Raw genomic sequence first — 72,089 nt, 5'->3', positions numbered from 1 at the left:
CAAATTTTTCTCCCTCACTCCTATTCCATTTTCCTAAAATGGTAAGCCATTTGCTGTAGGCTATATATGTGTAACCATGTAAAACGCATTTGCACATTGGTCACAGTTGTGAAAGAAGAAATAAACCAAAAGGAAAAAAAGTATGTAAAAAAGTAAGTCCTTTGTAATTGTCTCAGATCACTGTATTGCTGAGAAGAGCTAAATCATTCATAATTCATCACTATACAACATTGTTGTTACTGTGTACAATGTTCTCTTGGTTCTGCTCATTTCACTTTGCATCAGTTCATACAAGTCTAACTGCTCTCTTTGCTTCACCTTTCTTCTCCAACTCTAATATCTCTATTTATGAAATTATTCTTTCTATTTAGGCATTGACAAGCATCCATAGTGAAGGGATAACTGCATTGTAAGTCTGACTCCTGAGTCAGGAGAGGCAGTTCTTGAGAAATTGAAATTATTATTATATTGATTACATATATCATATTGATTAATATAAAAGTCATAATTCCCTTCATACCACTTATTTCTGAGACTCCCCTAATCTACCAGCAACTAGGACCAATCTGATATTCACCATTTCTCCTTGTTCACTGACACTTGGACTACTTCCATGTGTAAAATGAAGTCCAAAGATACTCAGTAAACATTTCGTATGCATTTGGTATGTGTCAGACACTATGTTAAGCAATGAGGACATAAAGAAATCAAAAGCCCAATTGTTGCCTCACATATTTTTTTTTATTTGGGTCTGAATTCTGTTCCTTGAGAGACCATGAAGAACAAAACCATTTATAAATATGTATATCTGAGCAAACCAAATTCCCACACAACCATGTCAAAAGAGGGGCTCAGTTTTCCCTCTGAGTCCATGACTTTTCTCTCTGGAGGTGAGTAGCATATTTCATCATATCTCCTCTGGAATTGTGCTTGGTTGGTACTTTTATTGATCAGACTAAAGCTTTCCAAGTTCTTTGTCCTTATAGTGATTTGGTTATCATAGAGATTTTTTTTTTTGGCTCTGTTCCTTTAACTTTGCATCAATTCATTTATTTTTATTTTTATTTATTTATTTTTTTTAAGCAATCAGGGTTAAGTAACTTGCTCAAGGTTACACGGCCAGTTATTTCTGGGTGTGGTGCTGAGTGTCTGAGCCCGGGATTCGATCTCCAGGTCATCCCGACACTGGAGCCGGTGCTCTTACTTGCTGTGCTACCTGGCCGCCCCACTTTGCATCAATTCATATAACTCTTCCCAGGTTTTTTTTTTCCTGAACCTTGCCCCTTTCATTATTTCTTACAGTACAACAATATTCCATGACATTTATGAAATTTGTTTAGCCATTCCCTAACTGTTGGACATCCCTTCAGTTTCAAATATCTTGCCACCACAAAAGAGCTGCTATAAATTTTTTGTATATGTGGGTTTTTTCTTCTTACTTTTATCTCTTTGGCATATAAACCTTGTAGCAATATTGCTGAGTCAAAGGGTATGCACAGTTTTGTAGCTTTGAGGGCATGATTCCATTTTTTCCCCACAATGGTTGGACCACAGCTCCACCAATTGTTCATTAATATACTTGTTTTCTCATAGCCTCCTCAGTGTTTGTGATTTTCCATTTTTGTCAACTTTGCCAATCTGATTTATATGAGGTGGTATGTCAGAATTGTTTTAATCTGCATTTATGCAATTGTTAGTGATTTACAGCATTTTTTTCACATGGCTGTGGTGGATAAAAGATGAAATGACTAAGGAAACAAAGGTTAGAGGTTTCAAGCATATTGATTTATTAAGCAATACTTCACAATCACATAACAAATCAGGACCAGTAACCTTTCTCTGCTTTGACACTGAACCCCAAACACAGGAGGAAGCAGATTTTTATAAGTTAAAAATAATTAATCAACTAATACCAATTAATTAAAAGAAAGCAACTAACCAGGATACACAATTAAGTAATCTGATTTCTAAGTGGAGGAAAGATTAGGGACTTTCAAAGTTGGGAGGGGAGAGCAAACAGGTGCAATTCCCTGAAATCAGAGAAAGAAAAAGAAATGTCTCACTGCCCCCTTCCATGTTTCTGTTTTCAATCAAAGAAACATAGAAACAATAACTGATTGACTAGTACAAACCAGTTTTCAGATAAGACCTAGGGGTTGCTTGAGATGTATAACTGTAAGAAAATTTCAATCTTCGGATTAAACTGGTCAGCATAACCTAGGTCCTTTGTTAAAGGTGTCTCTGCTCCAGATAGAGGTGGGGCAACTTTCCAGTCACACAAGACTAGGTTCAAACAATGAGATAATGTTTTCTCCCAATTCTCTCACTTGAGTAAAGTTTTCTCAAGAGATAGAAATTGGACTAGCCAGGGGTGGGGAACCTGTGGCCTGGAGGCCACATGTGGCCCTCTAGGTCCTCAAGTACAGTCCTTTGACTGAATCCAAACTTCACACAACAAATCCCCTAGGATTTGACGTAACAGGTTCTCCGCCCCTGGATTAGACCCATAAATGAATAGATAGGGAACTGAATTAGGTCCAGAATCGAATCACAAGATGTAGTCAGTTTTTCTCAATTCTCACAACCACTTGCTGTTCTAATCCTTTTATGGCTATTGACAGATAGCTATATTTCTTCCTCTGAAAATTGTCCATTCATTTCTTGACTATATATCAATTGTGGAATGGCATACACTTTTATAAATTTGCCTCTCTTCCCTATGGATCAAGTTACCTTTATCAGAGAAACTTATTACAAAAATTTTTGCTAATTTCCTGCTTCTCTTTTAATTTTACCTGGGGTCTGATGTTTTACAAAATTTTTTTACAAATTTTTACAAAAACTTTTTAATTTTATCTAATCAAAATTTTCCATTTCACTTCCTGTGAACTTCCTTGTCTCTTTTTTGGCTATGAATTCTTCCCCTAGCCATAGAACTGGCAGGTAATTTCTTCCATTCTCCTCTAATTGAGGATGCCCCCTTTCATGTGTGTATTCATTTGGAGCTTGCCTTGGTACAAAATATGTAATATTGGTCTCTGCCTAGTTTCTGCCAGATTGATTTCCAGTTTTCACAAGTTTTTGTCACTTAAGGAATTCTTGCCCCCAAAACCAGGATCATCTCAAACTCTAGGCTAATGTGCTTCTTTGCTTCTGTATATTATATACTTAATCTGTTCCACTGATCAACCACTCTATTTCTTACTCAATACCAAATTATTTTAAGGATCATGATTTTGCATTATCATTTTATGCCTAGCTCTATATTCATAAATCTGTACTTTTGAGTCCACTTTCTTCCTACTTTCTTCCCCATTAATTCCCTTGTTATTTTTGAATTTTTGTTCCTCCAGATAAATTTTATTATTTTTTCTAACTCTGTAAAGAAACACTTTTTTATTTTTATTGGTATGTCTCTGAATAAGTCAATTAATTGAGGAAGCATTATCATTTTATTATACTGTATCAGCCTGTTCATGAGCAATACTTCTTCCAATTATTTGAATGTGTTTTTATTTGTGTGAAGAGTATTTTATAACTGCATTTATATCATTCCCAAGTATGTCCTGGCAGGCAGACTCCCAAGTATTTTATATGATCTGAAGTTGCCTTACGTGACATTTCTCCTATCTCTGCCTGTGGATGTTGGCAACATATAGAAATGCTGACGATTTGTATGGATTTGTTTTATATCTTGCAACTTTGCTCAAGTTATTGGTTTTTCCATTCGTTTTTTTTATTATTTGACATTTTGGGGTTCTCTAAGTAAATTACCATATCATTTGAAAAAATGTTGATTCTGTTTCCTCTTTGCCTTTGCTTATTCCTTCAATTTCTTTTTCTTGTCTTATTGTTATAGCTGTCGTTCCCAGTACTATGTTGGAAAGAACTCACATTCTAATGAAGGAGAGACAAAATGCAAATAACTAGATATACACAAGATACACATAGTGTAAATGGAAGAATTGCCCATCAAATTGCCCATCCACCCTCATCAAGCATTCCAGCATGCTGACCAGAAGACTTTTCATATTCAGGGACTTCTGATATCCAAACCAAGTTGACTAGGGTTTTCCTCCTTATTTGTCTTCATTAGTTCCCTCAATGAGAATTCAGATGAGATCATGTGCCAGGCACTCTTTAGACTTTAAAATGCTACATACATGCCAGAAGTTCTTCTTATTATTCCATGACATTTCTGTGTTATTATAGTACTATTTCATAGCTGGAACTCAATGGGTTTTTCATTGGATGAATGGAGATATTTCATTCATATACAGATGGATATATACATATACACATCCATCCATCCATCCATCCATCCATCCATCCATCCATCCATCCATCCATCCGTTTATCTATCTGCACTCACTGAGTCCCTTTTTTCTTACAATTAAAGGCTGATAGCCTGTTTTCCAACACCCAACCAATGCTACTAATGGCAGGTGCCTAGCTTTCTACCACGTCTGGCTTTGATTTCAGGATGACCTTTTTTGTTTGTAATTGTTTTAAACTTCTCATAATTGTATCACTATGTGAGTGGGTTGCAGAGCAGGTGAAGACATCAGAGAAGAAAAAAAAAATAGCATTCAGATGCCAGATACGTTTATCAACTTTTATCTTCTTAGGAGTTCTAGAATCTACCACCACTTCCTTTAGACAATGATACCATATAGAGCATGCTTTGTCTTTATATGGCTTAGATGGAGTTTGACAAGCCTCCCAAATTATTCACAGCACTATGTAAAATCTAAATAATCCCTTTAATCTAATAGTCAGCAAACCATCCCAAAATTAATGGTACTTGACAAAGGTCCAATTTAACTATTTTATGATAATTTTCTAATAACTGGATTGCCATGGTAATTTTTTTAGTTCAACATTCAATTACAATAGCAATAAAAAAATTACCACAATGTCACCTTGATACACAATGGTACAATGATCATTTAAAAGAACTCTTCTGGCCTGTAAAAATCGCACCAGAAAATCTTGCTCTCTAGGGGGGGAAAACAATACAAAAGGAAAATGTTCAGTGGAATCCTATGATTCTAGAATATCCAGAATAATAGAGATTTGACAAGATCTTATAAAAAATAGTACCTGCCACCCTGCTTGCCCCATTTATAAATGAGCCTCATGGACACTATACTAGTTTCATGGCACCTTATGGGTTGGAATTCACTTGAAATCACATCTCACAAAGTTCCCACTGAGATGTTTCCTTATTTTTAATTTAGGTGCCAATTAGATAGCACAAAATTAAAAGCAAATGAATGACTAAAAAAATATTGAGTACTTACTATGGGCAAAAACCTGTGTTTTTATCATTATATAATCAATTGTTTAGCAAAGTAAATGACTAGAAAGATCCCCTCCATTCCACTCCTGCCTGTTGTAGGTCAGTCATGGCTACCAGTTTCTTGGGTTACTTCAGATTAGAAAATGTCTAACAGTTAACAAAAGGAAGTTCAGATGTAGCCTTCATTCAGGTGAGTATTGTTTTTCTTGCTTAGTCAGAAACCTGAGGGAGAAGCTCCAGCTTCTCATGGACCTTTTTTGAACTCAGATGAACGCAAAGCTATGTCAAGATTCAAGTCATTGGCCTCTGTACCAACTAATTTTTTTTTTGCTTTTCTCTCTGTTTTATTTTTTGACAATTTTTAGCATTCATTTTTATATAAAGTGTTGGTGATCCAAATAAATCTTAAGGACAATTTCAGGACCCTTTAAGGAAAAACTGCTCTGTATGGCACAAAGCCCCACTCACACAGGGGCATATTTTCTCAGTGGTTACAACAACAATAAGAATAATATTTACATAGTGCTTACTATGTGTTGGGCACAATGACAAGAGCTTTACAATTATGATATTTGATCCCTATGACCCCCTTGAGAGGTAGATGCCATTATTATCTTCAAGTTACAGATGAGAAAACTGAGGCAAAAGTTTATGACTTGCCCAGGATCACACAGACCAGATATGTCTGAGGCTGGATTTGAACGCAAGTCTTCTCAACTCCAGGTACAATACTCTAGTCACCGTGCCACTGATTTTATTTATCTGTCCCATCAAAATGCCAGTAGAGGAGACACACACAGGCAACACGTGTGGCCAAAGAGCATCTTCTTCTGTGAAACATTTAGGAAGGGACACCTAGAGAACATTTGTCTTGGAAATATCTGTGGCTAAGGAATTCACATGAAGGGCACGTGTCTATAGAACATACAAAGAACACATGTCACTGGATAACAACCCACTGTGAGGTGCCCAACAAAAGTCTGTCTGCTGACCGGAAGCCTTCTAATTATCTGATTTCTCTGCTTTTGATATTGCCACTACTGCTGTTACTGACCTCTGCTCGGCATCTCCACTGAACCACACTGGGGGCAGGGGCAAGTAATCAAGCTTAAATGACATAGCTAGTAAGTGTCTGAAACTGAATTTGAACTCAGGTCATCCTGGTCAGTGCCCTATCCACCGTGCCACGAAGCTGCCCCTGAAGCACATTTTTAAATAATTAATTTTGTTGATATCTTTTGTTTTTAATTAAGGACATTAACCAATCTATCCATTCCCTTGTTTCCTAGACAGTACGCCTTTTAACAAACAACAAAAGTCAGGGAACCAAAAAGTTCAGCAAAACAAAATGACATTATCAAACAAGTCTGACATTATATACGATGTTCTGCAACCATAGTCCCACCTCTGCAAAGAAGCAGGGCAAAATACCTTCATATATATATATATGTATATATATGTACGTATACACGCATATACACATGTACATATGAATAGGTGACCATGTAAACACATATGCACTGTATATGTGTATGTTCACATATGTATATGTTCGTGTAAGCATATAAGTAGCAAGGTACCTTCATGTACATACATGTTTGTGTATGTATATATCTCCATACATGTACACATATAGTATTATGCTTGTGTGTATATATCAACATATATGTGTAGATATATTTGTTTTTTTAATATCACATCATATCCCCAAATTCCAACCCTTCATGGCACCATTTTGGATTTTCTTGGCAAAGATAATGCAGTGGTTTGCCATTTCCTTCTCCATCTCATTTTACAGATGAGGAAACTGAGGCAAACAGAGTTAAGTAACTTGCCCAGGGTCACACAACCCACATGCATCTGAGGCCACATTTGAACTCACGAAGAGGAGTCTTCCTAATTCCAGGTCCAGCACTCTATTCACTACATCACCTAGCTGCCCCCAGTTTTAAACTAAGTCTTAAAACATCACTAAGAATTTTGGGCTTGTACACACTCATACAGACATGTCTATACATTATGGACATCAAATCCTCATTAGAGACATGTAACAGAAAAAAAATGATTTCCCCCTAGGCAACCTTTCCCCTTCTTATCATAGTTGTGTTCATTTTGTGCATAAAAAAGCTTTTCAGTGTTTTCTATATCTCCACTGAATCCCTACTGTTTGTTGTCATGTTCCAGCCAACTGTTGGAATCATACATGCTATTTGGCAACTTCCCTGCAAGGGAGAGGGTTCAGCTCTCTTAGCCATTGATTTGAATCTCCAAACTCAAGAGTTTTAGGACACAGTTATATTTGCCTTGGCTCCACTGGCTATTCCAGAGAAGAGTTTTAATATTGATTTGAGGTACCCAGGCTCAGGTGCATCCACCCAACACAGAAGTCAATTAAACCTCTCCAATAAAGGCAAACTTTCCCCATGCATCCAATGACAGTACCGAGATAACCACTCATTCTTGCACAGTTGTGATTCTGGCCACTGGGCACTATTTGGGTCTTGCCAGGTCCTTAGGCTGGTGCTTTTCCAATTGGTATCCTACAGTTGGCAGAATCCTCTAGCTGATTCTCATATGGCTGGCATGTCACCCTTGGAGAAAGGGGAATGGCCTCCAGGACAGTCTCTGGCTTGGAAAGCTGGTTCTCTCTTCAGAATTCCACCTGCACCTTTCTGACCATGAAAGCCCCATGATACCTGACCCCTTTCTTTATCTCTACTTCAGTTCTCTCCCTTCCCATCAGACAGCTGAAGCCTGGTTACTCCTGTATGAGTGGGAAGGCTAGAGAGGGAGAAAAACAATTATAATAATTTATGTCTTGTCAGTTTCTAAACTCTCTACCCCCATAGGCTTCTCATCCTGGTCTATTCTTTTCCATATTTTAATATAAATCCTCTATGTGGTTTATTAAAAAGAAAAAAAATCAAACAAAAAAAATACCACCACACACCTCGGAATGTAGGAAACAATAAAATGCCAGTGTTTTTAAACAGTTTTCCTTATAGGGCACATAGGAGAGGAACCCAGAAAATCATAGAAAACAAAAGGGATAAGTATTACATATAGAATGACGTAACAAGAGACAATCCAATGAAGGTACAGGCAAAGTGACATGGAGACCATTTTCCTTTGCATTATTCTAAGTAGACACATGTTCCTTGAATTTAAATCCACTAAACTCAACAGAGTCCCATATATCCAGAAGATATTCATATGTGTGTGGCAGTCATAATGATGGTACAATAGTGTCACCAGGAAGGGGTTGCTGCTCTCTGTTGGTTTAGTCTTGTATGACCCTCCATGACCCCATTTGGGGTTTTCTTGGCAAAGATGCTGGAATGATTTTCCATTTCCTTCTCCAGCTCATTTTACAGATGAGGAAACTGAGGCAAACAGGGTGAAGTGACTTGCCTAGGGTCACACAGCTAGCAAGTGTCTGAGACCAGATTTGAACTCAGCAAGGGGAATCTTTGTGATTCCAAGCCCAGGGATCTATCCACTGCTCCACCTAGTTGCCAAAGGGGAAATGACAACCAATTTGAAAATTCGTAGAAACTGAACAGTAATAGAACATTACTACTCTTTAGGTTTCCTTAGTAACTGATCCCAGTCAAAGAGTGGATTCAAGGCCTGGGATCCTAATAATACATTTTTGTTTATGTATATTTTCTACATTTTTACTGTAAGTGATCTTAAAATACACACAATTTAGGCTGAGTCTGTTGTATGCTTTCATTTACACTGAGCTACATAAATCTGAAATACCTTGAATACTAAATGCCAAAAATGATTGAAATCCATATGAACTCTAAATTTAAAATGCTGTGTATTTTGTGATGGTTTGGTTTTTGCATTATGCAGAGGACATAATTGGAGACCATACCGTGACAGAAAGATGCTCAGGTGATAAATTGCATTATGAAAATCTTCTATGTGCTTAAGTATAGAACATCCTTTCCCTTAAAAAGACATAAATTTGCATCAGTTCACATGAAAGCAAAAACATGAAATGAGATGACACAAGGCAACATCCACTTTGCTATGCTCCATATTTAGGTCCACCCAAATTCAAAGATATGAGCCCAGTTCCACATAAAGTCAATATGCCCTTTTGCTGAGTTAATAATCCTGTTCCTCCTGATGAAGGCAATACCGAGTACTATGAATTTGAAAGGATTGGTCAGACCAAAAGGCTTTGGACACTGAATCTGAAGCCAGAATATCCAGGTTCAAGAATTGATTCTCATGTTAGTTATTGACCTTTCCAAAACACTTCATATTTTTGTTCCTCATTATCCTCCTTTGTAGAAGGAGGGAGTTACACCAGACGATCTCTAAGACTTCTTCTTGCCAATTCTAAGTACCATAAGTCTCAAGTGTGGTTTATTTTTCAACTTTTAGCCCCAACCTGCTCCATCCTATAACCAAATTCTGTCCTTTAGAGAAAGCCAAATTAGAGCATAGAGAACTACCTGTGGGCTGCCATTTTGGCATTAAGAAATCCCTCTGCCCACAAACAACTCTTCAACAGCCAATCACAATGTCTAAAATTTCCATAATTGTAGTCACTTCTTATGATTGCCTTCATTGTCAAATAAATAGTGGAAGAACTGGAATTCAAATCTAGTTTTTCTGACTTTAAATTTTTTGTATCACCCTAATTCATCAAAATTACTGGCACAATTGTAGCCCACTATCACGTGGCTCACCAAATTAAAAGTATGACCCTGAAAAAATGGGACACTGGGCAGGAAAGTTTAAATGGAACATGGCGCTATCCTAACATGGGGCTCTGCTTGACCTGGGTGAAGGAGAGTTATAGTAACAGCCACTAGATGTGAACAAGAAACAAATTCAGGGTGCTGGTGAGAGTGTGTGTATATGTAAACATTTATTATATACCTACCATGTGCCATCCACTGTGCTAATCCTGGAGATATAAGGAACATCAATAGATAGTCCCTGCTCTCAAGGAGCTTACTATCACAGGGGAACAATTATGTATAAACAAGCTATGTGCATGATCAATAAGAAATAATCAACAGAGGAAAGGTACTAGAAGTCAAGGGATCAGGAAAGCCTCCCTGTAAAAGATGAGATTTTAGCTGGGACTTAGACAAAACTGGGAAAGTTAGGGGGTGAAGATGAGGAAGAAGAGAATTTCGGATATGGAGGATGGGCAGGGAAAGCGTTCAGAGTTGGAAGATGCAGTACCTTGTGTGAAGAAAGACAAGGGGGTCAGTGCAACTGGGTCTAAGAGCACCTTGTGGGGCAGACAGTGGAAGAAGACTGGAGAGGTGGAAGCAATTGTTATGAATGGTTTAGAATGCTATATAGAGATTTTTATATTTTGTCCAGAGGTAATAGGGAATCACTGGAGTTTATGGAGGCAGGGGAAGGGTACACTTTAGGAAGGTCACTTTGACAGCTGAACAGAGAATGAACTAGAATGAGGACAGACTTGTGGCAGGCAGATCAACCAGCAGACCACTTCAATCATCCAAGTGTGAGGTAACATGACCATACAGTGGTAGTTTCAGAGAAGAGTGCATGTGCAAGAAATGTTGCTAGAGTCAAGTCAACAGGTCATTGCAACAATTTGGACTTTGGGGCAGGGGGAAATTGAGAAGTCAAGGGTGACAACTATCTTGCAAGTGTGAGAGAATGGTGGTGCCCTCTACTGTAATAGAGAAGTTTGGAAGGGGGGGAAGGGGATTTGGGGAAAGAAAACACCTTCACTTTTAGACATGTAGAGTTTAAAATATCTAAAAGATGATAGAGAGGTCAGCACAGAGATTAGTGGTGAGAGAGATTATTAGAAATCTAATCATCAGCAGCAGAGATTTATTCATTGGATCGACTAGAGATGATAAAATTACAAATTAAATTGTATAGAAAGTGAAGAGAAGTGGATCAAGGACAGAGGCTTTTATGATACCCATAGTAGGCATGTGTTTCCTAGAAGAAGAGTCAAAAAAGACTGAGAAACGGTCAGATAGGTAGGAGGAGAACCAGGAGCAGCATTCTACAAACGTAGAGAGATGAGAATATCAAGGAAAATCAGCAGATTGACAGTTTCAAAGAATGTAGAGGTCAAGAATTATGAGAGAAAGAGAGAGACAGACAGACAGACACAGAGAGACAGAGAGACAGAGACAGAGAAACAGAGAAGGAGAGAGAGAATTTTGAACTAGGTTTATAAAGAATAGTACTCATATAGCAGGTGTCCAAGATAGAGAAAAAAATCACTCACCCAATTTTGCCTAATATGAGACATTACCAAAAAATAAAACCTCATTTATTTTTCTGAGGAACAGAAAACATATTGAATAGGAAGTATTTCTATGTCAATCCCAGGAAAGGATGCCAACAACCCCCTCCCCCCCCCCCCCCCACCAGATCTCCAATCATTGGCGGGCATTTAGGATATCAATTCTCCTAGCATGGAAGTCAGCTGCAATGGGTGTCTTTCTATTGTTCTCTAAAGGTGAATGAGAATCTTAGTTCCTCACCTAATTGGTATTTTAAAATTTATATGCAAACTTTTATGAGAATAATCTATATATGCTTGAAGATGGTGTCAGTAGAGAAAAAGCAGATTTTTACAAAAGAGATTTCCTGTTAGGTCTGATCTTTACTGTCACACAATTGACTGAAAGATGTAGAAAATTCAAGATTTCTCTGTGCTTATTACTAGTTGACTTTTTAATTTTAAAAAACATTTGATTTAGTGGTAGGAAATGATAAGCTAAAGGCTCTCATCCAACAAGGTGTCACTCATGTATGTGCCACAATTACATAAAACTGCCCGAGAGATATAGTAACAGAGATAACCTTGTTCACTTTGCATTAATGTCAAATGAAGTATAAAAAAGGAGTACGCGTGCTCTGTATTATCAGTATATTGATTGTAGAAAGACATGGTGAATAAGCAGTGAGTTAGGCATACAATTGAACTGGAAGAGGAGAGTGGGATGGATTGCCTTTGGGAAACTGCAAGGTTATTGTAATGACCCCCATGCTTCTCCTTGAAAGGAAGATCCATTTTTTAATGTCAAAATGTTTTCAATGATATTTTATGTTGCATGTGGTGAAACTCTATATTCTCTGAAGAAATGAAATTGAGGATTGCTCAGAGTGTTATGGAGAAGTAAATGTTCACTAATTGGAAGATGCTTTAAAAGGAGGAATTATGAAAGAGAAATGATACAAAGGGTGCCACTAAACACAAATACGCATCTTTAAAAAGATGGACTGATAACATAATAATTATTGTGATGATGGTGGCATTTAATAGCATTATAATTTTTGGAAAACACTTTAAAAGTACTATCTCTTTCTATACTCACAATCATCCCATGGGACAGATGCTATTATTATCCATATTTTAGTTGAGGAAAGTAAAGCAGAAATAAATTAAGTGACTTGCCCAGGGTCATACAGCTGTTATGTGTCTGGGGTCAAATTTGAATTCAGGTCTTCCTGACTCTAGGTCCAGGAGTCTATCCACTGTGCCATCTAGGCCCCATGATGCTTGATAGCATCTTTGCTCAATTGCTATCTTTACTGTGTAATGAGATCTTGGTGAAGGCTCTCAGCTTGTTGAGTTGATCAATTATAAGAGACTTATGGGAAGACATGAGGTTGGGCAGGAATCAATGCATTTCAATATGCATTGTTGGAAAGGAATAACCACATCAGTGAGCATAATGGATCACAGTTCCATTAGAGTATCTGAGTGTTGGGAAATCTCCATATCTAACAAATTTGTGTTTAACATTAGATAGACTTGGCCATTTTCGGTGGAAAATGTTTGCCAATTAGGAAAATGGAAACCAAGATTGATAGGGACCTAAATGTCACTGAACTCCTTGGTGGCCTTCTAGCTAATCTACTTAATCAACTTCACCAAAGTGTTGTGAATATTTCAAAAGACATTTCAGAGACACATACATCTAGGCACTAGAGTCAATGCATTCTACATTGGCTCAGTCACATTTCACTAAAAGCTACCCCAATTAAAAGCCAGCTATTAATATTCATCTAGAACACATATTTGTAAGAAAGGAAAAATTTCATTTGGACAGGAAAGAAAAGAAAATAAAACGACTCTCAATTTAGAAGAAATGGGTTGGTATGCTATAGAACTTGTCTACAGGACAGTGTTCCTTCTCATCAGAAGCTCTACCGATCTCCACAGAGCTCATCCCAGAAACTCCTTCCACTCCATGGTCTGATTGGCTAAGGACACAGTGGCAAGGGTACCTAAAATGAACACAGGAAAACAAAAAGGTAAAAGAGGAAGAAGAATCAGGACAGAGAAAAACAGAGAGATAAACCCTATATAACCAGGGATTGAGGGGTATGGGGCTTGTAGATTTCCCCTCTCTCTTACTGGGATTGGATTTGGAATTTCAATGCAGACACCCTTATGTGAAACCAAGAAATATCATCACTATTACTGTCGCCTAATTTGGGGACTAGTAGGAAGACTCTATTCTTCCATACTCTTGGAAAAACTCATCTCCTTTTGGGGACAAGGTTTCTACATAGAACAGTTGCAACTTCTGATCATGAAAGGATCACTGTCCTGTAAAATGATGGACAATTTCTACACCAAAGTGATTCATCTCATCTAGATCTAGACTTGTTATATATTTTTTGCTAAATTAAAATTTTCCTTTCTTGCACATATGTGATCTAAGTGAATATTAATGGCTGGATTTAAATAAGCAGTTTTCATCAAGATGGTGCTAAGCCAATGTACGACTTCCTGACTGTGGTCCCTGAGCAAACTCTTGGAAAGAAACAGAAAAAAAAATAATAAATTCCAATTAGGAATCCAGTGTTTGTGTCACCAGGCTTCCAAACAAGCCTGGGGTATTTCATGTGTGGCTGGTATATGGAAGGAGGCATGATCCCATATTGACAGAGAGGATGCTAGGCATGAGAAGGGTCTAAATAAGGGGCAGAGTTAGTATCAGAGCTACTTCAAAGAGAGAAACATGTAGTTCTAGAGATTTGGGGAAGTCTTGGGCAGAGAAGCTGCAGTCACCTTTTCAATGTAGCCCTGACATCCAGCTTGCCCCCCCCCCCAGTGACTTCAGAGAGACCATATTTCTTTAAGGGAAATAAAGTGCTCTCTCTTCTGTAGAGCCAAAATCACATCTTGCTCTTATCTAAAGAGTTAATCCTCTCTTGTATATTCTAATCTGTGTGTCTTATCCAATTTCTGTTTGATATTTATTTGGATCATTGGGTTTATTCTTGTTTCATATTTGGAATGATATTTTGTTTAACTAGCATTTGGTTGCAAGGAGATGAGTTGACAAAATTAGATAAAAATTAGCCCTCCCTCTTAAGAGTAATAAAGGCAGCAACAATTATTCTGAACCTATTGTACAATAACTTTATCCAATGTACATTTAGGAGAATGGAGAAAAGACTATGTGGTCTCTTGATGTTCCTGGGGCCTTTCTGCCCTCCCCTTTTGCAGTTAATATTTCACAAGTACAATAATGTCCTCTTCCTCTGTTCTTTTCAGAGACAAGTCAGAATAGAGAGATAAAGAAACTCCCCATGGCACCCAGAAGCTAAGTTTGTACATTTAGACAAGCCATGTAGTTATGTATGTATATATATATATGTGTATGTATACATGTATTCATATATTCATGGATGTGTGTGTGCCTGTATATATGTAACTGTGTGTATGTGTATATACATATTTCTTACAGGGATACATATCATATATCTAAAATTTATTTTTATTAAATTTAATAACTGAGAAAAAATTGGAAATCAGAATCTTGTTCACATAAGCTTGGGGCCTGTCTTCTTTAAGCTTTCCCCTAGCCATTATGAACTTTGGTATGTTTTTAGAATTGCAGCCTAGTACCTTCAAACCCACCCTATTCCTTTTATGCTGAATATAAATTGAGACACACACGATTTTAAAAGCATACTCCAGAGTCAATTTTCAAAAGACCTTGGAAAATGCCTTATATTGATTATACCAGCAACACACATACTACTATTAAGAACCAGCCACAGGTAGTATTTTGACGTTATTTCAGCATATTTCAAATATTATAGGTCTTGCTTAGTTACTTAAATGAATGATTTAAAAAGCACAACATACTAATGGAAAGCTGAAATAATAGATATTGTAGAAATACTTATTCTGTTCTTTTTAAAAAATGCATAGTATTTATCCAGAATACAAATGCTCTCTCATATTGCCTTTTAAAAATCATGTCACTGAACAAAGTTCAACATCATTACAACAGTTATTTTGAAGTTTATAAGATATTAACTATTAATGAAAATAACATATATGAAGTCTGAGAGAAATCATGGTTATAATTCAGGTGATTTTTTTTGGGGGGGTAGACAATCAGGGTTAAGTTACTTGCCCAGGGTCATACACCTATTAAGCATCAAGTATCAAGGCCAAATTTGAACACAGGTCTTCCTGACTCCAGGGGCAACACTATACCCATTGGGTCACCTAACTTCCCCGAACTGAGCTGATTTTGCAACATCAATTCCATTATCATCTTGACAAAAATAAAATGTAAAACATAACCAAATTAAAGGTTACCAGTACATAGCAAAAGGCACATATCTGAAAGTGGGGGAGGGCAGCTAGGTGGCAGAGTGAACAGAGCACCGGCCCTGGAGTCAGGAGGACTGAGTTTAATTCTGTCCTCAGACACTTGACACACTAGCTGTGTGACCTTGGGCAAGTCACTTAACCCCAATTGCCTTGCCTTCCCCTCTCCAAAAAAAGTTAATCTGAAAATGGATGGTGGGAGCAGAGACAGAGAGAGAATTTTTAATGAAATTCCAAGAATTCATTTGTTAAAATGATATTGTGAGAAATCAAATCATGAGATTTTGAAATGTATGCTTAGATTCTGATGCCAGTACATTTCAGTTGTTATTATAAATCCCTGAAACATAAGGGTTTCAATCCAAATGACTGCCACTAACTATAACTGCATCTTGGAACTCCTTCATGGGATATGGGGCCTGGGACAAATTACAGAGTCAGAGCAACCTATATATCCGTTTTTTTCCTCTGGGGGAAATATGGTTCAAATAACCATCTGTGACAGGTGTCCAGGGAAAAACTAAGGTAAAAGCCATAAGGAAATTTCCATGAAATGATAGAGAAACATGTAGAAGTCAAGAAGGGAAAGGCCTCTCGCCAAACTGCTATCCTGGTCTCAAGGGGAGATGGACACGCCCTCTATACACACAACCACCTTAGGATGGTTTCTCATCTTTTGTTTGGTTTTGTTTTCTTGAGCCCCAGCTGTTGATGTGACCCCCTTTTGCCCATCCTATGCTGATCTTGGCTATTACCACCATGGAATTGGTCCCCAGAGTGCAAGACTGAGAATGAACCCCCCCAGTGCATCATGCCTTAGGGTCAACTTTGACTCCACTGATAGAAGTATCTCTATTTAAAGGGATCATTAATTCAACGGTTATCAAAAACAACAACAACCAAAAAAGGAAATAAGGGTATAGGAAAAAAAATTAAGGGTTTTCTGCTTGTTTTTCTGAAAGAAACTTTTATGACTATAGATATATAGACAGACATATGTGTATGCATGTATATGCACATGCAGAAATGCATACATATGACACACCTACATATATGTATATGTGTGTACAATATATCTTTGTATTTATATCAAAAATTAAGTTCAGACCTGTAATTTTATTACTCTAGGGAAATACAAAATGTTTTAATCATTATATAGCACGTCCCCAAAGTCTTAGAGAAATTTTAAACTATTAAGGCTAAATGTCTGTGTGTGTGTAAACAGATCTATACACACATACACATATGTATGCATACACAGACACATGTCTACATATAGCTATACTTTATGTAGTATTATATATGTTATGTATAATATATTTATATATACTCATATGCACACATACAAATAATATATTGCACCACTTCATATAAGATTTCACATTCTTTGAATTCTTAATGGTGAAATAATTTTCTATAGCATCGAAATACTATAATTCTTTCAACTATTCCCTGATTACTGAGCACATCTTGTGTTTCTAGTTGATTTTTTTTTTATCACTAGTAATGATGCCATGAACATTTGGGTACATTTGGGTCTTTTCATGCTATTGGCAGCCTCCTAGGGGTATATTTCCATTAGGGAAATCTCTGAGTAAAAGGGCATGAACAATTTATTAACTTTTCTTGTGTAATTGCAAATTGTTTTCCATAAAAATCGAGCCAATTCAGAGCTACACCAGCAATGAATTACTATCCCTGTTTTCTCCGAACTCCTCCAACAATGAATTTTCCCATCTTTGCTAACTTGATGGATGTGAAGGGATAGTTCAGGGCTGTTTAATTTGTACTGCTCTGATTATTAGCAACTAAACCACAACAAATCATATACACATATTTTAAATGGGTTTAATTATGACTAAGTTGAATTTATATCAAGGATGTAAGGATGATACTGCATTAGGAAAATTACTAACATAATTAATCATATGTACAATAGGAACAATACATGCTATAATATTATATAAATAGATGCAATAAAAGCCTCTGACAAAATATAAACTCATTTAAGTGTTAGGTATGATGTCACTTTAAGATGCTTTTCACAAGGAACAGTCAATTATGAAAAGAACAGAAAAAAAGTATTTTGTATAGAGGAAGATTTTTATATTAACTATAAAGGTACCTGGGATAAACATTTCGATACCTAATATAAATAGAAAAATATTTTAATATATCCTACTAAACTATATGCATGAAGGAACATAGCTTTCAGAAGGGATTTGTAGAGGTTTGTTTTAGGATATTTATTTCAAAGATAAACCGAGAACAAATGTAAAAACATTTCTGTCATCACCTCAGTGAAATGCCTTCTCATATATCATATTATTTTCTGGTGAGAGTAGCCTGATAATTCAGCTCATTTCCTATAGATGTCGACATACAAAGATGTCATCTCTGATGCACGAATTCTTGTCTAAGCTATCACTGGATGGGGTCTAAAAGGTGACATCTTATTCCCTGGGGGTATTGATGTTGTACTGACTGGAATGGTAAGATATGGGAGAGACTCCTAACCTCAAAGGGAAGCAAACTATCATAGAAACCAAGGCCTTTCCCCAGGTTGATCTGTCTTTAGAAGGGAGAAGTCAACTTCCCCATTTTTTTCTCACTACATGATGAGAGGGAAGGAATCACAGAATGAGGAAAAAAAAAATGATTTGCGTAGCTTGGGAGAGAAAAAGGTCTGTGGTATAGATACAGATTAGAGGCCCCATAATGTCTGTTAACATTGTAGAGTACTCACTTCTGTAGGAACAGCTCATCAGAAAAAGTGAGAGAAAGATCTTTTTTCTATTAAAGACCATAAAAATGTGATGGAAAAGAATCATAGTGCAAGTGCACCAGACCTTCCACTTTGTTGGAGATTTCAGAACTAAGACATGATGGATGTCTCTCCTCGTTTGTCTGTACAAGCTTTATATTGAAAAAAAGGTAAAATTAAGAAAACAAGAAATCAAATAAATATTTGGAGATTGAGGTATTATTTAAAACCACTTTTTATTATTTAAGTTTTTTATAAATCTATAAATTTTATAAATTTAATTTTATTATTTAAAATCAATTTGATATGGGAAATTTGGGGAGTTGTGACTTTTAAGTGAAAAGTAAGTAAGATACTGATAGAAGTCATTGAACAGGGAAACATCTTGCAAAAAAAAGACATGGAAGAGGAATACACGTGGGTCTGAAAAGAGGGTCATTGAACTCTTGCAATTAGGAGCAGTCAGCTGAGAAAAGGCTGGCTGAGTATGATTCCTGATTGGTTAAAATCTCCAATGAAGGTGACATTGTTGTAGTTCAGTGGTGTCTGATTCTTCATGACCTCAATTTGGCGTTTTCTTGGCAAATATACTAGAGTGGTTTGCCATTTCCTTCTCTAGCTCATTTTACACATGAGGAAAATGAGTCAAACAGGGTAAAGTGACTTATCCAAGGTAAATGTCTGAGGCTAGATTTGAACTCACAAACATGAGTCTTTCTGAGTCTAGGCACAGCACTCTCTCCACTGTGTCACCAAGCATAACAGTCCTTCAGCAAAACAAAGAATTGAAGAAAAAGTAAAGCTTGTCCTAAGTGCTGCTTGCTCTCTGCTGCCACCTCTGGTTTGAGAAATAAAAGCAGAGGGAGTTTTGTGATGGTACCCTGAAGGATAAAACTAAATTATATTGCTGTGGGATTCTGATTGGACAGCACAGTGTCTGATTGAGTGAATAATTGACTGGTCTGGCTTGTGTCCCCCAAGATAGCTGGTCTGAATAAGCTTGGCAGGTGTCTGGCTTAAATTATTATTCAAATTAATTGCTAACACTTTCTAAACGTCCTTTCAAGGGGGATATTAATTAAAAGATTTTGTAAAGGCTATGCTGGAGAAGAGAAAAGGAAGGGAAGATGTTCCTCTCGCTAAAGGGTAGTGAGGATCAATAGTCAAGCAGATGCAGACATTCCTGAATGAACCAATAACATTGAAGCCTGAAATCTTGCATTTTCCCAAGTACTTGAGTTTTCCTCCATCGTGTTTTGTTTTGATTTTGCTTTTATTTTCCTCTCAGTTTCCCATAAGTGTGTGTGTTCATCCTTTACCATTGCTATGGAGTGCATTTATCAAAGACTGATACGGGTTTATATATGTATTGTGATGTATATTATATTTGTATATTTTCTTTTCTATATGAACTCCATCATTCTTTCTTTTACTTTATTAAATTGATAGGGGTCTTTAAGTTCCAAAAGTTAATCTGTAGTCCATGACTGATTATATAATTGTCACATACTGTGTGGATACATTACTTTATGAGGAGTGGCTGGATATAGAAGCAGAAAAATCAACAGGGACTCAAAAGTCAGCATAGTGAGTAGGGGAAGTTTATTTTCCCCATACCAGGAAAACCCCTAGCACCCTGAGAAAATTTCATTGTAATTGTGTGTGTTTCTAAATTCTAAATTTCTAAATTCTAGCTCTTCGAACTCTGATCTGCTCCTGTGAAAACAAGTTGGAATGAGCAAGCCAAACCCAGAGAAAGGGTGGAAATGTCTAATATACTTTGGTGAGAGGTATAACCCCCTCAAATATAACACTGTGACCTGCACAAACTTCTCCATAGTGTTACAGTGATGTTCTCACTGTAACAAACTTTCTGGGTGATAATGTGGAAGAGATCACATGAATTTTGGGATATGCATTTAAACAAACAACTCTAAAATTCAAAGACTCGGAAGGGTCCTTTTAATTTTGCTTTCATTGTTAGTGTCTTTTCTTTTCACATCACATTCATTTCCAAACATTGTTCTTCTCCTACTAATGCAATAATCCTTCCATTGCAATTTAAAAAAAATAAAAATTAGTCATTTTTGCAAAAGGAAAAAAATCAACAGTTGTTAACTTCATATGTGTGTGTATTTTACATATATTACATATAAGCATATATATAACATATATACATATATATTCTTAGTTTTGCCTTTTTCAATCACAAAACTTGTATAGACAAAAGAGGAGAAACATCCATCATGCCTTACTTCCGGAATCTCCATCCCCAATATTAAAGCTCATGCCAGGGGTTCCTAGTTTCTTTGTTTTTTGTCTTTAGATATTGTCTTTAGAATCCAAACTTTTCAGGAGCAGGGACTGTCTAGTTTTTGTTTTTTTATTTTTTTGGTATGTGTATCTGCAATGATTATCATAGTGCCTGACACATAATAAGATTTAATAAAAACTTTTTCATTGATTGATTTAGTGTCTCTCCTGCATGATATTATGACTGATAGGAAAAAGGAAATAAGCATCTATTAACTATACAAATAATATCTCATTTTATCCTCACAAAAATTCTGGGAGGAAGGCACTATAATGGGAATAATTATCCCCATTATATAATTGAGGGGGCAGCTAGGTGGCACAATAAATAGAGGGTTGGTCCTTAAGTCAGGAAGATACATCTCCCTGAGTTCAAATCTAACCTCAGACACTTACTAGCTGTGTGACCCTGGGCAAGTCACTTAATTCTGTTTGCTTCAGTTCCATGACTGTAAAATGAGCTGGGAAGGAAATGGCAAACCTCTCTGGTATCTTTGCACCCCCCCAAAAAAAAACCACCCAAAAACAAACAAACCCCTAGTGGGGTCACAAAGAGTTGGGTAGAATAAAAACATCTAAACAATAACACATATAATTGAGGAAACTTAGACAAACAGAAATTAAATGACTTGCCCAGGGTAACACAACTAGTAAACCAGGTTAGATTTCAACTTAGTAAGACTTGGCTAGATTTGAATTCTGGTCTACCCTGACTCTATCGACTGTGCCACCCAACAACCTTCTAAAAGGAAAGCAGAATGAACTTTTTACCATGAGCCATGAGTAATTCTCTCTCAAGAGCTGAGTTTTTCTTCTATAGTTGAATCTCACATGCTCCCTAGCTGTTTCCTGCCTTTACCAAAATCTTAGAAGGCTCGTCTTACTTTTTAACCTCTTCCCTTTTTCCCCAGCCAACCATTGGCTAGCCATCTTATAATTCCATCACATTTGAGTGAATAACTTCTTCAACCATTTATAAAGGGGTAAAAAAGTGAAAACACTTCTTGGTACTTCCTTTCAGACCTCAGCATCTCATTGGTTTTGTTATCTGCCCCTTATGTCCGGTAATTTTATAAAAAGGTCTACGGCAAAAAACTGATTTGTCACTTGTCCACACCTACTACAAATCCAGAATAAGCTGAACTTTTCATTTGGAAGATTTTTATACTTGTTAAAAAGTGTGTATAGTTGAAGGTTTTTAAAGGTTTAAATACATTTAAATCATTTTCAGCAAGAATCACATAACAATGAAAATATTTGCAAGCATCCATTTTCCAAGATGCTCTCTCCAGAATCTGAATTTCTTTCAAAAAGCAATAACTTTCTCACTCACTTTTAAAATGTCACCTTTACCTTTAAGGGACAGAGTGTGTGTCTTTTTTTCAAAAATATATGCTAGGCAACATACTACCAGCAGCCACTTGTCATCAAAGAAAAGGTCAGTAAATTTGGAACACAGCTTTTGGTTAAAAGAAAAACGTGTAATTCATCTTGAAGTTCAACTCTTTTAAATATTTTACCAGGAGATGAGCAGCAAACCTCCATGTTATATAAAAGATTTTCAGGATTCTCCTCATTTCACTGCCTAGCAAAGCTTCTACTGTTTAAGGGTCCTGTTATAAAATTAGTCACGTTGAGGACACATTAAGGCATGTTGTGCACTTCTGGCACAGAATCCTTTGTAGAAATGGTTTACCTACAAATGATACAGTGAATTAATGGATCATGGAGTGTTCCCTCTGCAAACTTACACTGGAATCCTTGTTTTATTCCAAAGATGTCACTCCATCAGTGAAGACACTGAACCATTTCTTCTATAAAACATTGCTATTTTAAAGAACTCATTATTATTGAAAATATATCTATCTTCTGTGGTACTTTTTTACCCTTTATTGTCTTATAAAAATGGAGTTATTTTCATATTTCATTATGGAAACATACTTTAGCAAGTAGCAAAAGCTGAGAAAAGTAAGAAACACTTTCATCTGTTTCAAGAATTTGCAGAAAGCTTAATCTGCCCTAATGCTTGTTTCTTCAAATCAACATTTTCTTTGAATCTTCTGAGAAGGGAATGCATTGGTCTGAGACCACATGTTTATTACAGCAGGAAGAGCCAGTGTTTACACAAGCGTTTGTATCTTTCTGTATTTCTTCACTAAGAAAGTTCCAAAGGTGTTTCTAAAACCTTATCATTAAGTTTAATGAAAATTATTAAATATTTACTATACCGAGTATAGCAGGGCTTTAATAATTGAGCACACCTGGGTGCTTCCATCTACCCTCCAGCTAAACTCGGATTAGAATGGAAGCATCTTAAAAGAAGATTTTCTCTCTCTCTCTCTCTCTCTCTCTCTCTCTCTCTCTCTCTCTCTCTCTCTCTCTCTCCCTCCCTCCCTCTACCTCTCCTCTCTCCTTCTTTCCCTTCCTCTCTCCCTTCCTCCACCTCCCTCTCCCTACCTTCACTCCTTCTCTCCCTTTCTTTTGCCCTCCTTTTCTCTCTCTTCCCCTTCCCCCTCACACTCTGTCTCTGTCTCTCTGTCTCTGTTTCTCTCTCTCCACCTTTCCCCCTCCCTCCCTCCTCTTTTCCTCCCTCTCACCTTCTGTTTCTGTCTGTTTATCTCTCTCTGTGTTTCTATCTCTCTCCTTCCTTCCCTCGCTTACTGTCTATCCCTGTCTCTCTACCTCCGTCTGTCTCTCTCTTTCCCCACTCCAGCCCTCTTTTCTCTAAATATATATTTTCTCTCATGTTCCATTCATACCCCCAGCACTTAACACAGTGTTCAGCACATAGTAAGTACGTTACGATTTTCTTTTCATTAATTCCATCATTGAAAAAAAATTATACTAGTTTGTCTTCCCGTTCTGCATGCTTAATTTTTAAACATTTTGCTCATAATCATCATGATCTCATACTATTATTGACTAATTATTCAGGGTAGGACTGATAATGATCATAGATCCATATCTCAAGCTATCCCCTGTGCAGTTCTGAATGCTTTTGGCCTGCTTCTTGTCAGATTCAATGCAGCCATCATTATTTTTATCTCAAAATGGCCTGGAAAACTTGGTCATTGTAGAAGTGACCACACTTCTACTGTCAGTTTGCTCACTTGTGCTCACATTATTACCCTTATCTTAGATTTGTGATTTCTCCATCAGAACCTTTTAAAGCCTCTTGTCTCTTTTTTGAGAGTTATGAGTTAAAATTTGATAACATGACCTGTAATTCCACTTTGTCAGACACTCATAGACTCTAATTCATCACAATGCAGTGAAAGTGAACCAACAAATAGGGTGGCCACTGTCAACCCATCCTGCCTGTAGGATGTGCGACATGGTACTGTGTGTAATACATGATGGTCCAACACGGTGGTATCAAACTCAAATCAAAAGATGGGTCATTAATCCATGATAAGGCTCCCTGAGGGATGCATACCAACAGCTTTAAAATGCAATATTATCTATATTTTATTGCATTTTAAATTTTTTTAAAACTATTTCCCAATTATAGTTTAATCTGGTTCAGTATTGTTAGTCACATGTAGCCAACAGGTTGAATGTTGGACTTGGACATCTCTGGACTAATACACAAACCTAGAGAGAGAGGACTCTAGTGACAATTCATATATTAAATGTTAATAAAGCTTAATTTATTTCTTATTCTTTAGATAAAACCTTAATTAAAGATTCTAATATTCCTCCCCCTCCCCATATGCCAATAGATCATCTTGTGCATTCCCTGGGTTGTACAGACCTCATTTTAGAGACAACTAACAGAGGGAAATGACATGAACTTTCCAACTTAAGTTTTGCCTCCCAGAAAGATACTTTTTTCCTTGGAAATTTCTTAGTTTAGCACTTAAGGTCTTCCAAATCTAGCACCAAACATTTTTCCTACTTTATTTTTTACTTTCCTGAAGGGTACCTTTATGACCCTCTGCTCTAATCACCACTTATCGAACACATCAGGTCATTTGTCTTTCTATACCTTTACTCCCAGTATCTCCTCAGACTAGAATGTTTACTCTCCAAATTCTTTTAGGTTCGACTTAAATCTTTTCTCTTCTATGAAATTGTTCCTGTCTATCATAGGCCAAAATTTTCTTTGTCTGTTCAACTCACATGTTCTGTATTAGTCATTCCCCAACTTAGAAAATAACTATAGAAGGTATCAGATGCTATCAAGAGTGTAAGACCCTTGAGGACAAGAAACTTGTGTCATATTTCTTTGTATCCCCAGTTTAGAGCATGTCTTCCAATCCAATCAAATCCACTCCAATTATAAAGTGCTGGGGATATAATTAATGAAAAGAAAGTTCTTGCCCTCAACGAGCTTACAATCTAAAGGGAGAAGACAACATTAAAGGAGGGGAAGGAAGCTGGGATGAGATACCAGTGGGGACTCAGCACAAGGGCATCTTGTTCCGCAAAGCTGAAACTAGGCAGGACAGCTGAGGCAAAGTGGATGAAGTGACCTGATAGCCTGTTTCTTCCCTCTACGAATGAAAGCATTGGAAAGAGTTTGGCACTTTGTCCTTCTGTCCTTTAATCAGAGGGGAGAAAAGGCAGAGGGAAGTGGTGTGAATTAGGGCTTGAGTTAGCAGCATGGTGGTGAGTGATTAGAAGTGATGAGCTCATTCTGGGAGGGGCATCTTGTTTATAGCAGATGCAAAATGGATTAGCATGAATAGTCAGAGGCTTACACACACTAGCAAGAACAAAATCTGCAGCAGGAGTGGGTGGGTCTCAAGGACACGTGTGGCCCTCTAGGTCCTCAAGTACAAATATGGTCCTTTGACGGAACCCATGGGTAGCACTTAAGGACCTAGAGGGGCACATGTGGCCTTGAGGCCCTGCTTTAGAGTATATAGAGAATAAGCTAGGCAGTGGGGAACATACAAATTTAGGGGACAGAGGCCTTGCCTTCAAGGAACTTATAGTCTAGAATAGAAGGCTCCAAAGTGTGTGATAGCCCCTTTTCTCAGTAAAACTAACATTATTAATAATATTTCAGAGCAAACATAAGATAAATATGTTTAAAATATGAATTAACCTTATTTCTATTTTATATAATCTTTAAAATGTAAAGAAACCATTAGTATATGAGGAAATTTATATATGTTATAGATAAGTAAATATACATATCTTATAGTATACGCTTAAGATATTTACTCAGAAAAGTGTGCATTCAAATAATTTTGATGATCACTGGTCTAATAAATATTGAGGACAATGAAATTTACATGATAATGCTATTTGAAATGGGATAGAGGTAGTGAAATTTCAGTCAGGGAGTCCAAATTAGAAGCTTTTATCATAATTCAGGCATGAGGAAATAAAAGTTTTGGATGATCCTAGTTGTAAGGAAAGGGAAAAACAGAAGAGGCAGGAAATAATAAGCATTATGATTTTGGAATGATTATATTTGAAGAAGGGTTTAAAATCTTTAATCACTTTGGATCATTTAAAATGAATAATGATCCAAAGTGATTAAAGATAGGATTGACTTTAACAGAAATAGGGATGTTGGAATATGAAGTGTTTTGACAGGGGCCTAATTAAAATTTTTCTTCTATCACTCATGGAATTACCTGTATGCTTTTTTTTTGTTCATTAGCATTTTCTTCCTATTGAGTTCCCATATATGCTCCCAAAGTGGACCACACTGCCCCCTGGGGGGCCCTGGAATGATCCAGGGGGTGATAGTAGCCTCAGGTGCAATGGGGGGGGGGTTGTTGAATAAAAATAAGTGCGCAGCAGAAGCATGAGGAAAGAAGAGAAGATAAGAAAATTTTGAAAAATCATTCTTACATGTTTGTTATGTAACAGAGTTAAAGTCATAGCAATTACATTATTTTCCAAATAAACACACAAAATGCTACTTATAACTGTTCAATTGTCAAGTCAGCTGATAGGTCTTAACAAGCAAGTGCTGGCAGGCAAGCATGTCATGCATTGTCGGGAAGGCCAGCATACATGGGCAGGAATATGTGCATGTAATGACTCATTTACAACATGATATTATACAGTAACATGATGCAATGATGCAGAATCAAAATTTCAGTGCAGGAAAAAAAACCCACAAATTTAAAATAAATTATCAAATGTAAGGTGCATCATTGAAAAAAAATTATATATTTTTTGAAATGATGCAAAGTTTAAAAAATGTTAAAGGGTTAAAGAAGGTAGATTTGCGGGGGGAGGGGGGAAGATTACTGAGTATTTTTGTTTTTTGTAAAGAGGATGGTAAGCCAAATAAGTTTGGCAACCGCTCCATATAATTGAATATTTCTAGAATCTTGAAGGTGGGGTTGATTGAGTAGTTTTTAAAGTTATACAGGATTATTAAACTGAAAGTTAATTTGTAATTATTTGTTTTCTTCAGTCTGACCCTCCAGGCTTCTTTCTCTACTGTACCTCTGTGGTCCCTTGCTTCTCTTGGTCAATTTCTGCCAGAATATTCATTTAAAGTAAAGTTTCCAGGAAGTCATGTTTACTCCTGCATTTCTATCTGGACTCTTCATTCTCTAGACATCTATTTACTATGTTTCTATGTATGTGCCCCCTTCCAAGTTTCCATCTCCCAATAAAATGCAAGCTCTTTGAGGACAGAGACCTTTCTTCTTTTTGCTTGTATATGTATTCACAGGACTTAGTATGGTGCCTGGCATATAGTAAGCATTTAACAAATGGATGTTGACTTGATTTGATTTGAAAACCAACTCTATTGCAAACTAGTTGGGGAGAAAGATCTTCAGTTTGTTTCATTTTTGTTTTTGCTACAAGTTTTTGTTGTTGTTTAGTATTTTCAATTGTATCTGACTCTTCCTGATGCCATTTGGAATTTGATTGGCTAAGATTCTGGAGTGATTTGCCATTTCCTTCTCCAAGCTCATTTTACAGATGAGGAACTGAGGCAAACAGAGATAAGTGGCTTGTCCAGGGTCATACAGCTAGTAAATGTCTGTGGCCACATTTGAACTTAGGTCTTCCTGACTCTAGTCCCTCTATCCACTGTGCTCCCTACATGCTTTTTGGTATGAGTTAGCATAAGGCAATAGCATCATTTACTTCTGTGGAAAGTCAACTGTAAGCTCTGTGTTCCTGTTTTCACTCATTTTTATTTCATTTTCTTCCATTTAGGTAATCTTAGCTCCACTACAAAATCCAGCCTGTCCTTAAACAACAGCTTATAAACTAAAAATAAAGGTACAATGATTTTTTTCCCATTGAAATATCACACATCAATGTTGTGTGATGAATTAAAGGATATCCAATGTATTTCTGATCTATCAAAAAATTACATAATTGGATAATCTATACAATCAAAGAAATAATTCTACATGACTAACAAAATCCTTATGAACTTCCTTAACCTGTAGTTATTACTGTGGAGGGCAAAACTTGTCTATAGGATTTTCCTTCTTTTCTTTAAAGATGAGGAACTTGTGCCTCCCACACTTTGCTCATGTCCTCCCATGGCACTTGACTTTGGGCATACCCTTCTCTTTTGGTCACTGAGCTAAATTGGCACTCTCCCCCCCCCTTCTCATGCCAAAGGGTAAAGATCTTTCCAGTGGTGTTCTCATCAACCACACTGGGCACAAGAATGAACTCATTTAATCTAAGACAAATGACATCCCTTAAATCTAATTTAAACTCTGCCTTTCATAATTTTTAAAAAATTAATCATTACTAATTAAAAAAACATATAATAGGTGGAAGATATTGTCCTTACATACATACACACACACACACACAATTCACATGTAAGTTGATGTAGTTCCAGAAAGCCTGGGGTGTAATCATAAAGTGGTTATGAAGTGGTAAAATAACTGTAAATATCTATCAGGTGAGAATTCTTCTGTAACTATGACAGTAGAAAACAGGGAAGAATGAGAGAAAATTGCCTCCCCCCTTTGTTACCCTCTTGTATAGATACTAAAGTTTTCCAAAATTACATGCAGCTCTTCAATTTGAACATTTCGAATTTGTTTCTCTACAATTTGTATATTTCAAGCCTCCCAGAGGTTTGGCCATCCTGTCTGCTTAGCCTTCCACATTTCTTCTTTTTTGTTGTCACCGCTACTAGACCAACAGAAGAGAGTGAATTCAGAGGGGAGCACAAAGACCTATTTCAGGTATATGTATATACACACGCAATATATATATACACGTATAAATGCACATATACACATGTGTATATCCATGCACATATGTATATATACACATATGCATATATGCATGTGTATGTATATATGTGTGTATATATTTAAATTTAAGTTTTGTTTTAGAGTTTCGCCCCTCTCAAAGGGGGAGAAAGCATCTTTAAGAAGTATGAACCCTAAAAACAGAGAAAAAAATAGGACTCTGGATCCTGGGAGCCCAGCTGGGCAATAAATCTAGCATATGTCCTACACCTAAGGAAAGCTGTGTGAAAACTTTATGAAGAGAAATACTTGCAGGTTGTCCAGCACAAGGAGATGCAATTTACCTTTGCCATATGTGAATGCTAAATATGTCTATGGATGTGTGCATGAACCCTAGGTCTATAGGTGGGAAGGTTTTACCGACGGCCCTTAGTAAGCCATCTTTAAAAATGCCTTTGCTAAAACTAATTGAATCTACAGGCTAAATATTAAAGGGAAGCCCTCTGGTGGGGGCTTGTAAGCTCTAATGTTAAAAGTACATAACCACAGGGCTACCCTTGGAACTTGAACACTCCCTAAGTTACCAACCTACTTGGGATAGTCATACCAAGGGAGATGCTACAAATATATCATCTTTTAGCCATTCTAAACAATACTATGATCTTGGCTGTCAATACAAAAGTGACATCTGTCACCCCTTCAGTCTTGAATTGTATATGCGTGTATATGTGTATATGTCCTATACGTATGTGTGCATGTGTGTTTTAGCTAACTGTTGACTTCCAAAATTTCCCTTACATGCAAGAAATATAATTGTGTCCCCAAAATCTTAGTGTAGTTTTAAACTATAAAAACAACACTAAAACTTTTAGGATACCTGGTTAGACAATGTGATCTTCATGTTCCACCATAAGTTTCTATTAAAGAGGTGGGTTTGGATAAAGCAATAGTTTAAAGGAATGAAAAGAACATGTGTACATTGCACCAGTTAGCATAGGAAAACATCAAAAGAGATAAAGATCTTTCTGAGAAGCTTTCTTTTTTTTATACACTTAAGTTCTTTATTTTTATTTATTTTTCGTAAGAACTATTTTCATGTCTGTGAAACCCCAGGCACTTTTAGTTTTCGTTTGTTGTTGTTTGTTTCTGTCTCAGCAATGAGATGATGGATTTGGCCAAGTTTAAAGAGCCTCAAGCCTTCCATGGGTTTGGGCCTCAGGACTGCACCTCTGTCCTCATAATCTTCCTTTCATTTTGTTATGGGAACAGAGGGGTATGAGAAGCTTTATTTCTTAAAGCAGCAGAAACCCAAAAGGCAAAGTTTGAATTCTTCATATCAAAATGTCTAGGCTGGCTCTGAGGCACACATGAGGTACTTATTCCACATTCTCCACATCTGTATAACAAAACTTCTGTAGGGACACAATGCCTACCCCTGCTTGCTGCTCATGTGTTCTCCATTTCACTTATCTCTTCATCTTCTGTTATTTTTCTAAAATATTTGACAGTTTCTCACTTAACTATCCATTAGTTCAGAATCCTAATTATTGCCCAGTGGTTATTGCCCTTACGTAGGCAAAACTACAAATCCCAGGATCCTTAGCTAGAACCTACTCCCTTCAAAAGAGCTGGACCTTCAAGACTAAGCTTATGAATAGGTATAGTATTATTTCAGAGATATCAGGAATGCCCCTGTTATTAAAAAAAAAAAGAAATTGGAGGCTATGGAAGCCACAGATACTTTGATTTTTTAGAATTTACTTCAAAGATCATTTAATAGCAGTCAGAAGGATTTTACATATGAAAATCCACAGGCGGAAGAAAGCACGATCCTGACATAGTAGGAACTTAATAAATTATTGCTGATTGACTGATTCATTGATTCCTCTCTTTGTTGTCAAGGAAGAGAAAAAGGCAACATCATTCTACTCTGACCTTCCTTTTGTTCAAAGTACTGTGCTGATTTCAAATTTCAAATTCATTATTCTGTGATACTAAGTCATTTTGCTAATTGCTGCAACATATAAAAGATAAATTGGCCAGATAAAGACTCCTGATTTGGGAATGTCGAAAAAGAGACTGATATTTTCAGACCTATCCAACAAACCCTGAATGAAATACACCAGATTTCTGACCAATGTAGTGAAGCATCTTACAACTCTGGAGGTCAATTGGACATACTTGCCTGATGATCTGGGAGTCATTTATATTACATATATATTTCTTAGAAGAGATGGGTGTAGGAATATCCCCTTATCCTTGAAAAAAGTTCCTCATGGCTCAGTAGCCTAGAAATTTTTAGTGGAGGAATTTATCACGACAGTGGGTATATAGGATTACTTTTTGGCAACTGATATTTTATGGTTCAGTTCATGTGGAAGGCATTTTTTTTTCTCTCCTACAGCAGAGGATGACATTTACCTATAAGAACTTCCAACTTTATTATTTCCTGCCCAAGTGGAACGGGCTGCCTACTTCCTGTAGCATTTCAAAAATCCTAGCAAAATAGTTCCCTCTCTCCCCACCATGGAAGACAGCATGTATCTCTTCTTCCCTGTCGACATTTTTTTCACTCACATATGAAGAGAAATTTATTTTGAATGGATTACTCTTAAACAGAGAATGAAATCATAAGCAATTTGACAGACAGTATAGTAGAGTGGAATGAAGACTTTTAGCCTGGAGAACCAGGTTCAAATGGCAAGTCTGCCTCTTATCACCTGTGTGATATTGGGTGAGTCATGGTAAGTCACTCGACTTCTGAGTCTTGGTTTCCTCATCTGTTATATGAAACAGGTGGACTATCTACAAGCCTATAGTCTAAGATATCTATGAGAGTATGCCAAAGAACACCTTGATCTTAAATAAATACAAGTATAACATTAATAATGGTTTCAAAAAGTTTATTAAAAAATTCTCTGCCATAGAAGTTACTCCTGAACACCACTTCCCCAGTATGCATAATCGATTCCAGAAGTAAAGAGCATATTGTATATTTCTGGGTTCCACTGGAAAGAGGAGAGACAGAGAGAGACAGACAGACAGAGAGGCAGAGACAGAGACAGATACAGAGACAGAGCAAGAGAGAAAGACAGGGGGGGAGAGAAAGAGAGAGAGAGAGAGAGAGAGAGAGAGAGAGAGAGAGAGAGAGAGAGAGAGAGAGAGAGAGAGAGAGAGAGAGAGAGAGAGAGAGAGAGAGAGAGAGAGAGAGAGAGAGAGAGAGAGAGAGAGAGAGAGAGAGAGAGAGAGAGAGAGAGAGAGAGAGAGAAAGCGCAAACTAAAGTGTCAAGCTAGGCTTTTTATTTTCCCTCTAAACTTATTGGCCCATTAGTGACAATAGTTTAAAGAGAAAACCATTGCTACAGGCAGTATTTGGAGAAGCTGATTCTGTGATGACTGACGGAGGAACATTAAAGTGAAAGCAATAAGAGAATCCTTTTTGAGGAGGTGATCAGAGGGGAACATGAATTACACACAACTGCATGAGAGATCTTGGCCTTGACCAGAAGGCCACCCACACTAATCATTTCCGATTACAATGTTTCAAGAGGGAACCCCTTCCTTGTTCATTTGCATCTACTTTGGTCCCATTTTTTGGAGTAATGTGATTTAGTACCAGTGTCTGCTGGATAAAAAGGACCTGATTAATGGGCAGCAGCTGACATTATAGTACATACACCCACACGAGTGATGGAATGCCTCCCATAATTGGATCAGAAATTGAATAAAATGATGAAAAATTTAACACGGTCTTTGTCTTTATATGTTACAGTGGGGACTGCAAAGGGGTCAGGGAACTGGGAAACAACTAAGGGCATTTTACAGTGTCTGCTGGTAGGAAAAAAAATTGTTTAACACAGTCTCATGATTAAAAGGAATGTGTATCCTGCTGTGGCACCATGATACAAGAGAGGGAATAATAAATTGGTGCCATTGACAAGATGTTATTTGTTATCTGCTTGAAAATGTCAGGTCATGTCATTGTGGTGAAACATTTTCTCTCTTGATGAATGTCTTACAAAGCGGGTTCAATGTTTGGCACTCTTCGATTTCAATAAAAGAAAACAGCTTTTAATCTAGAAAGCACTGTCACTAGGAGGCAAATAAGGCCATTGAAGACCCCCCCCCCATTTGACCATTTTCCCACAGCCTGCCACCAACAGTAGACTTCAATAGCCCAGTTGGTCCTGAATTCTTTATTTAATTCTTCTTTTGAACACTATAATTATCCTTCTGCTCTCTTGGCCAAAAGCAGAGAGAAAAAAAGGGCTTCAGAGGCTATAGGCTAATGAAAGGGCAAAAGGCTGGGGATTGAAGATTCCTATACTTATATAGCACCTTCCCTCTAACAAGCTGGAGCCAGTCTGAAATGATGTTCATGTCAAAAACAAGCCATGGGATTTACAAGAAGGAAATGGAGGGGAAAGGAAAGCATTTCATTTGCCCGTTGTGACATTGTTTTACAATGGGGTAATTTAAATGTTTTGTTACAAGCCCACATTTCATCTTTAAGTAAGAACGCAAAAATCGTGTTTCTTAGAAAGTTAAAGGACACAGCAAGTTTCACCAATTTTTCAGGTATCTACACTGCAATATAAACTCTCTGTGATGACCTTGAGTAGAATATGAATACCTTGTAAACAACTAGACAAAGCATGCATCTTGAATTATTGGCCAATGCTGTGTTCTGGCTGGAAGACCAAAATCTGTTTTGGAAACAAATGACTGAATCTGTAAGGAAAAACACATATTGGTTTTTTGAGTTTGACATATATTAGCACAATATTTTGCCCAGAAGTCAAAATTATAAGGGATAAATTGAAAAAGGAAATGGGAAAGTAAGAGAAAAAAAGGGGATGAGGGGAATGCTACCCTATTTATGGAGAGAAGCTAGAGAAATCCATCAAGGAACTGTGCCCAGATGCATTCACACAGGACCATGATGGATATTATGAGGCAAAGGCATCCAAGTCAGAAAGAGTAGGTAGTTGAGGGCTTCTTGGGTCAGCTTATTAGAATAATAGTGAAAAAGGAAATTAGTGATAATAAAGAAGAGTGTCTAGATATAGGACAGAAAAGAAAATGATTAGTGGAGCATGTGGAGAATTCTTTTTGATAGAAAATCAAATTAGATAAATGCCCGTAAAATTACCTTCTTACAAATTGGGAAGAATTTATTTAAAAAAAAAAAAAAGAAAACTTGAAATATAAACAGTAACACAAAATTACAACCAGCAACTTAAAAGTAAACAAAGAAATGGACAATATCAGAAAAGCAATTTTCAAAAATGTAGGGCATTGTTAAGGATACTATAGCTGTGAGGAGTAAGTCCCAGGGAGTTGACTAATATTTTTAAACACTTCTTCAGGCATAATTACTACCTTTATAAAAATGAAAGCCTTAGCGAGCTACAGATCGTACTTAAAGTTGAGAGAGGAAAAAAAATACCATTAAATTAAGATAGAGACTCTTATAATGCATTTCCATTAAACTTTTCTTTAAAAGGATTTCTGTTCCATGGAGTGCTGCATTTATTTCTAAGCTGGATATCAGTAGTGGTAACAGCTACTCTTTTCACACAGAGGGATACAAAAATGTGGTTAAAAGAATAATAAAGGACTATATTGCAGTTTTCCTTTAAGTGAGAGCCTTAAATATTGTCTTATTTCAGTTTCTACATCTGAAGGGAGATGGAGAGAAATTAGAGAGGATGCAGCTTAAAGCAATGCAAATTACTAAAAGGAAGGAAATTGACTCTATATGAGATTAAAGGAACTTAGCCTGGAAGAGAGAAGACTTAGTGTTCTCAGTGGAATTATTATTTCTAAGACCTGTTTTAAAGGAGAATGCTTGACAGTGTTCAAGCTCCACAGAGAATGGGAAGATTGGAGAAAGAATAAAAATACTTTAACCTGAGAAAGAACATGTAGATTATGATAGCAATTTGATTCAGAAGTGTAATACCAATGATGGTTGTTAAGATGTCTTTAACAAGAGAAAGGATAAACATCTGTCTAGTTTTTCTATCTATATGTTTCAGGCAAAAGGATGAATTAAATGAATTCACACTGCTTTCCAGCTCTGAGTTTTACATGTTGTCAGGGATCTAAAGTTAGAAGAGACATTGGAGGTCAAACCACTCATTTTACAAATAAGTGAACCAAGGCCCAAGAAAGTTAAGTGACTTGCCCAGAGCTACATGCTAATAGGTGTTTGAGGGAGGATTAAAACCCAAGTCTTCCTGATTCCAAGGGCAGTATCAGATCTACTAAGACTACCTCAGCTCTTTTGTACTGTAGAACATTGGATGGATTTTATGAAATGACTTTCCAATGTCAGCATTGAGACTGGCATTTGGGGAGGATTATAAAGTAGGAGGAAGAACCATGGAATGGATGCCAGGTTCTTGTCTTGTCTGACTACAAGTCATGGGGCCAACAGCACAATCTCTTTGGTCTCATCCTAACAGCTGGAAAGTAATGGGGTAACAGTAAATGATCCCAAATTTTCAGCTCTAATAACATCATTCTGGGTATGTGACTTATGAGGGTGATCACTGGGAATCAAGAAGGCCTGAGTTAAGGTCCTGCCTCTGACATACTTTAGCTGTGTTACCATACACAAATCATATATATTTAATAGATTTTATATATTTTTGTATGTACATACACACATGTATATATATATATACACATATATAATATATAATCGTATCTCTTAGTGACCCCAGTAAATTCTCCATAATTTCTCTAATTCTGTATGTTAGGCATGTCAAAAGAATTTCCAAAATGATGAATCAATCCTAAGTACTACCTCCATCCTTTAAAAAGAATGTGAATAAATGCGTATAATTCTATAAAATTGGACAAAGCATGGTGTGTTATTTGGAAAAAAAAATTAGGTAGTCATACCAAAAATTCAGCAAAACTCTTCTATGAAGGAAATAAACATGAAATTATAGAACTATAAAATGAAAGAATAAACATCATTTTTCATGTTTTTGTATTTCTTGATAGCATTACTATATGGTGATTGTATTTTGAAATACAATGAAAAAATTAGTGTATTTCAAAGAAGGTGATGATGAGAAACATTATGTCAATTTTGAACAATATTCACATTCTGCATTCAATCAAAGTACAACTAATTACATGTTAAGATATTTATATACGTGTGTCTTTGTGTATGTGTTTATATTTTCACTTTCAGTGCACACACAATTATAAATAATGACTGAGTATTTCTAATTCTATGTTCCCTTCTGTGCTTAGAAACTCTAGTAGTATGGTGCAATGTATAAAGAGCAGGGCCTGGAATCACAAAGATTCATCATCGTGAGTTCAAAGCTGGTTGGAAATATTGAGTGACCCTGGGCAAGTCACTTAACTCTGTTTGCCTCAGTTTCCGCATATGTAACTGAGCTGGAGGAAATGAGAAACTACTAGAGTGTCTCTAACAAGAAAACCCCAAATGAGGTCACAAAAAGGCAGGTATGAATAAAAAATGACTGAAAAACATATGTTAATATACATAGTCACAAATTTCCTGAAACATTTTTTTAATGTAACATATTTTTACAGATGTTTCAATTTGGTAATGTGGAGGATAATTTTATTATGATAAAGTACATATTTAATTTTTAAAATTATTTAACTAAAATGTTTAAAGATCTGACCAAAGCAGATTTATTTTTTAAATTTAATTATATATTCTTCCTTTTCAAAAAATAAAAAGTTAAAATTCAATATTCTAATTTTTTAAATGGTACTTCTGAGTCACATAAGCATGAAATGAGTGAACTAGATATTTCTCTGATCCCTATGACATCTCAAACAATTTCAAAACAGAAATTATATACCAAAGATAAAGCAACACAAACTATTTCCATGGTCTAGGACACCTAGAATCCCCCCAAAATTTTTTAAAATACCCAGAAACTGATGCTTACTAACCCTGAGCTCACTCAGCACCCCTACACAGCCTCCCACATAGCACCAAAGCTGTCCTAGCAGAAAAAGGGCACAACAAAGGCTTTCATCAAACCCAACTCTATGCCCTGTTCCCTACTCTATCTTTCCAGTGCTGAAGAAACTCTGACTTCAGGCTGTGGAAATTTGTTCAGGTTTCAATAACCAGCTTGGCCACAGCCCTTCAGGAGCCCAGGTCTACCAGGAGAAGCAATCAACATCAGTGTTGCAAAACTCTTCTGCCAGTGCCGGACAAAGCAAGGTCTCAACCCCTGGTGCTAAAACAGAAAAGCAAGCATGAGAAGGTGTAGCACAGGTCACCAGGGCCTCCTTCTATCTAGCCTAAAGGAAAGAGTTCAGCTTCCAGCTGTGCCCATCTCTGACCACCTGAAAGTCAGTTGGAGCAGACACCTGAGATGGTAAAGGATGAATTGCCCAGAATGAGCCTTAAACAATTTGAGACCCATTCCTCAAGGACACCATAATGAGAGAAGAAGGAGTCAGAAAGTAGTGACAAGGGAAAGAGGAAGGCATTGGGGGGAGAGAGGAGATTGAAAGTAGCAAAGTTTTCAGAGAGAAGAAAAGTCTAAGACCTTGAAGAGATAAATGAATAGAAAAAACAATGAAGGAAATATGGCCTCTAGACCTAATCAACAAGTTCAAGAATCTATGAATAAATACTGCAAAATAAAGGAAAATTATCACATGTCTGATGAGACAGAGGGTTTGGTGGAATTAGAGAACATGGAACAACAACATGTTATTTCTGCATGGCTTAAAATAGAAATGAGAATTGTGAGAATAGAATTTAATGAGCAGAATAGAAAAACTTGAATCTGTAATGTCAACGTTCACCAAAGAAACAAAAGATGGAATAGATTGGGAATGCAAATACCTACTCACAAAAGATGACCTATAGGAATAGAAGGGGGAAAAATTAAGAGAAAATATGTTCACTATGCAAGCAAAACATACTGATATTGAAAACAGCCTAAGGATCATTGGTATCTCTGAAGAACATTATAGGACCAAAACAACCTTAATACCATAATGAAAGAAGTAATAGGAAATTAAAAAACAATTCCCAGAACTTCTGAACATAGAAAATGCAATCCCAAATGAAAGAATTCATAGTTCACTTCCAGGAAAATAAAACAAAACAAAACCAAGAATGAAAACTTCAAGACACCCAGTTGTTAAATGTAATAATTTGATTCTTTAACAAATTCTTCAACTCATCAGGAGAAAGACCATCAGATGGAAAGTCAAGAACATATAAATAAGGAAAGAATATTCCACATTCACTATAAAAATATGGAAGAAATGGAATGATGTATTCCAAACAAGAGTGCAGCTGAGGATACAGCCCAACAGGACCTATCCTGGAAATCTAAATGACATAAATGACAAAAGATGGACATTCAAGAATAAAGAGGAGTTGTAAACATTTTTAGAAAGAGATTATTTACTTCTTGAATATCCCAAACAATAAAATTTCAGGAGGAATGAATAAATGCAGACAGCAACAGAATGAAAACAGACTAGTAAGAGACTTCTTTCTGAAGGTATGCAAGGAAATAATGGCAAAATTGGCAATCTTCATGAGGCAACAATCAAGCAGTGGAGTGGAGGTATTATGGAAAGATACTGGCAACACCCTGCAAGAATACCTTAATATTGTAGAAATGATCAACTTAATTAAAAATATAAAAAAGTCAAAATGTGTAAAATCACATGATCATTTCAGTAGATACAGAAAAGGCTTTTGACAAAGTACAACACTCTTTCATGCTAAAAAATCTACAGAGTATAAGCATAAAGGGAACTTTTTTTTAACATTGTAAAAAGTATTTATCTAAAGCCAGAAGAAAGAGCCATATGGAGTGGAGGTACAATAGAACCTTTAAAAAATATGAGAGTAAAACTATGATATCGACACTCCCCACTATTATTTCACATAGTTCTTCATATGCTATCAATAGTAATAAGACAAGAGAAAAAAATATGTTGAAAAAAAGAGATAAAAGGGTGGAGTCAAGATGGTGGGGTAGAAGCAGGACCTCCAAGCGGCTCCAGCTTCCACCTTACCCAATCAATGTAAAGAGGGGACTCTGAACAAACTTTGGAGCTGCAGACTCCACAAAATGAAACAGAGAAGCTAACGTCCCACTGAGGATAGCCCAGCAGTCCAGCAGCAAGCGGCCAATGCAGTGCTCTGCGAGCTGGGCCCAGGCCCACCATGAGCCAGAGGTTTTAGCCCCAGGGCAGGTCTGACCAGCCACTGGCGAGAGGGCCTCCAGATCAGCAGCAGCTGTGGCCTTTTCCAGAATTATCAACAAACAGATGTGAAGGACAAAGTTAGAGGTCAGTGCATCGGCTTTTGCCCCAGGGCCGAGAAGCCTCTGAGACACTGAGTGTAGGGGGACCAAGGACCAGTCTGAGGGGTAATTGCTCTTGCTTTAACCTGCTTGGATCTGGACTGCAGTCTAGGGTGGAGGTCCTGGGGTGTGTGTCTGTAGCAGAAAGCACCCCAGCGTCCCCAGGGTGGCTGCCAACACAAGTTCTTGGATCTGCTTTGATAAAGGAAAGCAACTCAAAATGGGTTAACAAGCTTACTTTAATCAGTCAAATATGTATCATTTACCTAGTTCAAGGAAAAAAGGTCAGCACCCCGAACTTCAGAGTATACAGAAAGAATTATCAAGACATGGAAACAGATTAAGTAGACAGTTTTCCAAACTGTCCAACCATTACATCCATACCAAATCAACATCTGGGTTTTTAAAAGCTGGGGGCCTCTCAACAACAGCTTCCCAGAGTCTCATCTGATCAAATCACACAACACTTTTCAAAGTGAGCCCCAATGCAAAGCCTCATATCAGGGTTTAGATAGCCTTCTCCTGGCTCAGAGAATGTAACAACCTTCTGGACCCACTGGCCAATCAAAAAGTATCTACTGAAAATCAAGCCTCCCACCCCAGGCTCCAGGTGCACTTTAGCCTAGGGGCAGGGAAGATCTTAAAAATTTACTTTCCCATTACAGTGTCCAGCTTGCCAGAGCATGTGGAGGACTCAGAGAGGGCACCCATCTAATACCTCTGACAGCTGGGACAGCATTTGGGACAAAAGCTCCCATGTCTGGTGGCAGAGTTATACTGTGGCAAAAAGCCCAGGGGTAAAGTGACAGAGGGATGACATGACCAGGCAAAGGAAGCAAAGCAGATAGAAGATTCCAAAATTAGACTCCTATTTTGGGGACAAAAAGGAGCAAAGCATGGAACAAGAGGAAGACAGTGAAGTCAGAACTCCTGCACCAAAAGCTTCAAAGGAAAATAATAGCTGGTTATAGGCCATAGAGGAACTTAAGAAGCAGATAAGAGAAATGAATGAAAAATTGGGAAGAGAAATGAGAATGATGCAAGAAAATTACGAAATGAGAGTCAACAGCCTGACTGAGGAAAATAGCCCCTTAAAAAGCAGAATAACTCAATGGGCAAAAGAGGCTCAAAAAGGCAATGAGGAGAAGAATTCCTTAAAAAGCCAAATTTGCCAAATGGAAAAAGAATCTCAAAAGCTCACTGGGGACAATCATTGCGTTAGAATTAGATTGGAGCAAATGGAAGCTAGTGACATTATGAGAAATCAAGATGATTGTTATGTTAATGTTAAAGAGATCCAAACAAATGAAAGAATAGAAGGCAATGTGAAATATCTCATTGGAAAAACCAATGACCTGGAAAATAGATCCAGGAGAGACAATTTAAAGATTATTGGACTACCTGAAAGCCATGATCAAAGAAAGAACCTAGAAATCATCCTCCAGGAAGTTCTCAAAGAAAACTGCCCTGATTCCCAGATTAAGGAGAGAATATTACAAGCAGCCAGGAAGAAACATTTTGAATATTGTGGAACCACAATCAGGATAACCCAGGATCTGGCAGCTTCTACACTGAGGGATCGAAGGGCTTGGAGTATGATATTCTGGCGGTCAAAGGAGCTGGGATTAAAACCAAGAATCACCTACCCAGAAAAACTGAGTATCATGTTTCAGGGGAGAATATGGTCATTCAATGGAATAGAGGACTTTCAAGCATTCTTGATGAAAAAAACAGAGTTGAATAGAAAATTTGGCATTTAAATATAAGAAGCAAGAGAAGCATGAGAAGGTAAACGGGGAAAAGAAATCATAAGGAACTTATCAAAGTTGAACTATTAACATTACTACATGGAAAAACAATAATTGTAAGTAAGATGAAATTAAGAGGTGAGAGAGCAATATAATGAGATCAGATGGGGAGAGACAGAATGGGGTAAATTATCTCATATAGAAGAGGCAAGGGAAAATGGTTACAATGGAGGAGAAGAATAGGAAGGCAAAAGGGAATGGGTCAACCTTATTGACATTGAATTTGGCTTGGGGAGGGAATGACATACACACTAAATGGGGTATCTCACCCTACAGGAGAGTAGGGGGGAAGGGGATGAGAGGGGGGATGATGGAAGGGAGGACAGGTTGGGGGGGAGGAAAGTTGGAAGCACCCACTTTTTTAAAGGGATGGGATTACAGTAGAGAATACAACAAGTGGGAGGTGGGATAGGAGGGAGGGCAATATAGACAGCCTTTTACAATATATCTACTATGTTATTGTACATTCCACACATGTATAACGTATACTGAACTGCTCATCTTCCCAGTAAGGGTGGGTAACAAGGGAGGAAGGGAATGAATCTGGTATTCAAAGTTTTAAAATCAAATGTTTATATATAATTATTAATACTATTTTACATGTAATTGGGAAATAAGATATACAGGCACTGGGGCATAGAGATCCACCATGCCCTACTGGACAACTTGAAAGGGGTATGGGAGAAAACATGGGAGAGAGCAGATTGGAGGAGGGGATATCCTTTGGGACTGCTATTTTGGGGTGGTGGGTAGGGGAAAATCGGGGAGAAAATTTGTAACTCAAAATCTGGTGGAAATAAATGATGTAAATCAGAAGTTAATAAAGCATTTGAAAATAAAAAAATAATAGTAACTGAATAAAAACCATTTCTGGCAAAAAAAGGAGATAAAATTATGCCTCTTTGCTGATGATACGATGGGTCTCTCACAGTTATAGGTAAGAGATGCATTCTTAACTAAAGAAAAATTAGAAGCAGGGGCGGCTAGGTGGTGCATTGAATAGAGCCAGGAGGATCTGGCCTCAGACACTTAATACTTACTAGCTGTGTGGCTTTGGGAAAGTCACTTAAGCCCAATTACCCAGGCTTCCCCCTTCCAAAAAGCAAAAACAAACAAACAAACAAAAAGTTAGAAGCAATTACTAAAGATAAAATAGATAACTTTAATTACTTGAAACTGAAAAGCTCTTTCATAGACATAGAACTGATCAGTATTCACAACTATGTGGAAAAAAATGCTCTAAATAACTAATAATAAGAAAAACACTCCTGAGATTTCACTTCACATTCTGAAAATTGGCAAAAAATAACAAAATGACATAAAATGTCAATAGTCAATATTGGATAGATTGTGAGAAGATAGGCAAACTTAATACATTGTTGGTAAAGGTCTAAACTGGTATAACCATTTTAGAAAGCAATCTGTAATATGCAAACAAGTGAATAAAATGCCCTTTGGACCAAAGACTACATTACTGAATCTATATCCCAAGGAAATCATAGACTCCAAAATATTTATAGCAGTGCTTTTTGTGATAACTGAGAATTGGAAACAAAGTAGATGACCATCATTTGCAGATTGAATAAATAAACTGTGATATGTGAATATAATGGAATACTACTGTACAATAAGAACTGATGCGTGGTGAATGTAGAGAAGCATGGAAAGATATATATGAACTGATACAGAGTGAAATAAGCAAAGTCAAGAAAACAATATACACAGTAACTACAATAATGTAAGTAGAAGAATGACAAAAAAAAATCAAAAGTAAAAAGCAACATAATCAAGTGGGATTTGAATGACAAGGTATGAGAAGACACCCCCAACCAACTCCTTCATGAATGTAAAAGATCCATAGGTATTAAACATTGCACATATTTTCAGACTTATTCAATGTGTGGTTCAGCTGAGCTAACTTATTTTCTTCATCTCTAAAGAAATACTATCCTACTGGATGGTTCTTGAGGAGGTATAGGAGGAGTTATCCATGGGATTTATGGCAATATAAAAAATAAAATATCAATAAAAACTTCAAATGTTTTAAAAAGAAAGAAATGAAGGGGAAAAGAGGAACTAAAGGTGAGTGATCTCAATTTTCTCAATAAAGTAAGATTGAAATCCTCAGGTAAGAGAAGGAAAAGTGGAAATGAAAGGCTTAAAGATGGAAAAGGAAGTCTGTGGAAATTGGATCTCTAAAGTAAGGGAATCTGATCTGCATGATCTCTACAGATTTCTCCTGACTCTAAGACTCCATGTTTCTAATAGCCAATGCAGATGAAAAAGGGGCTAGAAACATGATGTACATAAAGGGACCTACTTCTATTTGGCCTTTTCCACTTTCTAAGATCCACTTTCTAAGTTGGAACAGGCTAGAGATAAGCCTTAGAAGAAGCAGAGGGAAGAAAACAAGGGGGAAAGGATTGGCAGTAAGCACAGCTAATTCTATCTATTCTCAAGTAAATAAGAAATATTGTGATAATAACAATTGTGTGTCCATATGTGTATGTTCAAATATCTTCCTGTCTATGTCTCAAACAGCCTCATTTTCTAATGAATTTATGCTAGAAATTAAATGAAACTGAATAGCTTATGGTGAGTAATTTACCTCTCACACAATACTTAAAGAATTACAAGTATAAATAAGAAAAGGTCCTAATCTCAGATACTTTTCTCTACACAGCATTCTTATTTGATGGTCTCATATTGCAGTAGTACTCATTATATATCGCCTTCTCCTCCCTCCCCCCCCAAAAAAAAACCACAGTGAAAAAGATTTCAATTGTTGTCTACAGAAAAGGTATAAAATTCTTCAAAGAACTAATAAGATCCATCAAATTAAAACAAGATATATTTTAATAAGCAGTGACTTCAATTTAAGCATAGAAATAGGCAAAGATGGTGGAAAATATGGATCTGGCCTATAAAATGAGAAAAGCAAAAGATTTTCAGATTACATAGAAGCTTTAAGCTTATGTATAACAAATTATACTCTTTAAGAAAATAATGAAAAGATACTGCATGTGATGAAAATGAAACTGATCACATATTAACTGATAGAAAATGATTCATTCATGTTTTGAGAGTCATTCTCAAATCAGTAGTTGGCTCATACTTTTGCTGAATAAAAGATAAAAATTAACACAAAAAGAAATAATAAAGTTGCAAAAATTACATGGTATGTGTTTGAAACAACTCCAATCCAACCTATTCAGATGAGTTACTAATGCCCCAAAAAGGGATGTGAATATATGAAAGGACATCAATAACAACTACACTAATTTTGTGCATATATTTAACCAATGTAAATCAACTGCTATAATGAGGAGACCAAAAAAGCCCCAAAACCATCTTAGTCAGAAAACATTTGACTTTCTGCCAAGCAGAGGGATATGGCAGCCAAGAGCGACATTGGTTTGGAATATAAATTCATTTCTATAATCTTAAACTGAAAGATGATGGAAAATTTTGATCAGTATCACCTCACAAAATAGAGAACAGTTAAGGGTGAATCCAGCTTGGCAAGAGATGCAAATAAGTCATCTCAAGGGCATTGAAAGATGAATTGGTAGTGAGGACAAGGAACAGATGAAATAATGAAAATGATATGTAATAATTTGTATAACTACTTTTTATTATCAAGGACAAGGAAAGCCACCAATACTGTATCATAGTCACAAAAGAGTTTAGTATGTGACAGCTACCATAAGATAAGATAAGCAATGAAACTACATCAAATAGATCCAGAGAAGGTACATATTGGAGGCATAAAAACGTTTAGGCGAACAGTTCTCAAAGTATAGGAAAGAAGGGAGAATGCCAAATGTATAAGAGAAAATACTTAGATTTTACTACCCCCCCAAAAGCTCTAAATAACATTAACAATTATTAATCTATGATTCTACTTTCCAGCTATTTTATTTTTTAATAAAAAGATACACACATACAAAAAGCACATTTTCTTTTTTTTTTTTTAAAGCAATTGCTCAAGGTTACACGGCCAGGTGTTTCTGGGTGGGCACTAAGTGTCTGAGCTCAGATTCAATCCCAGCTCATCCCGACTCTGGGGCTGGTGCTCTTACTCACTGTGCTACTTGGCCACCCCCAAAAAAGCACATTTTCAATAAAACTATTGAAGGCAACAGGCAGGTTTTAAAGAGTAGTATTCCACAACAGATCTTACCTTTGCTGTAATGCAGTTAAAGGAAAGATAGAGACTACAAGAGCTCACTTAGCTCATTCTCATTTCCTATGAAAATAAAAGTTTTCTAACAAAGAGTCTCCCATATTAAAAGTATACATAATTCCTTGAAAGTTAACATAAATAATCATTTTCTATTCAATCATTAATATCAGGTGATATATAATTCAAGGTTATGTCTGCTTATCCGATTTATTTACCACTAACAATGTTATATTTTCAGGTATAATTTAAGAGTTTAATCTAATGTATGCTGACTTCCTCTACACATTGCAGCAATGCCACTGGGTTAATTATATGGAGCCATGGAATTTTAGAGTGTCCTGGATGGGATTTTTAACCACTCAAAAGAATTTGACTTCGTTTTCCATTCAGGAAAAATCAATAGATGACAACTAACTTTTATCCAGAAGCAACTTATGGTCTATGAGAATTGCCAGAGGCACTAAAAAATGAATTAACTTACTAAGGATTAAAGGGCTAATTTGTGTTATGGTTCTTGAAGTCAATTCTTCCTCGGTTCTCTACTACTTCACACTTCTTTAGATGGATAGATAGATAGATAGATAGATAGATAGATAGATAGATAGATAGATAGATAGATGATATTTTGTGGGGTTTTGGGGGGGGGAGAGCAGGGCAATTGGGCTTAAGTGATTTGCCCAAGGTCACACTGCTAGCAAGTGTTAAGTGTCTGAGACCGGATATGAACTCAGGTCCTCCTGACTCCAGGACCGGTGCTCTATTCACTGCACCACCTAGCCACCCCTGGATAGATAATCTTGACTGGAAACTTCAAATGGACAATGAGTCTGGCTGAAAATTGAACAAAAGGAGGAAAGGGGGATGGATTGGTCTTGGAAATCCACAGTTCTTCTTCTTCTTCTTCTTCTTCTTCTTCTTCTTCTTCTTCTTCTTCTTCTTCTTCTTCTTCTTCTTCTTCTCCTCCTCCTTCTCCTCCTTCTCCTCCTTCTCCTCCTTCTCCTCCTTCTCCTTCTTCTTCTTCTTCTTCTTCTTCTTCTCCTCCTCCTCCTTCTCCTTCTTCTCCTCCTCCTTCTCCTTCCCCTTCTCCTCTTCCTTTTTCTTCTTTCTTCCTTCTTCTTCTCCTGTCTTCTTTTCCTTCTTTCTTCTTCTTCTTGTTATTATATACATATATTATCATTTATATAGAATTTTAAAGTTTGCAAGTACTGATAAATATTATTTCATTTTCATGATAACCTTGAGAGGTAGGTGCTATTTATTATCTCCATTTTATAGATGAGGAAACTAAGATTGAGATGTTAATTAACTTAGGGTACTACAACTAATAAGTGTCTGAGGCTGGATTGAATTTCGAATTTCCTGACTCTAGATCCCAAACTATATCTACTGCACCAATATTCCACTAATATTGTACAGTTCTGAATTATGAGCATAAGTCACTGAAGAATTGAAATTGAGAACCACCCAAATTGGAATTGAGGGGCACATTCTTGTTGTAAGCGGTCTGAAACACACAATAAATGAGGAATGAGCTGTGAACAAGTGTGTGTGTGTGTGTGTGTGTGTAAGAAAAATAAGATACACGAGTCACATGACAAGAACAAATGATCTTCACAAAGTCAGGAGAACCTGAGGAAAAAACCTGAGAATATTATCCCTATGGAAATGAAAACTGAGATCCCACTTTATTCCATATTATTTAGTAGTTATTAATTAAGGATTGTATCTAATCACTGGAATCGGTACTTAGGAATTAGTTTGATTTAAAAAGACAATTAAAGTTCTTAACATTAGAGTCTATAAGATATTTTGACTTCTTTGTAGGAATTTAACTTCTGCATTTCTCTGGGCTATATCCTGGATTCAATCTATCTTACTCCCAAAGGGAAGAGGCAGGATGAGTCGATGTGGTCATAAGATATTCTGCCTGGTCCCAAGCCTAGCACTGAACCACTCTGGTGTAGAGATTTTCCTAATACAGGGATTTCCAGAAGATGTTGATCAACCCTGTGCTTTCCTCTTTCTTTTGTTCAATCATTCAGTCATGTTTGACTCTTCCCTTACCATGGACTTTTGTAAGGAAGTCAGCATGTTTATACTGAATATAAGTCCAAGGTACACCTTTACTAACTGTATAAAAGACTGCTCTGTCCTAATGCATCTCTGGTCACTAAGGGCCACTGATCTCTATTATTGGTGACTATTAGCCTCGCCAATAAATAGAATGTGCTTGGAACTTTGTGCATCATATTCTCTCCATCACTCATTTTTATCATGGCATTATTGTGGTAAAAATGGTGGAAGACAAAATTTATTGAGCAAACATGAGTAGAAAATCATCTGTATGTCTGAAGGGAATTCCTAAATGGATGGGATCAGAGATCCAAGTGAGTATTGCTTATTTGAGAATACATTAATTTAAATGTAAGACAAAAGGCCTTCAGATCATAAACCCACACATACATTTAGTCATGATGTCCCATTCATCTTAGCCTTATCTCCCATAATGCCTTAAAATAAATATGCTTTGCACATAATAGATTATCAAGAAAATATTTGCTGAATTACATGTTAATTATACATTTTCCCCTAGTAATCACTTCATAGTCACTTAAAAAAATAAACACAAAAAAACAATGAATCTCAGAGCTTGCCCCAACTTACTGTAGCAGCAAGCATCCCAACATCCCCAGGGTTGCTGCCAGCACAGGTTCTTAGATCTGCTTTGTTAAAGGAAAGCAACTCAAAATGGGTTAACAAGCTTACTTTAATCAAGTCAAATATGTATCATTTACCTAGTTCGGGGGAAAAAGGGCAGCACCCTGAACTTCAGAATACACAGACAGAATTATCAAGACAGAGAAACAGGTCAAGTAGACAGTTTCCAAACTGTCCAACCATTACATCCATACCAAATCAACACCTGGGTTTCAACATCTGGGTTTTCAAAGCCAGGGGACTCTTAACAACGGCTTCCCAGAGTTTCATCTGATCAAATCACAGAACACTTCTCAAAGTGAGCCCCAAAACAAAGCTACACATCAGGGCTATATAGCCTTCTCCTGGCTCAGAGAATGTAACAACCTTATTGACTCACTGCCCAATCAAAAAGTATCTACTAAAAAAACAAGCCTCCCACCCCAGGCTCCAGGTGCACTTTAGCCTAGGGGCAGGGAAGATCTTTAAATTTACATTTCCATTAGAGTTACTTCTGCACCGATTTCATCTGGAACTGATCAGTAATGGTTAGTACTAAATAATTCACAATCCATATATACTCCATAATCCATAACTAGAAGAATGTGAATTCAATTTTAAAGACCAACATTTATGAAAAAACATTTTTATATAATGACTTTTACACTGACCGACTGAATGACCTTACACAAAGTCACTTAACCTGTCCGTGCCTCAGGCAAATCTCTAGAGTTCATCAGTTCACTTAAGGACCTCTTCATGCCAAGCTCCTTCTTCAGCTTCCACCTGCACCCAGAACTCTAGTGCCCCTTCCTAGGGCCCCTTTGTCTTCTGATTGGAGAATATTCACCATTTTTGGCCTGAGCTCTATGACATCACTCAGAATCCATGTAACTTTCTAGGCCAAAATGTTGTCCCAGGCCTTCACTCCCCTATATATGGTGTTTTACCCTGTTAGAATATAAATTCCTTGAGAACAGGATAATCCAGCTTAGTTTTGGGATTCCCAATTCTATTGCCTTGAGAATCCTCTAATCTGAAATTACCAATCCTTCACCTATATGATTATCAGATTGGCTAATTTTAATTATTAATTGTATACACTGATTGAATAAATGAAAATGTCTGTAATTCTTTCAGTAATAGATTCTATCATCTAAGAACCTGTTTTGAAATTTTTGAAAATGTAATGTCCTAAACTGCCTTCTAGAGAAATGCTTAGAAGTCCAAACATGACTAGTAATTGGTTTTAAAAATAAGAACACAGAGCAATGATTACTTTCATTTCACTTTTTTCAGCTTCTTTACAGTTGATACGTTTTTTGTTTTGTTTTGTTTTTGATACTATTTTGTTGTGTCTGGGTAACTTTTTGGCCCATGTAAACTGAATGCTCAGAGTGCCAGATTTCATTTTTCTCTTACAACCTGAAGGCATTATTCTTAAAATATTACCAGTTATACGGTAAATGCTCCAATTCTTTACATATGAGAGATGCCGATTTGATAGTCCTTGGTCTAGTATTTCAGTTCTGTAAAAGTATTTTCATTCATTTTAAATTCTATTAGAATGTAATCTAATTTTGATTTAAAACAAGAGAAGTTGGGGCTATGCTTTCTCCTCCCTTCCCCCTTCTATCTCTTTAGATGAATTTCTCTTGGGAGACCTGGAGAATAGACTAAACATAATGCAGTGGGAACCTTTGAACAAAAACAGTCAAAACAACCTGATTGGGGAAACAGGTTTGTGCTTTGAAACCAAGCGAGAAACAAAATGAGTCAGGGGAGAAGAGGAAAAAAAAGGAAAAGGAGAGGAGCCCAGTCATTTTAATGTTGACCTTAATGTCCCCACGTCTATATGTTTATTTCATGCCAACCAGTTGGCTAACTACTATCTCTTGATATCTCTGATTAGCACAGATCACCTGAGGGATTTCTTAACAGTTCATAGTCTGGGACTGAACAACCTTCAGACTCCATATCTTTCATTTCTAAAAATCATTATTTCATTGACACATTCTCAGATGGAAAAAATAAAATCTCCTAATCCTAGTAGACAGAGACTTTTAATTAATAAAGATGTGTATACAGTAGAGGGCTTTTTTGACAGCAGAAGTAGAACTTTCAAAAGTTATTCTTTATATCTTCCCAAATCTTGAAAAATGAAAATGTATATTTCAATTACTTCAAGGAAATTAATAGTTGTTCATTTAAAAGATCCTATTTTCAGCAATAGTTTATCAGAAAAAATCACTAGCCTTAGCATATTTAGCAAGTGATGACAGAATAAGCTAATATGATACCACTAATATTTCTATTTCCATTCAACACAGATGTCTCTTTGGTGCAGAGGTGGGAAACTTGCAGCCTCAAGGCCACATATGGCCCTCTAAGTGCTCAAGTGAAGTCCTTTGACTGAATCCCAGATTTGTTTGGTGAAGTTTGGATTCAGTCAAAGGGTCATATTCATGGAACCAGAAGGCCATATGTGGCCTCAAGGCTGCAGGTTCTCCACCCATGTTCTGCTGTCTTTGGTTTCAATGACTCCAAAACTTTGTACTTTTGATCTTCCCATCCAAGGCTAAGTTTGTATTCAAACTCATTCTGTTTGCTGTGCTCTAATGCTATGATTCCCCTGCTTGGACTTCCATTGACCAGAAATTTCCTCCCTGCATGCTGGATGAGACCTTCATAAAGAGTCCAGGTCAATTGCAGAGGTTTCATCACCAAATATCCTTCATTATTTTCACTAGGAAGTCTCTTGGGGCTATAGGATAATGAAAGGGCAATGAAGATGTGTGATACTAACCTGTGTGGTGTTTGAACTGTATAGCAAAAAGTAATTTCTAACTACTCTCTTTTCTCCAGTTTGGGAGCAACAAGATGGGAGACATTGCTCTCGTTTCTTTGAGAGGGGATTGAGAAAGTTGTTTCACATGCATATATTTTTCTAGTAGCAGCAGCAACTTTGCCCTCTAACATATTCATTCACCTTCACAAACTGTCGAGATTTTTCATTTTCCCAGATCATCCAAACTGTCAAATTGTCTATGTCTCCTTTAAAAACTATTCTTCAACTAGACATGTGCTTGGGAAAACTAGAAGTACTGATGGAACTTGGTTATCATCAAAAGTATTTGTATCGTCTAAGTTGATGAACAAGCTTAGAAGAGAGATATTTCTGATTCCAAATTAATTTTCTTAAATTTATACCCAAATCCAGGGTGTTCTGACATTTCCCAGACTTTGGCTTTTCAGTGCACTAAAAAGATTTGTGGAGTCAGGAAGACCTGAGTCCAGATCTAGTCTTAGAAACGTACTAGGAAAAGTGGCTTAATTTTTTGGCTGTTTCTGCATCTGTATAATGGGGGCAATAATAGCATCTACCTCCCAGGATTGTTATGAAGATAAAATGAGATATTTGTAAAGTGCTCTATAAACTTTGAACTCTCTCTGTATATATGTGTGTGTGTGTGTGTATATATGTATGTATGTAGATATGTATATGTAGATATGTTAGATATATATAACACATAGATATGTCTTTATATAGATAGATTTATGTATAGATCTATCCGTATAAAGATATAGATAGATACATAGATATTTTTTCTATGCATAGTTTTATACAATCCCATGCATATATATACACACACACTTATGTGTGTATGCACATATACATATGTTGTTTTATATATTAATTATAAATGTAACGTATATAAAATGTGATGTATTTATAAAAATAAATATTATATTTATGACATTACTATTTTATATTATAATTATATATAAATGGTAGCTATTTAGCATTTGAAATGTAAAACTAACATCTTCCTAACAGTTATTTGTTACATGTGTTCTGCACTAGTATGCACACAATAGCATTTTAGGATTCCTTCTTTGAGAAAACACAGTACTATGGGAAATCAAAAAAATAATTTGTAAATTGGTGCTGCCCTAATGAATTCTCATAAGTACCTAGAATGGTCAAAATTTGATTATATTTATCTGAAGTCAAAGTAGTCAGTTTAAAAATGAAAATATGGCCAACACAGGTATTTCATGTTCCATGATTTTAAAAATCATGTTAATTTAATTATTTAGATATTTTTTTGATCTAGTTAGTGAATTTAATTAAACTAGCTTGTTTAGACACAAGTCCCTGGATGTTCCTTTCATCTTCTTTCAACTTGGACAATACTGGATTTTTTTAAGAACATCTGAAACCATATCAGAATTTGGAAAATTGCAGGGACAATCTAATTTATCACAACCAGAAGCCTTCTGTATGAAACACCATTTTATTTAGAGATTCTAATAAACAAATGCTCTTCCTGTACATGTAACACTTTTTCTCTATATCTGATATCTGTGTTTAAATCAAATAGCAATTAAATACTGGAATAAAAAATGTGCATTGATAGGAAGGAGTGGGGACTACCATCTTCACAGGCAAGCTCTTTAAAAAAAATGCCTGAGTTTTAGAGAGATGCTGTAGTGGCTGCCTACAAGAAACAACTTGTGTCTACTGGAGCAAAGATAGCAAAGGCATGAGTAATCCAATGAATATAATCACCATGGACCAGTGATCTGAATCACTCGGACCCTAGTGTTCTTCATAAGACCATAGATATAAAATGAGGAGGTTCTCAGAGATCATTTAATCAATCAATCTGCAAGCGTTTATTCTGTGCCAGGCATAGATGATTTTAAATCCTGCCTCTTACACAAATATTATGTGACTCTGGGCAAGTCATTATCCTCTCACTACCCCCAGGCAAATCTCTAGAAAGTTCTGTAGGGTTGTCTTTTTGCTGTGTCATTTCATTTCATTATTATTATATTTGATTTCATTATCATATCATTTGAGTCATGAGCCCATTCAGGTTTTCTTGGCAAAGATACTGGAGTGGTTTGCAATTTCTTTCTCTATCTCATTTTACAGATGAGGAACTGAGGCAAACAGAGTCAAGTGACTTGTCCCAGTTAACACAGCCAGTAAGTGTCTCAGATCAGATTTGAACTCAGGAAGATGAGTCTTCCTGATTTCAGATCCAGCACCACTTAGCTGCCCTCTCAATTATGTATTGGTGGTAATAATAGTGTCTACTTCCCAGAATTTTTATAAGGATAAAATTCAGTCAATAAATGCTGGCATGTTACCACCCAGCGGAACAATAAATCAATCAATGAAAAAGCATTTATTAAATGCTTATTATGTGTCAGGCACTATGATAATCATTGCAGACACACATACAAAAAAAAATTCCCAAAACAAAAACCGTCACTCCCTGCCCCTGAAGAATTCACAGCCTAATAAGGGAACACAATATGAGAAAGTGGTGGCTAGGGACCCCAGGCGTGAACTTTAATATTGGGGTTGGAGATATAGCCTGAAGCACAGGAAGAAGGCATGAAGGGAACCCTCAGGAACCAGGGGACCAGCCCAGGAAGCTCAGTGTAGTGATATGCCTAGAAGAGAAGGGAACAGCATGAAGATACCACATGAAAAGAAAGGACATGAGTATCCTTGGACACATGTGCTCCCTGACCATGAGCCTCTCTATTTGTCCACTCTGTATATGTGACCACTCTACAATGATGCTGTGTATTAGTGGGAGAGCATACTCCAAGTTTATGGGAGACGTTTTATAGCTGGTGTCCTTGTGACACCATCTCAGTAAATGTTTTTATTTTGAATTAATTGTGTCCTCTAGCTGACTATTAAAGGTAAATGCACAGGTAAGGGCTTATGAAATATAATTTAAGAAGTGTGGATCCACAAAGTACTTTGAAACTAGACTAACCAGCCCCTGGGAATTCAGTCTATATGTACAAGTTAAAGGTAACTTAGAGATGGTGATGTGAATATATTTGCTAATATATGTATGCATATGTATATGTGTGTATATATGCGTACACATGTATATATGTACACACATGTGTATGTATATACATATGTGTATATATATACATATATATAGCAACACTTTATTTTTTTTTCAAAAATGACTGCTTTTCCTTTTTTATTTAAGAGCAATTGCTTCAAAGGAAGGATTACTGCATAAGGCAGGAGAAGGGAGGAGATGTTTGGGAATGAATGTATTATGCAAAGAAAAGTTACCATCATTATTATCAATAATAAAAACAAAATTAAAAGTTTCTTTTGCCTGGGAATAGAAGAATGAAAGGTAGGGGTTGCATTCAGTTTGCTCGTGGCTATCCAGTGCCTAAGTGATGAAGCTGTACCTTAGATGAAATTAAGTTAGGGAAAATAAGAGTTGGTGGGAGTTTGTCATCATTAAGGTAAATATTGGGTAGGCCAATAAATCAGAATGCTCAGTCTCCAATGGGTGGGGATGGAGAATAAAGCACAAGGGCACTAAGCTGTGGGCATGACTTCTGTCTAGGTGGCGGCCACAAGGAGAATGATTTTGCATGGGTGGAAGAAAGCTCTATATCCAGTCAAGAGGCACTGCTCTTTGGTCTCCTTGTCTCCTTTTAAAGATGGAGAAAATTAGGCCCACCTATGATGGTAGATACTTTGCCCAAGGTCAGTAAAAAAAAAGTAAGCATTAAAGGTAAAATTTAAATTGTGATCCTCCAACTTCAGAAGACTGCTTCCTCCCCTACCCCCATTGCACCATGTGATATTTTCCTCAATTACTATTTTTGGTCTGAATTATATGAATCTTCATTTCAATAGTGACATTCTGTCATTCAGGGTCTATGGGAGAATATATCCTCTTGTGCCTGGTGGCACATAAGTTGGGTTTTCTTTTAAATGCAAATTTACCATTTTCCTCCTATTGATGCTTATGTAAAGTGTTGTCATTTTGTTGGTATAACCTTTAGACAACAGTAGGCAATTTAACTATGATGGGGCCAAGACTATAATTTATGCTTCAGACATTTCTCAGCTGGCTCACCCAAACCAGCTCTTGGCTGTCCTTCCTCATTCATCCATCATATGCTTAGAGTTAATCCAAATTTCTACATTGCATTTAATTTCTTCTCCTTCCTGCAGTTCTCATTCCATTGCTCACCAAATTATCTGCACACCTGGTTTACAAAGTATGATAGTTTAGTTTATTTTTCCTTAATGTAGGCACCATGCAGTTTAATATACTCCTGATTTTCTTCTGCACCGTCTGCTTAACCAATTATGATTTTGTTCATCTTTTTCTACTCAGACCATCTAAATAGAGTGGGCATATCGGGACAAATACTATCATATACCACCACAAATACTATTAGCAAATGGTCTTATACAATTTCTAGTATTATTAATCAAATGGCAACGCCAAATAAAAATGAGAGTTACAAAATGATGGAAAGAAAAATTGTAATATTGAATAATTGATCTGTTTGGTAAATCCTTCAATGAAATATCAAACATTTGAGAAATAGTTCACTGATAACCATTATCCTGGGATGGAAGAAATCAGCAAGTATGGAATCCACCAAAGAACAGAACTTAATTAAGAATCCTCTATTCATTATGTACTTTCTCTATTTGCCTTCATAGAAAATTGTCTGTACTTACTTTGCAATACTTTATCATTGCATTATTTTTTATTTGTTTGTGTGTGATCACCCAAAAGAATATAATCTCTTTTGTGGTCACTACATTTCTTTTAAAAAAATTTCTATATTCTCCACCACACAGGGCAGTGCAATTCTATATAGGTGCTCAATAAAAGAATGACAGAGGAGAGGGGAAGAATGAAGAAGGGACAGAAAAAGAACAGGAGATAGGAAGGAAGCAAAGGAGAGAGAAAGAAGAGAATGAAAGAAGGGAGGAAATAATATTTTAGACTTTAGTGTCATATTCTAGTCACTAAATTAGTGACTTCAACTAAAGTTCCTACATACTGAAAAATATCTTTCATTGATGTGAAACTACATATTTTTATCTAAGATTTTTATTTAATTTGCTTCTTTGATTATGCACCTTGCACTGGAGAAAGGAGTTGAAAGGGGAACACTGTGGTCCTCTCTGACTGATATCATTCAGTAGTCAGGTCCAGGACATGGTCTACCAATTTCGAGTCAAGTTTATCTGTCACCCAATCCTAGAAGGTATTCTGGGTGATCCAACATTTCTTGGGCTCTTAAGAGAGCTGAGGTCATTCATTCCTTGTCTCTTTCCCTTTGTGGATTTTCCTCCCATTGGTTCCAGGTTTGGCGTATGTTATCCAATCCACTGATGCATCACTCCTCCTCCCCCATCTTATTTAGGGAAATTCTTCTCCTTTGACTTAATACCTTCCACTTCCCTAGATATATTCCCCATATATTCCTAGTCATACTTGCATAGTGATCTTTAATAATATTATAGGAAACTAATAAAGGCAAATAATATTAGCATATCTAGCACACATATCATGTGAACCTCCTATGACTGCAAACCAACCTTCTCCTCACCCTGAAAATGTAGTTTTCCCTCACCACTCCATGTGGACAGCTGGTATGGCATTCAATTTTTGCTTCTCACTACTAAATATGAAGTGTTAGATCAGATTCCCATTAATGAATTCACAGTGCTGCTGATTGTCCCCCAAAAGGGACACCAGAACAAGGGTGTTCCATTTTTTCCAGGCGATTGTAGCTTCTCCTTGGTTTGCCTGAGATTTCACCACCCAGGTGCTATTCACCTTTTCACTTGCCCAGGATATGAAATGCTACTGCATTGTCTGTCTTTGCAAATGCCCACACAGCATAGCCTGACAATCATAAATCTAATGCCCCTGCATCAAGGAGACTCCTAGAGCTTGGGCAACATTAATTCCCTTGCTTTCACCTTCAATAGTCAGCACAACCTCCAACTTAAAAACTACCAGGCATGCTATCAGCCTCAGAAGGTGCATCACTGCTGCCCAGAACACATCTGCTGTATGTATTTTCCACTGCCCATAAATCACTGCAATGATTATGGTTTGTTCATAGCACAAAATATTAAAGCTAGTCCGACACCTTTATTGTACTGCAGCCCAAAGAGGTTAGATGATTTGCCAATGGTTATAGAGTGCATAGAGGACACATCTGAAACTAGATTTGATTCTAAATCTAGTATTTGCTCCATTATACCACTGTAATTTACCTGTTGCTATTGTAGAGAAAGTAACTGTTTGTACTCTAAAGGCAGGGTCCCAAAACGGTTCGAGTGCCCAACTTAGTACCAGCAAAATTGTAGGTTTTAATCCTGTCTTACTGGATTTACCACTAGTGTAGACCATTATTCTTAAAGGACTTGAGTTCAGGAGGAGTTGGTTTCAAATCCTTTTGTTTTCTGATACTTACTAACTGTATAACTCTGGGCAAATCTCTTAATCTTCTCTGTGCCTCAATTTCCTCACCTGTCTAATGAAAGCATTGGATTCAGTGGCCTCTTTGGTCCCTTTCAGCTCTGATCTTATGATCCTCTGAAATACATACCCTCTATGATACTCAAACCAGAATCAGCATCATAGCATTACTGTGAAGATCAAGTGAGATGAAATAGTACATTTTTAAAACAACAAATATAAGCTCTTATTATCATAGCTACCTTAGCTACTCCTTCCTTGACAAATTATACTAATGTCTTTGGGTTGGACACAAATTATAAGTGACTTGCAGCAGGTAATTTATGCAGGCGGTGCTTCTTTCCCATGACATCCACAGAGTAAGAAATGTTTTTACCTATAGGTATACTTCATTTGTACTCATGACTATTTCTTCTGTCAAGAAAGTAATACTGAGGCCACTCTCTTTACCTTTCCACTCAACACCTCAATTAATTTTAAGCCCTTACTAAAAAGCATGGATTACATAGATTATTATAGCAGGAGCAAAGCAAAAAGCAGCCAATTAGACTGCCTGTCTAAATTAGTGCAGGAACATTTGGAGATGGATATTTGCTTTTTCACATATTAGTAGCATAGAAAAAAAATTGTGAGCTAGAAATTCTTGGTAAAGAAAAGAGAAATAAAGGATTTTAAAGACTCTGGTTCAAAAACAGGAAGCCATAATTCACAAATTCCTATATAACTGAGGCTTTCCATTTCTATAGAGTATTTGGCATATATCTAACAAATGTGTGTGCATTTATATATGTGTGTATGTTTGTGTGTACAGGTATATAATAAGCATATACACATAAGTATGTATGTGTATGTATATACTCAGGCTCCACTAACTTGGGACTAGGCAGGTGGTACTTGCCCCTATGGGTTCTAGAACATGCTGAAGAATTTGTGTCTCTCTACTTTTGTCATTGGCTCCAAATCCCATTGACTTGTGCTTCCCCTCTATTTTAGGGGATAAGTGACCATATCTCAATTCCATTTAACCTCTTGAAATCAGAATAGCTTTTACAAAACAACATTTACCTCAGATATAACCAAAACAAATATACATTTCCCAGAACACCTTGGAAGCATAATCCTCCCTATATCACCTTCTTTTTTGGTGGGGGGAGGAGTAGGGAATATTTGGCTCATAATTTAGCTAAATTATTATATATGTTTATATTCATAGTGATATCACTGCTAGATGAGTCCTTCTACTGGTTTGTAGTACCAAAGATTCTTTCTAAAGAACTCCTTGCTTGTGGGTCAGGACATCAGTGTTGTACTAGATAAAAAACTGAATCTGGATTCAGAATCCTAGATTTCTGTGGATCATTGTCCTGGCCTTTGAGATTCAGAGGTCAGACACTCCACTCAAAGCTTTTAAAATGGAAAATAATGAACAAAATCGTCAAAAATTCATTTCTTGGCCTTATGGGGGAAAGACCCTCAGGCCTCCTTATAGCATGTTTCTTTTGCCAGAAGCTATGAGTAATGAAATCATGTTATTCCCCCAGAGGTTAATGCAGAGAAAACACAACCTCAACTGAGGCTCTTTTGAAGGCACTGATAGTTCTGGTTATGCAGTCAATGGAAAATGCTCCTTCAGATCAATTAGAATCAGTTAGAGAGCAGAGCCAAGATGGCAGAGTAGAGACAGGACTTCTGCATGGCTCTGGATTCCACCTTCTCCAATACACATAAAAAATTACTCTAAACAAACTTTAGAGCTATAGAACCCACAAAGTGATAGAGAGAAACAAATCTCCCACTGAAGGAAGACTGGCAGGTTGGCAGGAAGGGTCCATTTCTGCACTGGGAGCCCTGGAACCACTGAGGTATGATTTTAGCCCCAGGCGGCCCTGATCAGCAGCAGAAATTGAAGCAAACTTTAGCAGAGGTTTCCAGACTTCCCAATCCACAAATGCCTAAGACAAAGTAAAAGGTCATTGTAGAACTTTGTTCAATCTGGGGGAGTGTGTTCTGGCTGCTGCCCCTGAAGCAAGAATTGGAGGAGGTGTGATGGCTGCAGCTACTGCTGCATGGCTCCTTTCAGTGTTCCTGATCCTCAGATTATAGGGGGACCAAGTGACCATTCAGAGGGTGATTGATTTTGCTTTGACCTGCTTGGATCTGGATCACGGTCTTGGGTGGTGATCCAGGGGTATGTGACCCAGTGAGCCAGAGCGTGTAAACGCTGTAGAGAGGGAGCCCATCTAACAGTTCTGGCAGCTGCAAAACCCCCAGAAAATTGGGACATAGCTTTCTCCATTTTGGAAGCAGAGTTCTACCATGGCAAAGAACTCAAAAGACAAGCAACTGGCTGCCAATATGAGCAAGCAATGGAAGTACAAACAGACCATATAATCTTTTTTTTTGGGGGGGAAAAAAGGATCAAGGCATGGAGCAGGAGGAAGATATTGCAGTCTTCTGACCCCTGCATCAAAAGCCTCTAAGAAAAAAATATGAATTGGTTATAGGCCATGCAGGAGCTCAAGAAGGATTTCAAAAACCAAGTAAGAGAAGTGGAGGAAAAATTGGGAAGAGAAATGAGAATGATTCAAGAAAATCATGAAAGTGAGTCAACAGCCTGCTAAAGGAGAACCAAAAATACACTGAAGAAAATAACATCTTAAAAAATAGACTAACTCAAATGGCAAAAGAGGCCCAAAAAGCCAATGAGGAGAAGGATGCTTTACAAAGCTAAATTTGCCAGATGGAAAAGGAATTTTGAAAACAAACTGAAAAGAATGACTCCTTCAAAATTAGATTGGAGCAATTGGAAGCTAATGACTTTACAAGAAATCAAGATACTATTAAACAGATCCAAACAAATGAAAAAATAGAAGCAATGTGAAATACCTCATTGGAAAAACCACTGACCTGGAAAAATAGATCCAGGACAGATAATTTAAAAATTATTGGTCTACCTGAAAGCCATGATAAAAAAAAGAGTCTACATATCATCTTTCAAGAAATTATCAAGCAAAACTGCCCTGATATTCTAGAACCAGAAGGCAAAATAGAAATTGAAAGAATTTACCAATCACCTCTTGAAAAAGATACCCAAAAGAAAACTCCTAAGAATATTATAGACAAATTCCAGAGTTTCCAGGTCAAGGAGAAAATACTGCAAGCAGTCAGGAAGAAACAATTTCAGTATTGTGGAAACAATCAGGATAACACAAGACCTAGCAGCTTCTACATTAAGGGATCAAAGGCCTTGGAATATGATATTCCAGAGGTCAAAGGAGCTGGGATTAAAACCAAGAATCACCTACCCAGCAAAACTGAGTATAATGCTTACAGGGAAAAATATGGTCATTCAATGAAATAGACAACTTTCAAGCATTCTTGATGAAAAAAATCTGAGCTGAACAGAAAATTTGACTTTCAAATACAAGAAGCAAGAGAAGCATGAAAAGGTAAACAGGAAAAAGAAATCATAAGGAACTTATTAAAGTTGAAATATTTACAATCCTACATAGAAAAACATTAATTGTAACTCATAAGACTTTTCGCAGTATGAAGATAGCTGAAGGTAATATATATGTTTGTATACATATATTGTGTGTGTGTATATATATATATATATATATATATATGTATAGGACGATGTATGTGTATATAAATATGTGAGTGTGGGCACTTGTATGTTCATGTATACATAGACAGAGGACACAGGATGAGTTGAATATGAAGGGATGATATCTAAAAAATAAAATTAAGAGTTGAGGAAGGAATTTATTGGGAAAAGGAGAAAGGGAGAGATAGATTAGAGTAAATTATCTCATATAAAAGAGGCAAGAGAAAACTGTTACAATGGAGGGGAAGAGCAGGACGGTGAAAGGGAATGGGACAACCTGGTTCTTATCGAATTTGGCTTAAGGAGGGAATAACATACACACTAAATTGGGTATCTTACCCTACAGGGAAATGGGGGTGGGGGTAGGGGATAAGGGGTGGGGGGGAGGATAGAAGGGAGGGCAGATTGGGAGAGAGAGTAGTTAGAAGCAAACATTTTTGAAAAGGGATAGGGTCAAAGGAGAAAATAGAATAAGTGAGGGGTGGGATGGGATGGAGGGAAATATATTTAGTCTTTCACAATATAATTACTATGGAAATAAATGATTTGGGTAACTACACATGTACAACCTATATTGAATTGCTTATCTTCCCAGTGGGGGTGAGTAAGGAGGGAAGAAGGGGAAAAAATCTGGAACTCAATGTTTTAAAAACAAATGTTTAAAAAAAAATTTAAATGCGACTGGGATATAAGATATGCAGTTACTGGGATATAGAAACCCATCTTGCTAGGGGCAGCCAGGTGGCTCAGTGAGTAATAGCACTGGCTCCAGTGTCGGGATGACCTGGGGTTCAAATCCGGGCTCAGATACTTAGCACCACACCCAGAAATAACTGGCTGTGTAACCTTGAGCAAGTTACTTAACCCCGATTGCTTTAAAAAAAAGAGTTTAAAGAAACCCATCTTGTCCTACTAGAAAGTTGGGGGGGAAGGGGAAGGGGGAAGGATATAAGAGAGAACAGATTGGGACAAGGGGTATTCAGTAGTCTTGCTATTTTGGTGTGGGGGATAGGGAAAAGATGGGGAGAGAAAAAATTGTAACTCAAAATCTTGTGGAAATGAATGTTGAAAACTAAAACTAAATTTAAAAATAAAAAAAAAAGAATCAGAAAATGTTTAGACATGCTATAGCCTTTTCCAAGGCACTTTCATCACATGTCATCACTCATCTCCTAAAAGTAGCAGAGACACCACATTATGAAACCAATGGGGTCTATCTACATAGGTACCAGATAACTATTGCATCATAACTTACTACTTATGTCACTTTACAACTGGTTCTCTGTGTTTATATTTGGAAAACAATTTGCCAAATATGTTAAAGCTAGGAAGAATTTTAGAGGTGATGTTATCCAATCCAATCATTTTATAGATTAAGAAAGGTAAAGTCAAGCTGAAGTTTTAAGACCTAAAGAAGTTTCACAAAAGGAAGAAAATGAAAAGCAAATGCTTAAAATATCAAGCCTTTATTATTATAGTCTATCTTACCTCCCGTAAGGGAAAGATTAAACTTTAAGGGCAGTAGAAGAGGCATGGCACAGCTAGGGAAAGACAGAATGAGGGAAGCAATCCAAGTGTCCAAATCACAATCAGAGAAAAGATACAATTGAGATGCCCAAGGACAAATGAAGGCCAAACCTTTTTGTAGGATCAAATGGAGTGTCATTCAGGTCGGTCTGATTAATTTGCTATCTCTGATGTCACAAAAGAAAGTGTGAAGGCTTGTCTAGGGCAATTCTCCATTGGATAAGCTAGGAGCATAAATTTCTATTTATTTAACATATTATTTATTAACATTAATTTAACATTATTTATTTAACATTAATATTTATCATATTAAATTTGTATTTCCTAGTTAAGAAAAAAAGAGGTATGTTCCCAGGAGAGTCAACAAGAGAGATTAGTTTCAAACACTCTGAGAGGATTTTTTTTCCTTAGATAATGTCATAGGTTCAGGGTTAAAAATCTAATTAGAGGCAGAACCAGAACTCATACCCAAGACTCCTAAACCCCAGATCTTTGCTCTTTTCACTATATGATACTGACTGAATGAAAAAAAAAATAATATTAGCAAGAAGAGAAATAAATAACACTTTTTACAATAAATGGCTGACAATCTTCAATCAGTATCTTAATAAATAAAAAATAGCTTTATGGCTTCAGTTCATTATAAATATGGGTCTTATTTAAACTAATTTATTCAATATTTACAGAACATAATAGGTTATTTCCCCATTGAAATACCTCCAGTTACTTTGGAGAGTTATCTTTCAGTAAAGGGAACAACCTTTAATCTGCAAAAGAAAAGCATTATATAATAAATTTCATGCAATTTGTGAAGGCCTTAAATTCCTATTTGTAGAACAGAAGTTTTTTTTTCCCCAAAAAAAGTCAAATTTCAGTGACCAATGATAAAGAAATCACCTACAGACAATTGTGGAAAGCCAATCACCCAAAGGTCATGGCATCTTCAGGGAGTGTGACCCTTGAAGAGAAGAGTCAATTATGTATGAACCCTAGGAGAGCATTGACACATTGATGAATCCCAGCAAAATGTTTTACTCAAGGGGAACTTTAGATACTACATTTGAAGGTAGGTGGGAGACGAATTCCCAGGCCAGGGACAGAAGGCACCACCTACACACATGTGCTCACTATATACTTTAACTTTGAGACCAATGTGTGTATGGGGGAGTGGGTGGGAATTGTGTCCCCAGTCCTCAAGAATATTTCTCTAATTTTTTTTTCTATCCTTTAATTAGTGTTGCTGGTTTATCCCTTTTATTACAAAAAAGCAAATGGAGACCAAGTGATTCTGTTGGACAATGGGGAGCACACCAGTGAGGACTCAAGAATAACCACACCAGAAAGCCCAAGAACCCTGAGGGAAGAGGTAATCAGACATCCTTTGGGGACCCAGATTGTAATTATGAGTGCAAATTGGAAATGTGAGCCCGGAGGAAATGCTACACATCTGCAAATTTGGTAAGTATTTCATAAAGATCTTTATGCAAGTTATTCATACAAATGTACATTGCAGAGCCTAGAATAGAACTGTCCAGCACTCCAATAGAACACTCTCTTCAGCCTGATATCATTCTACTAAGCAAAATTCTTTCAGATCTTTCATTCTACTAGTTTTTGACCTAATTATGCTATTTGTCATCCATTTCTTTCAATCTCATCCACCAGCAAATCATGAGAATTTGACCAAAATTTTGTTAGTATCAAGGTGACTATAACCATGTTATTATCCTGATTTGACAGTGTAAAAACCTTTTACATTTTTGTTTTGCAACAGTGTGTAGCACATAGGTCCTCAAAAAAATTATTGAGTGAATGGAATGCGATTGTAATCTCCCATGATACAAAATTGGTACAAGTTTTAAAAGTCTATCATACCTGGAAAAATTTGGGATATCTGGTTAAGCTAACTTAGTCTTAGCATTTTCTTCCTCCTCCTCCTCCCCCACATTCATTTACTTTCCAATGCCTCTGGCTCTAGACCTCCCCATGAGAAGCCAATTATTCACTTTGAGGAATAACATTATTTTAAAAGTTCATTAAGTGCCTTAGTAGAAGTAATTTACAAAATATTATTAACAACCTGAGAGGGACAAAGAATTTTCCCTGAAGTAAAATGTTTGTTCACTTCTCAAGGATATATTTAGACCTTGAGTTCTATCCAGTTCTCACATTTCTCTCATTTTCATTGGCTAATTTAAACAACTAACTTTGAACATCATGTGTATTAAGTAAAATAATTCTAAGTGCTCTTAGGGTTAGTAAAATATCTTTAAAAAAGTATCTGTGGTTAAAGAACCATTTCATCTAAAAAACCATTACATCCTATGGAGTCAGGAAGACTAATATTCCTGAGTTCAAATCCAGCCTCAGATACTTAGTAACTGTGTGACTTTGGGCAAGTGACTTAACCCTGCTGGCCTCAGTTTCCTTATCTGTAAAATGAACTAAAGAAGGAAATGGCAAACCACTCCAGTATGTTCAGGTCATTAAGACTCAAACATGACTGAAAAATTACTTAGCAACAACAACGACAAATCATCTAGGAAGAAGAAAGAGCGTTGGATTTGCATTTGGAAGAGACCTGGACTTGAGAATTGGGTTAGTGGCAGCTCTCGCCAGATCTTGAATTTCAGGCCAGGATATTTGAACTTTTAGAAAGAGGCAGTCAGAAATCACAGAATGTTCTTGAACATCCATTTCATAAGATAGAATCGTGTAGAAGGTACCTAGTATTGTTAAAAATATTAATTAATTTCATAGGATAGATTAGAGAAAAGGGAGTGTGAAGGGAAGGAAAACAGTTAGGAAATTCACAAAAAACAACCCATAGGTGTTAGATGATAAAAACTAAACTAAGAATCCTGAATCTGAGATCCTGAAGTTTGTTATTTAACATTTTGATGATTTTACTTCCCTTTAATTGGTTTCCTTTGCAATCTAATGTATTGTATGCATTAAAAACGTTATTGTTAGGACTCCATAGGGTTCCCTCAATTGCTAAGGAGTTTAGGACAGCAAGAAGTTAAGAAACCATATATAAACTAAAGAGGTATAAATAAGAATGGGATAGAAGAAATATTACAGACGAATTCTTTTCATACTAGAAATCTTCCTCTTTTTTGTATAATTCCTGTTGGTTTAGAGTACTGTCTTATAAGACATAATCATAGAATTGTATACCTTAAAGTGATCCACGACATGATTCAGCCACCTTGTATTACATATAATAAAGGAGGGGACTAATGGTCCCCTCTCCACCTAGAACAATACTCTGCATCTCGTCCCATATGTGTTTAATAAATGTTTGTTGAATTAAATTAAATGTAGTCCAACCCACTCATTTTTCAAGTGAGGAGGGCAAGAGATGATTAATTTTATCTCTGTATTCCCAGCCCCTAGCATAATGCTTTGCACACAGTAAGAATTTAATAAATATTTGTCGAATTGAATAAATTAGCTCACCCAAGGTCATAAAGCTAATTAGTGATAGAGTTAGAATGAGGTCTCAGCTTTTCTAATCCCCAGTCTAAGTGCTTCTTAGAGTTGGGGGGGTGGGGTGGAAAGGAATGTTGGGGCTTAAATGATATTCATATATTATTGCCTTACTGTTCACAAAAATTCATAGAAAAGAAACTTTTTTTGGTTGACAAATATAATTTATTAAAATGGCTCAAATGAGTGGAAAATTTCCTAAAGTTAGAGAATCAATGACTTTTCTTTTTCTTTGCTCTCATGGTCTTTTCTCTCCTCCTAAAGAGAGGCTTTCTGGGTTTAAAATTTGAGAGGTTTTAAAGTAGAATTTCAATAGGACATTCAGGTGTATTTCTTTACTTTTAAGTTATGATCATCCCAACTAATAAAACAAAATCAACAGCTTTTTTCCCCTCTTTCTATTCCAGGAAAGAGAAAGAAAATAAAATTTCACACATGTTTCTGTCTTTTTTGAGATCTAAAGAAAGAGACTGCAACATCAATGTTCAATGGGCACTGATTTTTAAGATGTTTAATTGGTATAATTTGATGCATGATTTAAATGGGACTAGGATATCATTCCTTTCCAGATTAGATTTGCTTTTCCAAGCAAAATTAGTCCTAGAGTATATTAGATTTCCTTTAGGAAATCACAAAGTTCCTTAATGTCCTCAAACTTCACCCTAAAACAAAAGCCAAGAACTAATATTCTTCTAGTGATTTTGTATGGCTATGAGTCATGGAATGCTACATTTCCTAAAGAATTAAGTTGAGAATTTCCTGAAGTCAATGGTATGGCACAGGGTTTACACAAACAGGCTCCAATAAATTACACTTAAATTGAGATGTGGTGTGTACAACAAAGACGTGTACGAGTAAAAAAGAAAAAATGGAGAGATCATATGAAGGAAAGCAAGAGAGAACTCTCAGAAAGTCTTCTTATTCTATTAGTTGCTTCAAAATATCAAGGTAAATCAAGGATGGCTTCGGATTTCCAGGAACTTCAGTATTTTTAAGGACAAAGATTACTTTAGAGTGGGTTGTCTTGATACATAGGATGGACTTCCTGCACTGAACTTTGGGGATGATAAAAGTAATTAAGATGAGCAGTCATCAATAGATTGCAAATTTGATTGATGGAGGTAATATTCCTATTAATGGGATCGCTAACCCAGTGGAATATTGTAGCTCTCCCACATAAATCCTAGAAAATATCTAAAATATCAAAAAGACCAATGTCAAATTAAACAAAGAAGAAACAAAAGTGAGCCCCTCTTTCCATTCTAGAATTGAACAAAAAGAGAGGAAGAGGTGAATAGATCAGCTGCAATGGGGTGCAATAGGAGATCCAGAAAACAGACCCCAAAGTGTTCAGCCCTCTGAATGGGGAAATTACAAGCCAGCATGAGTGTAAGAGTGAGCATGAATAATCAAGGACCTAAAACCAGATTCCAGACCAGGTCTGTCAAAGTAGAATTTAAGCACAGAATCACCCCTAAGGCAATGATCAAGAGCAAAGTGGCAGGAGCCCTGGAGGAAGATAGGAACAATTGAGGATATAGTTTCAACACTGAGGCTGTGTGTGAGACACGATAACATTGGGATCTTCATCCCATTAGAACCTCTCAAAGTCGCAGCAGAGGACAGAACTCCTTAGTGGACCTCGTGCAAGAGAAAAGATACAACGATCCAAAGCAAAGTAGTGGACTACCAGGACTGAGACAGAAACCAGAAATTGAAACTAAGGGTTGCAACAAACAGCAGCCTACCTATTCAGCTCAGAAAGGGCAGTATCTAAAAGATTAAAGAGGATATAGAACAACAAAAAAAGGCTTAACCAACTCATCTAAAAGTACAGAAGGAACAGGCATAAAACATTGAGCCTGAAAATGAGTAAATAGTAAAAAAACAAAACCCAACAATGAATTAATAATAATAATAACAATTACTATAAGCATAGTCATGGAGAAATTTTAAGGATATCACTTCTTAGGATAAAATACAGGACTACCCAATTTCTATTTTTTCTAAAGGAGATCTTAATGATCTTTTTTCCCTTAAGAAAGGAAAATCATATACAACTAACTAAAGTGGTAAAATGGTGTAGAACCTATGGAAGACGGGAGAAAGAATTCCAAGGATTGCTATGAGTGTATCCTTTGATCAAACTACACAAAAAAAATATCACAAAGATGTTGTGTCTACAACAAAGGAAAAATTTCAGATATCCCCTTGTATTGTAGTATCAAGAAACTCAGTTCTTTATGTTGACCTTTAGCTCAACCTAAGAAATATTGTGGTATTACTATTTGACTGACTCTACTCTCTTCTCACAGAAAGAATAAAATCCAGAAAAATGAACTCCTGTTAGGACCCATTTCCTTTCCTCTGTTAATGGAGAGAAACATACAAATGCTGTGAGTGCTTTGTACCTTTTGTCTTTGGAGTCTCCTTTACACATACTAATTCTTTATACAGCTTTCTTCTCAAGATTTTGCTCTATCAGAAGAATTTGGGGTAAAGAGTTTGGTATTTATACTCATAAAAACAATATAAGTTTTGAGTTGGTAAAAAACTAAAGAGTTGAAAAATAAAAAGAATAAAAAATAATTACCCTTATCCAACCTGAACAATGTGTAAAAGACTTTGGAAAGAGAAGGATAATAATAGGAAAATTGCTCTTTGGATAGATAAAATCTTAAGTTCTTGAGTTTGGGGGGAATGAGGGGTAATTTTTTAAAAGTTTTTTCTTCTCCCAAACAAATTTCAGTTCCTTGGGTTGATTTCAACACCCTCTGTCCCATTTGGGCATGTTGTAAAAATCCTCTCCTTCTTCAAAGTATTAGTAGTTGTTCTATGTAAAGTATTGAGTTTAAAACTTATCTCACTTTAGTATATTTTCAAGAAGATATAAATAGATACAGCCATAGTTATTTTATTATTGTTGTTCAGTCATGTCAGACTATTTGTGATTTTACTTGGGGTTTTCTTGGCAAAGATATTAGCATGGTTTACCATTTCCTTCACCAACATTTAACGAGGTTAAATGACTTGACCAGGGTCATGCAGCTAGTTAGTGTCTGAGGTCAAATTTGGACTCAGGAAAATGAATCTTCCTGACTGCAGGCCCTGCACTCTATCCACTGGACCATTTAGCTGCCCTGCGGCTATAGTCTAAAATAAAAACCAAACAAAAAAACCCATACATACTGGTTAGATCTAGAAGTCTTTTGAATATAAATGCCAAACTGAGACAAGGTAAGAGTCATCTATATAATATATGTAGATTACTTACCTATTCTTTAAAAATGTTTTACATAAATATACATAAAAGGGGTCGATCTAGTAATATTTATCAGTTTTGAATATTGAGCTAGATCCCTTTAGATGAGGGATTCTTTGTCTTTGGATAAGTTTTGGGGGTGTAGGGTCTATTTTTTAAAAAATCTTGATAATCATATTTCAATATAATTGATTTCCTTTGAAATCAAGCACTTTGTTTTGTTTTATGAATTTAAGAAAATGATTCTCAGAATGGGTCCATAAACATTATCCAACTTCTCTAGGCATTCATTACACACTTTTTTGTACATTAGTTCCAGAGGGGAAGCCTCTGAAACCTTACATATTTTTTAAATTAATTAATTAATTTTTAGTTTTCAATATTCACTTCATAAGATTTTGAGTACTAAATGTTCTCCACCTCTATTTTTGCCTCCCTCCCCAAGACAGTGTGCAATCTGATATAGGCTGTACATATACATTCATATTAAACATATGGGAGTTTTAAACCACAAGAAAGGCCAGAACATAGTTTAACATCTATTTTTCAGTTTATATTTAGCATTCCGGAATGTTCATACCTTTGAGTCTTGCCAACCTTTTAACCTACAAGATGTCTGTGAACTTATTCTTTTGATTTTTTTTATGATCATTTCAATATAATTGGCTTCCTTTGTAATCTGTATTTTATACGTTTATAAATATTATTTTGAGAAGGGGTCCACAGGCTTGACCAGTCTGCCAAAGGAGTCACAAAAAAAGTTTTAAGAACACCTGTTTTAAGAGTTAAGTCAGCTCCTCAATTACCGTCTGAGACAGGAATAACCTGATAGGGGAAAATATCAGTGATACGGTAAAGAAGCAGTTTTTGTTTCAGAATAGTTACCTAATTAAGCAGATAATCTCTTTAAGGAAGAAAATGTTTTATAGTGGTTGAAGCATTCTCCAGGGAGGCAGGATTCCTGGGTTCTAGACCTTCTTCTTCTACTGGCTAGGACCGCTTTCAGTTCCAATTGCTTTATTGGTAAAATGAGGGGGACAGATCAGACAAAGTCCCTTCCGGCTCTGACTTTCTGTTGAGGGCACTACCTTCCTCCCAACCCTCAAAAGCCCTTGTTACATTGTTCACTAATAACAGTTTGTGTGTATGAAAGTGCTAAGGTTTACAAAACGCTTTGCTCACAGCAGTCTTTTAAGGCAAGGAGAGGAGTCTGTATGACTACTATTTTATGATCCTCTTTACTTCCACATCCATATCTTTGATTTTTCTCTAGGCAAAATTGATGTGACCCTTCTGGGTTCTTAATCATTTGGTTTATAGGAAAGTATATCTGTACTAACTGTGTTCTCTCAATATATTCTGCACTTTGTACACTGCATGAATTTTCTCCAGTGTCAGTGGAACAATGGGTCTGATGCTTTTTTTCCCCTTTTCCTTTAATGAAAATGAATCATATTACATTCAGAGCAGGACATAAAAGAAGGACCTTCCAGGGGCAGGGACAAGCACTTTATCAGTTCTACTCTGAGAGTAAACCATGAGGACCTTTGTGTCACAGACATGCTGCTCACAGTTCATCACAGTATCCTCTATAATAAGAACTAGGATTCCAGGGGGATGATTTTAAAGATGCCAGACATGGTGAATGCTACCTTTGTGTTCACAGACTTTAAAATGTAATTATAAATGAGAACCGAGTAATGTTTTCAAAGGACATGGAATTTATTTAACTACCTGGAAGTGGTCTTTCCTAATCCTCCCTCTTACTTGCTAGTATCTGTCCCTCCCAAAGTTAGCTTGTATTAACATGTACATACACAAACACAAACACACACACATATTATATTGGTTAGAACGGCCATGAGATCATCATGGCTAGAATCAGTCAGAATAACCAAATCTAACAGGTAAATTGGTTACAACTGCCTTGAAATAAATTCAGGGTGAGTTTGTCTTCAGGAATATTTTAACTGTTTCTTTTGGCGAATGTTGCCAATGAAAGTCAGATGAACCAGTTAGTGTGCGCTAAGTAGCAGGGTCTATTAGATGAGACTGAGGGGCAGTCCCTTCTCAGCTCTATGCTGTTCTCAAATGCTGGATGCTGAAATCTAATTGAAAGACTGTTGTTCTCTTGAGACCTCTGTAAAAGCCGGAGGTGCATCTTGTGATGCCCCCTTTGTGAGTTTTAAATGACAAGATTACTTGCAGAGAGATCACTATCCCGCCCACCCCCAAAATACATAGCAATACGGCAGTAGGATAACAGTGTCAGCTGGGAACAGTATGGGGGAAGTACGAGAAAGGTGTGAAGGCCAAATTGAGTTTCCAAAAAGATCAAGATTTCTGCATCCCTTAAGCAGACATTCTGTGCGTAGTTTAGGACTATAGTTTAAACATGGAAATCTTGCTCCTCATAAAATGCCTTTGTGCTGGCACATTGCAATGCACCTGTGTTTTCAGGTGTTTAATGAGAATGGGAAAGGAAAATTAGCAAGATAAAAAGCACAGTACTAACTCTGAGCCCCATATATTTCCAAGATCTCTTTTAATGAAACAGAGCCAATGAGGTATTTCTAATCAAATTCACCCCATTTATGCAAAGGAAAGAAAATAGTATTATAAACATTCACAGAAGCTTAAATCCAAAGGTTTTAATGCATGATTCTTCTCAGTAGGCATCTCAAAGTTAATAATGCAATTGTATCCAACTCA

This window comes from Petaurus breviceps, unplaced genomic scaffold, assembly GCF_028583685.1.
Source record: "Petaurus breviceps papuanus isolate PSGF00001 unplaced genomic scaffold, PetGlider_PUasm1.0 126, whole genome shotgun sequence".
NCBI classification, from domain to species: domain Eukaryota; kingdom Metazoa; phylum Chordata; class Mammalia; order Diprotodontia; family Petauridae; genus Petaurus; species Petaurus breviceps.
Note: the sequence above shows the minus strand (reverse complement) of the source record.